We start from the raw sequence: 72,089 nt of genomic DNA, 5'->3' as shown, positions 1-72,089 counted from the left end.
ATCCCGACTTTGAAAATCAGACTCTGATCTATAGGAGGTGGCTCTGAGTGCTGTAGTCCCACAGCAGTCACGATGGCATCCACCGGTGTCCCAGTTTCATGGTGAAAAGGAGTTTTAAATATCCGCATGAAGTAATCAGAACACAAACACGGCATAATGAACTTCCACTCATTCCCTCTGTCCTCAGTAGTTCCCAATACTCAGCATTTCACTGACATGTGGCTAAATGTGCAGCTATGATGGGTATTTACTTACATTTAAGCCAAAAATATATGTACTTTACAGCTGCAGGGGGAAAATCACCTAAAGTATCAAAACTGTTATGTTGTATTATCACATGTACTTGCACAACTAAAGTACACCTCCTTACACCAAAGTTGACTTGGATGTGAAAAAGCTCACAGGCTGTTGTGCCATTACTGTAAAAAAACAAATATATATATATCTCTGCTTTGTGCCATCAGATGAGTTGCTGGTGACTAAGACGCATTACAGAGGCTGATCGCTGAGGAAAAATGTGTATTTCCGGACAAGTTGCCGGTGTTTTCTGGTTGTCAGATTAATGCTGTTGCTGTAATCTGAACTTGGTGTGGAAGATGCTGACTTGTCAGCAAATACTCACAAACTTCTGGCTGAGTGACGCTGAACCTTTAAAAAGAGCGACCTTTTCTTTGAAGGTGATTGGTTTTCTTTTCTGGTTTGTGTCACGCTTGGTGAGTGTTTGCAGACAAGTCAATGGAAACTAGCTTGAATTCTTGGCAACCAAAGCAATCACAAAAGGCTTTTGGTGCAGACCTCACCTGGTACCATTGACCTCCAGGAACCACTTGGCAACATTGCTCACTACCCTACCTGGGCTTGTGGTTGCCAGATGGTCATTGACTGGACTCTAGCCATGTGGAACTTCATCTCAAGTCAAGGGGTTATTTTCAGGCCAGTATCATTGTTAATAGCAATGACCACGCCCGGTGCTGTTGACCAACACTGTGCTGCTGCTGGCTAAAGAAAAAGAAAGAGCAGAGGAGGAAGGCATGTTAGCGGGATGTAGTGAAGGAGGGTCAGTGTGACAGAACAGGATGCTAGAGACAGAATGAGACATAAGAAGATGAACTGCTTTGTCTCGGAAAGAGAGCAGCTGAAAGAATAAGGAGAAGAAATATAGTTAAAGACGGCGCCCGTCAGAACCACATGGATGAATTTGGAAACAAAATGTGTTTATTGTGAATAAAATTGTAGCTCAGAGGTATGTGATGGTACCTGAACTCTGACCAAAGTACATTGAAGGCTGACACACTACCTGCACATTCACCACTCTGACCTTCACACACACCTTTCTGCATTGGACATAAATCTCAGGTTTACTGAGAGAATTGCAAGACTCAACTTTTTAGTGTTTGAACTCTTTCAGTTTCAGGTTAGAAGAGGATACACACACACGTTTATGAGACGAGCACTGCTTGGGTATTAAGGATGTGATTACGGAAACATTTGGCAATAATTATAATATAGGCAGAGAAGGGTTTCTGGCACAGCTTCAGCCGTTCCACAAGAGAAAGTTTATTATTATTTGTAATAATGTGTATGTGTTAGTCCCCATAGGGAAACAGTTTCTCTGCATTTAACCCATTCACCCAGTGAAGCAGTGGGCAGCCACCAATGCAGCGCCCGGGGAGCAGTGTGTAGGGACGGTACCTTGCTCAGGGGTACCTCAGGGTAGCCGTTCAGTGGAGTTGAACCCCCGACCTTCCGATCATGAGGCCACCACTCTACCTACTGAGCTATCCCTGCCCCATAATATGTTCAGTATATTTTACGATGTTCCTAATGAGGGCCGTAAGCCGAAAGCTTTAATTTCATAGCAAGAACGTTGTTCTGTAAATGACCTGAACCCTATTTTCACAATTTTTCTTGTACTTTTCTTGTTTCCATTTGTGGTCAGTCACTTGTCATAGACATTTTTCTGGACTTTTTTGGGATCAGGTCTCTTTTCTAAAACATGTTGTTTGTTTTTAGCCATTTTCTGTCTCATTTTGTGTTGTTTTTTTATGCTTCTGTTTTCATTTTGTATTTTTTAGTTGCTTATAGTCTCTCTTAATGTTCTGTTTATGTGTCTCTAAAGTAATTTTTCAACTTATTATATTCATTTTCTAATGATTTTATATCTTTTAATATTCATCAATTTTATTTCTTTGTCTGTTTGTATAATTTTTGAGTATTTTCTAACTGTTTTGGGTGTTTTTGTAGTCATTCTGTAGCTGTAGATTTTTTCTTTTGCTGTTCGCCTGTCTCTCTTCGTGGTCATTTTGCATTTTTGTTTTCATTTTGATCCATTTTTGCTTTTGTAGTCATGATGGATCTTATTAAGATTATTTTTTTTAACCTTTTTTTCCTGTCTTTTAGACGTCATCTACTTGTAAAAAAATATTTTTTTTGTTTTTCTAGTGATGCTAGCATATAAGCTAAGGTTAGCTAGCTAGCTACTACAGTAGGTACAAAGCAGCTTCACTGACAAGCTAACTAACTAACATTAACTAACATTAACTAGAAAAAAAGCCAGTTTGCCCTAATAGAAGTGACTGCTTGATTGATTAAATGCTAAACATTAATGTTCAATCAGTGGAGAGATTGTTTGACTTACGCTAGCATGTCTGCTAACTCAGATGATGTCGGTGGCTAGTTGGTCTAAACTCCTGGGGCTAAACTGGTAACTTGGCTGGACATTTATCTGCACAGGGCTCTCTGTGTCCCAAAGCTTTCTCAGCTTAAGAGTTTTGGTTACATCCACTAAAACTAGATCTATAGTCTTTAAATATATGCTTTTTTTTTAGGTTAATTTAAATGCCTTACTGGATGGAGGTAGTTCTAAGTCTGACTGTACAGTATATCTGTGTTTGACCTGAAATGACGAATCACACAGCTATAAGTGCTAATCACTTCTCCAAAAGTCATCAGCAGTAATGAGTAATCAGTAAACTCTGTCTGCTTCCTGTCGCTGGGTATTTTCTCTCTGCTGATTTGATTTTTGTTCATTTCTTTCTCTTCTGTCTCCATCCAACACCACATGAAATAGCAGTCTAGTCATAAGAGTTCAGCGGGTGCTAAAGGTGAAAGATTTGATAATTACTCCTTACATATTAGTCATTCATTATGTCGATGTATTAATGCGTACCCTGAAATTACTGAGGGCATTATCCTGAAGTAGACCTGGGCTAAAAAAAGATCAGGTTATCCAGATATAGAGTCCAAATTTGAATCCAACTCACGACAGATGTAAGTGGTCTCCAGCTGATTCATATGCTTTGGTATGCCTTGCTCATTTCCTGGACTCGGTCCTGAAGTCCATCATTAACAGCCCCCCCCCCGTCATGTGCAAGAAGGTCCTAAGAAGGAACTGAATTATGCTGGGAACGGGGATACAATTCAGAGACCAGATGTTCTGTGTAAAATATTTACGTTTTCATGTTGTACAGAGTGCTTTACTAAACCTTTTCCCCTCAAATTCCACACATTAATTCCCATTCGTTCCCTTGACCTGCTCTTCGTAACGGTCTCTCTATTAAGTGATAAAATATGTTGACTATAAGTGCCCTCATTTCCTGATGAGATACGATGTGATTAGGTTTAGAAACAAGAACGACCTGATTAGGGAGCAAAGAAACATGCATTCACTGGTAGGAGACAAACACCAGTTTCCTGTGTGGCTCTAAAGCAACACCACACTGTTTCCTCTTCATTCCCAGTGGACGAGAATCATGATTCCCGGTGCTGCTCGAGGGCTTTTTAGTGTAAAAAAAAAGAAGAAGCTGTTTTTAGGGGGATTTTCTGAATTGTTTTTTTCCACTTAGAAGTTCAGTCTGCTGATGCCTTGCTGGATAATTTCACACTGGATGTTATTTTAGCCCTTTCTGTTTACTCTTTGTTGGCTTGAGCTGTGACGTGGTCGTTGCCAGCAGTATTATTTATATTTTCACATGTTTGAGAGGATTACAGTCCTTTTCATTTATGCACTGTGCTGGGCTGGCATGAAAACACAGAGTTCGATGGTCTTTTGTGGGACTAGATTTTTACATATTTGAACAAGCAGATTTTATTTTAAGTTAGCGTAACTGTTGTGAGTTGCTGGCTGCTGCCTCATACTGACAGGTAGCAGACTGCCACCAGCTGGTGGATCCACCAGCCACCTAGTTGCACTCTATGCTACTTCACCTGACCTCCTAAGTTGGTCTGCCTTGGACTCGGTCCTGAAGTCCTCCTAAGTTGGATGTGCCGACATTCTCTCTGTAGTATTAATTGATCTCTAAAGCCTATAAAAACAAGAAAAAACTCCGTGGAAGACTCCAGGAGTAATTAAGGTGTGTTTATCCAGAAAGTCCTCGTTGTTTGGCCCAAATCTGCCCCACATTAGCAGTTTCCTATTCGCCACATCTGGCGGCAGTGGCTCAGGGCTAGTCTGGATTCCACAGCTCAGCTACAGGTTAAACTAATATGAGGCAGATGTTAGGAGCACTGAGATATTTGGTCATCATGTGGTCCAGACAACACCTGCTGTAACTCATGTTACCACCCAGCTACGACTGGTTTATGTGACTTATGTCATAGATGAGCCATTGGTGACGAAAGTAGCCTACATTAAGCCCCGTGTCTGCTCTCTGGGTATTATCACGGTCATGTTTAAGGTAAAGAAAAAGCCTTCATCAGGCAGGGGAACAAATTTTATGAAGGCCGTGAACTCTTTCTTTGAAAAGGTTGGTGGTCTCTAATCCAGATAGCTCTTTTTTAAGCTCTGTTTTTGGTCTCCACCAGCTCCTGAAAACAATATCTGGCTCTCTCACTATTGTCACTTAAAATTTCAACCTTTGTTTCTCAGTCAAAAAAAGGTCTCTGGCTTTACTTTGATCCTGCTTCTCCCCGGTCATAGACTCTGTTTCATAAACTCTGAGCCGTTTTCCCAAACATTTGTATACTGTTCACATCCAGCCATCACCAGAGACCTAAGCCAGCAGCCCGCTTCTCACAACAGCCTGCCTCGTTGTATTAGGAGCATTCGGAAAGAAGGCTTTGACGGAAAGGTCAGGCCACCTTTTCCTATTGAAAATCATTGGCTGCTAAAGATCATGACATTAAAGGTATGAGCAGAGAGGCCATAAGAGAGCGAGGAAGAACAGACGAGTCTGCAGTGGCAAAGACAGACGGATGTCTTTGAGAATACTACAGTCAGAGATAAAGGAGGGTAAAAATACGATAATACAAGCTCTGAATTAAAAACTCTGAGTAAAAGTAGGGAGATATTAAAGAGCTCTGACCCCTTCCTGTTTTTAAAGCTTGGTTACTACCACCACATTTTCAAACAGTAGTTACATTGTACACAACGTCTGTCTGTTAAATGTAAGATTGTTGTGGTTGATTAGTGGCTCTCTGTTCTCCTTTGCGAGTCATTTCACATTAATTTTTTATGATTTTTTTAGTCGTTTTGTTTCTATTAGCCTTCACCTGTATAGGTTATTTTTGTGTGTCTGTAGTCATTTTATATGATTTTATGGTCATTTCATAGTAATTTTTATGTTTTTGTATCTGTTTAACTGCTCTCGTTACATAGTGTTAGTGCTAGTGTTACATCTTTTTTTTATGTTTTTGTTACCGTTTCTACTTGCATCTCTCTTCAAGGTGATTTTGGGTAATTTTGTAGTGATTTTTGATTTCGTTATGTCCTCCATCAATCTCACTTTGTGGTCATTTTCTGTTTTTTACTTTAACCTACTGTTCAGTTTGTGTCTCTGAGGTATCATGTTTGTCTTTTTTGTATCTTTTTGTTTCTTTTGTAATTGTTTTGGTCATTTTTTTTACTTATTCTGTATTTTACTAGATTAAAAAAACCTCTGATCACTTGTTTCTCTTTGTTTTGTGGCCTTTTTATGACTTTTATTGGCTGCAAGTTTCCCTTTATCGTCATTTCTGTGTCCTTGTAGTCATTTAGCATCTGTTTGCAGTCATGATTCGTCTTTTTATGCTTGTTTTTAGTGTTTTTCTGTCTTCTGAAGGTCATCTAATTCACTTTGTATTTGTATTTGTTTTCCGTGGTAGTTATTTTGGACCTTTTTGAAATGATTTAATTTCATTTAATAGTTTTGAACATTTTTTTGTCAATATCTGAAAGTATTAAAAAAAGCTAAAAGACAATTATTTAAATCTGGTTTCATGTCCCCTGCTGTAACCTGAAGATTAACGCGGCACCTCTGTTGTAAAATAGCACAGTGTATACTAATTTTTATAAAAAACCTCATTTTACATAAATAATTTTAAACATTTAGAGTCAAAAATGTTTTCATAACTTAAACTTTTGCTGACTTCATTTGAGATTCCAACTTTGCCAGTCAGCACACTGATCCAGATCGCTGCAGCAAAGGTTGAAAAGCACAGTTAGCTGAAAACTTGGCTCAAAAAATCTCTACCACAAAACCAAAAAACTTAGAAACAGTCTGTAAAAGCTAAATAACCTTTTTCTTCTGAGGATTCGGTGGAGACCAAACATGAAACCAACAGAGGGTCAGTTTGGTTGGAGGAAGATCAGGTTTTGAATAAAGGGGGGAAAATGAAGCACATACTTTAAATTAAGCGTGGCCTTGCTTCCTGCTCCAGTGCAGCCCTGTGGCAGTCAGACAGACTTGAATTAAACACCCAGAACACAGGAGGTCACGAAGAGCAGCCAACGGGTTTTTCTTTTATTGTAATCATGAAAAAGTAAGACAAAGGGTAAAAAAGGAGCCGCCCACCTCAGAGTCAGGTAGGACATGTGTACTGTATGTATGCATGTGTTTCCCGGAGCAGCTGCTCTGTTTGCTGTCCTACTTTATGTTTGAAAGCACAAACTGTTCAGCAACGTTTCGCCATGAAATCGATTTTCATCCCACAGTGAAACGAGGCCAGCGCGCTAAAGGCTGAAGAATTAGACATACTGTATGTAGGCTAACGGCGCGCTAGCAGAGAGTCGGTGGAACCAAGTGATTAAAGCAGCAAACGAACCCTGCCGAGCAAAGTGTGTGTGTGTGTGTGTGTGTTAAAGTGGGTTGCTTTCAGAGCTGATAGAGGCTCTTCGATGTGGTCGTGGCCCGAGTTTAGTTTTGTGTACATTACTGTCTCAGCTCTGTGTGCATGTATATTTAATACATCCGAGTGCAGCTTATTTCTCCACAGGAGAGGTTCGATTTTGGCCTTTTTTCTTTAGATTCACTTCATTCTCTGGAGTCGTCTCGCGTTTACACGTTTTGTCTTAATCATGGTTTAAAAGACCATGAGTACATTTTTGTTGTCACCCCCTCCCCATAATTTTCATTTTGTGTGTCTTTGAAAGAACTTTCTTTGTAGTCATTTAGTTTTTTCTTTCTTGGCCTTTTTGTGTTTGTGATTTTATTTAAAAAGCTGAATCTAACAGTTAGCATTTTGACCATTTGAGAGCACAGCTGCAGTCTCCTCACTACCAACAATGTTGCAGCTGAAAGCGCTGCTGTAGGTGAACCACAGACACACCTGCTGACGAGCTACAGGTAATGTTTCCCAGCATTCACGGCTGTGTTTGGATATAAAAAGCTAAACTGAAAAAAACAAAATCCCATATTTCGTCTACTGGGGATAAAAAACGTTAAACAAACAGTTAATGTTCAAAGAAAAGCAAAGAAACAAACAAAATCACGAGCTTTCACGCTTACTGTACAAATACTTCTGGTTCCTGTGTGTCCTGCTGCTGCCCCCTGCTGCTCTGGAGTGTGAACAAATGTACACATAAAACACTTACAAGGAAAGCACTAATCTTTCTTTTCTTAATTAGTTATTATAGGAGTTTAGTCTTAAAGAACAACCTACTGAGTCATCAAAACATCTGATGGATTTGCTAAAACATTTAGATCTAATATAAGATATAATGCTCTTCTCTCCCCTTTTGCACAGTCGAGCGTGTCAGGATACATTTCACTGCGTGTTGTACTTGTATAACTATGCATGTGACAAATAAAGAATCTTGAATCTAGATCTGTGGGGCAAGCCTTGAATTTAAATGGAAATAAATTACGTTTATTGTGTGCTCACTTGTAATTTCTGCCCTTAAATAGGCTTTAAAAACGTTTTCGTTTGTGCACAAACTTGCTCGATCTCCTGAGACAAAGTCCCTTCATAGTCAATTTTAGTTCTTTATCGGTCATTTTGCCCTGTTTGAGGTCAACATGCACCTTTTTGTGCTCGTCTCTCTTTGCACCTCCAGCTGGTAGGATACCTGCGGGTATACCGAGAACACAGCGAGATCGTACATCTTACCTGGCCCGGGTCCCCCGAGGAGCCAACGGAGTGAGAGAGACGTCAAGACTGCCTTTGACTTCATATATCACGTGTTATTATTGTTCTTGTGTGTTTTCTATTCGAGGGCCACACAGCAAATCACTCACCAAACACTTTGTCCTTTTATCCTTAGCCAGTGAGCTAAAGATTCATTCTAACTCTAACTCAATGAGTTTCACCAACGGCAGCACAAATTTACGCCTTTCACCTCCCTCACAGAGGACGACATTAACCTCTGACCCTGCAGCTTTCTGCCTTCGAGCTCTACGGCAACACGCATGTGCTTTCAAAAGCAGTTTTAACTGTGTAACATAGATGTATAACACGCTAAACGTGGAGTTTGATCAGCTGGAGTGAGACCGTGATGGAGGGTGGCATTTCAGGCTGCAGCTCTTAAACTTTGGCGTAGCCTCTGTCGTCCAATCACGACTTTTTTTAAAAACAACTGCTGAAAACAAGTTTTTATAGGTCAACTCTTTGTTAATAGTTTATATAGTGTTAAACCTGCCACTTCCTCACTCCTCTCCAGCAGCACTAACTATGAAACACAGCAAATCTGACTTTATTGAGATCTGCACCGTGAACGTATGACAGGCACGAGAAGGTTTTAACGTTTTGTTGGCGGTTGCTAAAGTAGCTCCATGTTTCTGAAATCATCGTGACTGGAGGCACTGCTCACGTAATCTCACTGCTACTACGGTGACTGAAGGTACCAGCTTATTAACAGTGGCACAACCACACAAACAGATGAATGTACCCAGCGTCATGCATGTCTAAGTACTTCTCAGTATTATTGCATATAAGTCACGTGTTTTCATTAGGAACCTGTTTTGAAGACTTCAAACTCTCCTGTAGGCATCGTGCAGGCAACATTTTGAAGGTGGTGTCTAATTACTGCAAACATTCATTATATATTTCTTTAGATCAGCTGGTGCCTCCGATGATGATCTCCAAGGAAAAAAGCAGAAATTAGACCTTCAAAAGCAAGAAAATGATAAAGTGCACCACAAGAAGTTCATATAATTGCTGTGAGTTTGCACAGTTTAACCCTCATTCTCGTCAACTTTTCCCGTCTGTGTGCAGCCGACGTGTCACTCCGACTTCTGCAGAGAATAAAAAATGTTGCAGAAAAACGCCCGAGCTCGCAGCCCGGAGCAGGTGGAAATAACTGGCAGCACACTGTCAGCAGTTGGTGAAAATGCTGACCAACACAAAGCACTCCATCAACTAAACATTAAAGGATCAATATTGTGGAAAACAAAACACTGCAGCAATGAAGGGCTGGGAGACGGAGGGGAGGCGGCAGAGTAAAAACACCTCCCTCTCGCTGTCGAGTGCTTAACAGTTTGATGTGCATGCAAACTGCCTGCGAATGAAAGTCATACGTGATTCACTGATTCATATTTTACATGAAGACAAAAGCAGACTGATCTGAGCTTGACGCTGCGAGAAGAAGCGGCAGAATGAGAAACATCCGACAGGTTTCAGCCGAGGAGCGGGCGATGATGATGTCGGTTCTCTCGGGAAAAAGATTTGGATTTTTTTTATTTTAAAAGTTGTAAAAGCGAAGCTCTCAATTTACCGGTCGATCTACGTCCCTACCCTCACCTATGGCCACGAGCTGTGGGTAGTGACCGAAAGAACGAGATCGCGGATACAAGCGGCAGAAATGAGCTTCCTCCGAAGGGTGGCTGGCCTCTCCCTTAGAGATAGGGTGAGAAGTTCGGCCATCCGGGAGGGGCTGAGAGTAGAGCAGCTGCTGCTCCACATCGAAAGGAGCCAGCTGAGGTGGTTCGGGCATCTGACAAGGATGCCCCCTGGGCGCCTCCTGGGTGAGGTGTTCCAGGCATGTCCCACCGGGAGGAGGCCCCGGGGCAGACCCAGGACACGCTGGAGAGATTATATCTCTCGGCTGGCCTGGGAACGCCTTGGTGTTCCCCCGGATAAGCTGGAGGAGGTGGCTGGGGAGAGGGAGGTCTGGGCCTCTTTGCTTAGGCTGCTGCCCCCGCGACCCGGCCCCGGACAAAGCGGATGAAAATGGATGGATGGATGGATGGAAGTTGGGAAATGAATTTGGATTTTTACATTAATGAGTTTTTGTCATTATACACAATATAACGTGTCTTTCTTTTGCACATTATTTAAATCAAAATGCTCCATTTAGTTTCAATATTTACATTTTTTAATTTACTTATGTTTTAATGTCTTTTGTTTTAAAGTGGAATAAATGGATTTGTGTGAGACTTGATGGGACAAACGTTAAATACCACCCCTCAGTTGGACTTTTCCACCTATTTTTCAGCTGGCTCCACTAGATACCTAGGTATCCCCTCTGGCCATCACCAGTAATTTAAGTGTCTTGCCCAAGGACACAACGACCAAGACTGTCCGAACCGGGGCTCGAACCAGCAACCAACTCTTGAGCCACGATCGCCCTGATATTCCTGTGCTTAAACTGCTGTTTTAAAAATAAGTGATCCATTTTCCTTTTTGGATTTCTTTTTTAATAATTTGTTTTGATTGACAAATAAAATTTAAAATACACAAAGACAATCAAGAGTGAAACAAAAACAAGCCTACATGAAACAAATGTGTGCAGATGAGAGTAAGCTGACATTTCCAGACTTCTCTGGTCCCCATGACGACCCATCCCCCAATAAAGTGTGTGCCTCAGCAGGTGGAGAGAATCTTGTTTGCAAAGGTTACACCTTTCCTGAATTTTGCGGTCCCCACGTTACCCATCAGTTTAGCTCCACCCCTGCAGACACTCATTTCGGCACGTGCAGCAATGTTAGACGGAGAAAAGAAAAGCAGGTAAGTCAAAAGCCCAAATTTGCAGTTACGCACTCAGTGTTTTTGGCTCTAAGTCACATGATCACAGGCCCTGCCCATCCCTGTCGGTGCCTCATTGGGCGACGTCTATGTGAACTCTAAAGATGAGGGGGCCTGTCCTCACAGTCAGGGGAACCAAACAGGGATATAAAAAAGAGACCATGAGACCTTTCCCGCCTCGTTGTGAAGACTCTACGTCTCAGATGTCAGCTGCCTGCATCCGAGGTGCTGAGCTGTTATTCCTGCAGTGTTTTTGTGAGTAGATGATGTTTAGCTGCTGATGCCTGAGACTCCCTCACCTCCTCCTCCTTCCTATTGCTCTCTAACATGACCCCTAGTGGCAGGAGAACACCACTACAGCGTAACGTTGCTCCCAAGCATGTGATCGCGTGCTGTGGATTTGATGGCGGCTGTGCACTGGCGGCATGACTGACAGTTTAAGATGTTGTGCAAACATTTAGGACTCCTTTGAGCAAATTAAAGGGTCATTTACTGTAAACTGGTGATGTGCATCTTCTGTCAGTCAGAGACAAGGAAAACACCAAAACACAAGTGGGATGATTTAAATAAAAACTGAGAGTTCTGTGAAAAATCAAGAACCTGGACTGTGTGCAAAATATCACTATGCTGCCAGTTTATAGTAAATCAGTGCAGCATTTCTCAAACGCAGTGGAGTGGAAGTATAGAGTAGAGCACTTGAATGGATGTATTAAAGATGTATTATCGGCGAGGTGAGAGAGTTTCCTCCCGAGTGAACGTAAAGCACGGCGGCGTGACATTTGCCGCTGATACAGTGGATTCTGCAGCGAGGAGAAACTCTGCAATCTAAATAATCCGATGAAAGGTCAGGTGTTCACAGCGGCCACTTTAAAACCAAAAGAACGACCGGGGGGGGGGGGTAAATGGGTCTCCGTGAGGCACACGGGGAAAAATAAAAGCACCTCGAGGATACTCATCGGACCAGAATGTATCGCATCCTTCAGTCAGAGCAGGTCTGGATGAAGGCAGGCGCTCTTTGCATAGAAAACTCCTTCGACAGCTACACAGTGGCGTGTCTAGAAAATTTTTGTTGGGGGGGCCAGGTAGGGGCACAGATTTGGAGAAGGGTGGCAGATGTAATTGGCAGATAATGTTAAAAACAATTCTATTAACCATAATTCAATAACCCTATAAACCTAATAACCAAATGCACTTTTAACTCTTATTAGAATGAGATTTTAACCACTACTGTGCAAAGTTTTTAGATACTGCGTTGCTAAAGGACAAGAGATACAATCAGTGTTTTGTCAGTGTTTACTCAGCATTCAAGGACATCAATATTTGCATAGTATTTTTACTGACATATAGTACACATATGTTTTGGGCAAAAACATTTTTGAATATTAAAATACGAACATCTGTAACAAACAATTGACAAATTAGCCAATGCAAAACTTTATCTGCCTGTTAAAAAAAGAAGATAATCTTCTCACAAACTGGTGTTTGATTGTGAAACAGGAAAAAAGTGGGGAAACAACTGAAAAGACTAACATTTGAATAAAACCTAAAGGCAAGTAAATACTTTCTATGCTGCCTTATGGTAAACTTTGGTAATATTGATAAAGAACAACACTGGCTGATGATGAAATCCAGTCAGCTGGCATGGTGACACTGCCAGTATTAACCTGCAGGGCTGGACTGGGACAGAAAATCGGGCATTTTGACTACTGACCGGCCCACCAGGTATTAAAGCCATAAAGCCTTTGACTGAAAACAAATGCTGTTGTGACAGTGATGTACAGTCTTGTTGGTATATGTATGATTTCTATACATTTTACGTCAGATAAAAACTTTGGTTGTAAGATTTAGATAATTATTTAATAAAAGCTAGGTATTTTAAATGAGAATAAGAAAGAAAAGTATTTCTTTGTGCCCCACCTTTCCCTGTTAATGCCCTACCTGCCCCCTGGCAACACTTTGCTAGACCCGCCCCTGCACAGTTACCAGCTGTCAGCTGCTTAGAAAAGGATCCTGGTGTTATTTGTCTCTCAGAAACAGTTCATAACTTCCCTTCAACTCATTCATGTCACCTAAAAGGTAAACCTGTTTCTCCATCACAGCTCTGATGATTCAGTAAGGACATCTCCTGGTTTCATCTTCATGTTTCCCTCTCACCACATATCCAAACCGACATCATGACCAGCAGCTTTACAGCTGTGGCTCCAGCAAACATCAGCTGATACTAGAAATTAATATTAAATAAATTCTAACAACAGCTGATCAAGCTTAAACGTGCTGCTGTTGTTTAGCGCGACATCTGCTGGTTTCCTCTTTCTGGCACAAAGTGGGCGATAAATAAACAAGAGAGACGATCAGCTGATCATTGATCAGTTTCATGATTGAAGTAGCAACAGGAGAGGGAGGGGGAGAATGAGAGAAGAAGAGGCAGCTGTGCAGCGTAAAGACAGAATAACTCCAGCTTTGTGTCTTTTTCCATTCTAGCTAAAGTTCGGGACAAACTGCGTCTCTTCTCAGCTCAATACGAAACGTGTAATATTTTCTCTGAATGAGGGACCATTCCATTTTTTTAAGGAGCCGTTGGCAACTCTACTAACTAACCTTATGAATAAAATAAAGTTCACGATCAGTAACATCATAGCACCCACCCACCTAAAAACTCCATCAAGCTGGCTAGAACGTAGTATGAGTTATTGCAACTGAGGGTAAAAAGTCAGCACAACGAAAATAAACTCCACCTAAACTTGGTTCATATCTGACCCAGATAGACTGCAGCTCATAACTTCTTACCTGAAGTTCAGTTCACCTGACACTCGGACTGGCGGCTGCCTCGGGGCTCTCCTCCTGCCTCCCCTTCCCTCATCCACCTGCTGGCCTCTGTGGAAGCCCCGCCATAGCCACCACCAAACAACTGAGTCATTTTTACACATCGACCTGCATCTGGCCAATCCACCACCTCTCATTGTTCATGCCATTACAAAAAAAAAAAAAAAAAAGTCACCGGGCACATGCCCGGTATGCCCGATGGCCAGTCCAGCTATGTTAACCTGCAACCAAATCTGCAGCTCCATACAGCAATGTTACGACTTAGATTACATCTTATAACTCATAACTCTTATGTTAGCTGCCCTCAGTAGCAAACTGTCAGAAATATTCGACGGCTGCAATAATTCTTTAAGTGTTATTTTTTTCCTTGGTATTCTAATTTCACCGAAGTTTACTAAACTCAACAAACTTAATATTACTTACCGGGACATTTATTCTGTCCTCATTTTCTTTCACCGAAAAATTGTTTCCTGCAGTGACGTCTTTCTGCTTGGCTCTCCTACCTTTGCTAACATGATGCACATAGCGCAGAAGCCGATGCTGCATTCACTTACACTCGGATATCTGAGCTTTACCGTGAAAACATAATCGTACATTTGATATTTGATTGAATTGTATTGTTTTGCCTTTGGGGTGGCACCTGGGGTGGCCAGTCTGGTTGGGGGGGTGGCCTGTGCCCCCCCAGGCCACCCCGCTGGACACGCCATTGCAGCTACAGTCTTATAATGAATATAATGTTTTATTAATATTTAATAATAAAAGAGCTGAACGCAGCAGTTCACACTTCAGAGTCTCATCAGAGATCAGGATGAATGAGCCTCACAGCAGACGGACACTTACAGATTACTACAAGTCGTGACCCACAGGACAGACTTTACTCTGGCTCTCTGGACAAAAAGCCAGCAGGTTTTGTCTGATGTTTGGGAAAATCACATATCTTCTGTGGGAGATGATACTGGAGACTGCAGAGATGACATCTTTGCAATCACACAAATAAAACACTGATGTTAGGCTAGAAATGAACGACGCTTTGGTTGCATGACTGTTTCAGACCACCACGAGCTCTCACGTGGCACCACAGAAAACTGAAACTAAAAAAGCTTAATTTAACCTCCTTCTTAATTCCTCTTTGCAATTAATTACTTTTTTTTTTTTTTTTTTTTTTTTTACCAGATTTTTGTGTCAGAGAAAAATGAGAGCCACATATGAGGATATTTGTTTCAAATTTCGATAGAGCAGAGGCAGCATAATGTCCTCGTAGGTGGCTATCAGGCCCTTGTAGAGAAAAATTTAGTGTGATGTAATGTCCACATATGTGGACGGCAGGTCCTGGGAGGTTAAAGGAGCTAAAAATGATGAATCCACGCAGTTTAAACATTGTAAATCCACTTTGATCTTGGCTTCACAGGGACACGAAGCACTTCTGGGTGAAAGTCACAACTGTCATGTGGACTGTTTGTCTACTGAAGAACAGAGTCTGAACAGAGGTGTTAAAAGGGGTTTTTTTCTTCAGACTGTCTCCAGGTGTTTGCTCAGAGGAGGTGGTTCTATTATTGTAGGGTTATCTTACAGTATGGAACGCCTGGAGGTGACTTTGTTTTTAGGCATTTAACCCTTTTTTGTTTTAGTTTGTTGTAGTTTTTCACGATAATTAGTAAATCTGTATTACTAGTAATATATGCATAAAATTACTTTGTATTACGTGTTTTTTAAAGGTACAGCCAGTTTTTTCAGGTCGTTTAACAAAAAGGACACTGTACTCATAAATATACACAGAAAGTGATGTTTTCTTATAAACCTTTAATTATTCCAAATTAATACACTAAAAATACATCAGAGAGGACGCCGCGCTGTGGAAGCCTACATGCACTTCACCATTATACTTAATTATGTTTTATGTGAGTAGAGACCAGACACAGACGTGTTACGCCAAAGGCGAAACAGAAGTTGTAGGCGTTCGCGGAGGGACAATTAAATTCATGTCTGCACCTTAAGAGTCAAGATATGAAGCATTACATCTGTTTAATCATCAGAGCAGGAATGCCCTTCAGCAAAGAAGTGAAAAGGCCAAGGAAAGAGACAACGCTATCAGCATCTTTATAAACTGTCACCCTCTTCACCTCAGCTTCCATCTCTTTAACTGAAGTCGGAGCTTCAGAAACACGGAAACACGCTCATTCTCAATAATTTTTAATAATAATTTTAATTACTTATTGTCAGCTGATTATACATGAGCTTCCTGGACAGCTCACAATGAGCTAAACAACAATCACAGCTGGTTATAAGCTAACGTTATTTCAGGTATAACCTAAAAATCACACTTTCCCCCTGATAAATAGTTTGATTACATTTCCACATTGGATGGAAGTAGGGTTGCCAACCGTCCCTTAAAATACGGAATCGTCCCGTATTTCGAAACAAAAGTACACGTCCCGTATTGAGCTAATAAGGGACGCACTTTGTCCCGTAATACAGTGAGAATCAAAAGTGGCCTATAACTTTTAATGGAATTAACGCTTTGTTTGAAAACATAATTCCCAGCCCCTCTCCTGCTTTGTGACCAATGAGCTGACACCACACTTATGACAATTCGAGTATGACAATTCAGATTACCGCTCATCTCATTGGTCGAGGAAAGGTCGCTTGCGGAGAAAATACCGGAAGACAACAGATGACCACAACAAGAAGCATGGCCAACAGGGAAACAAACGCCGACACTGCGGTGCAAGTCTCGGACGACAGTACACCTAAAACTGGGCAGACACTGTGCGATTTTTTCAGTCACGTTATTCAGCTCCTGCTCAAACTGCACGATTGACTCGCAGGGGTTAGAAGTTGGTAGGCTACGATGCAGGTCTCACACTATACCGCCCGATGCTCTGATGCGACCTGAGTGCTCACACTGTGCCAACATAACATGAAGGTTATAACAGACAATCTGTCGCTCTCTCTCTGTCTTTCACTCACACAGACACACCACCATCAACTTTGCTAAATTGCTAATGAAAAACATGATCAGGCAGCTGTGATTGAGCAGCAGTGTAAATCCAACTATTTTCACGGTTGTTGTGGTCGTGATCATTTTGTGATGCCACATCGAAAAGGCTCGGATGAGCTTTCCAAAGTTCTACAAGTTGTGCCTCCATCACTTGTGTCCAGATCACACGCTGCACAGCCGTGCTGCGCCGTCTTTTTCACCGACGTTTACGTGTTTGCGCATGAGCAGTGTGAGCGGCTGTGGTGACACCCTCACGAGCGATTGATGATCGGGAGCTGGTCGTGAGGTGTTAATCACTTCTCGTTACCCCACGTATACTACACGACGCACGATGAAGGCCAAAATCGGGCCGATCGCCAAAACTGTCGCACGACTCAAAAATCGTCTCAAAATGGGCCTAAAACCGCACAGTGTAAGCCCAGCATTAGAGCAGCAATGTTTGTTCCCCTCAGAGAAAGGGAAGAATGGGAAAAGGAAAACACCCGGCTGGAAAAAGTTAATATGGGCATGTGCAGTGAATATCAGCGCTATGTGGCCAGAAGTGTGATAATATAATTTATTTTGTGTAATAAACAACTGCAAGGATGGATGATTACAACAAATTGATGACTAATACATAAAAGTAATACATAGATGAATAATGATGATGAGTTATGATGCGTAATCATGGGAACAAGCGGGTTTACAAACAGGAGCAGCTGATTAGCATTAGAAAAGCTGAAATAATACCTCAACTGAAGCCAATTGTACTAAATGCACTAAATGTGCACAGTTACAAGAATATTTTTCTTTCTATTGTTTTCTATTATTTTAAGTTAAGCAGGACAGAGTGCTTTTAAAGAAAGATTTACTTATATTCTCAAAAGTTAAGCATGACAGGCTTCTGTTTAAGAAAGAGACCTGTTTTACTGTGTTAATGTTGTCATTTTGAGCTAAAAATAAATGGCTAAATGATCATTTGTTTCCCATGTGTTCATATCACAAAGAATAGAATATGCATCTACTTAAATCAACTTCAAGTCAAATGGTTAAAAAAAATAATTTCACACACAAAAAAAGAGCTACAAAATTCACCACACTGGGAAGGGTGAAGACAACTGGGTTGCCCGGCCCTGGCCACGAGGTGTCCCTTATTTATTTTTCAGGGAGTTGGCAACCCTAGATGGAAGTTTTTCGCTAAGTGTCTGAATAAAAAAATGTTAGATTGCCGTTTTAATAGCTGTTAGCTAGCAGAGGATAAACGTAGCTAACAGCTGTTAACAGAGGCTAAATGTAGCTAACAGCTGTTAACAGAAGCTAACAGAAGCTAACAGCTGTTAACAGAGGCTAACAGAGGCTAACAGAAGCTAACAGCTGTTAACAGAGGCTAACAGAAGCTAACAGCTGTTAACAGAGGCTAACAGAGGCTAACAGCTGTTAACAGAGGCTAACAGAGGCTAACAGAAGCTAACAGCTGTTAACAGAGGCTAATAGAAGCTAACAGCTGTTAACAGAGGCTAACAGCAACACAAACAGCAGCTCTTACTGACAGAAAACTTCAGGATATCCTCAACAGCTCACCTCAGTGTTGCTGTCATCAGTCAAACAAGAGCTTCACTGACTCATCATATCACACTGTTTTCACGACGTTTCACAGCCTCCTCCACAGTGAATAGATGCGACATTGACAGCTGAGGTAAACAGTCTACTGACAGCCTATAAACTCAAAGACAGATCTGTCCAGTCACTCTGCTGAATAAACTCACGAAAAATAAACAACGGCCAGTTTTTGACCGACCCCCTTGAGTGGCTCTTGGGGCAAAACCAAACTATTTAAGTGGCTGTTTATGTTTGTACAGTTGTAGTAACACACCAGCTGGCTACAGCTGTATGGGGTCTGAATTTAATATTTTTTAACTTTCTTTCCTGAATAAATCTTGTTTGTCCACATCAGGCGCCACAGCAGGATTATGACATTCTCATGGCAAACTTCTGTAACTCATTTGCACAAAAACAAAAGTCTTAGAGGCTGATTTAATGTGGGAATCTGTGAAAATGGCTAAAGCTAATTTCATCAATTTATTTCAGACTTATAACCAAAGACCAAACTCAAAAATAAGATTTACTTCGACATGATGGATGAGGAGGTGCACAAACCTATTTCTGTGTTTCAGGCCTCCTTCACAGAGCTTTCAATAAGGCTAAAGTCACAATTTCCTTTTCTGAGTCTGCTAGTGATGGAGGTGGTTATTCAGAGAACTGTAAGGGTTACAGGTGGGCGGTGATTTGTTGAAATAACTTCACTTCATTTTTCAGATGCTTTGACCACAGTTAAAGCTGTGTTTTCCAGAAGGGAGCGAAAGTGAATGAAGACATCCGTCACCTCAGCCGAGGCTCAAGAACACTAGTTTCACCAATTCAGCTTTTGTTCGGTCCCCGAGACCTTCAGTCGTATCCCGGTGTGCAAAATGAGCACCTATTCGAATCAGACAGGTCAACCCAGGCTGAACGCTGCGGGAGAATTTGACAGCGAGCTTTTCCAAGAAAAGAAAGACAGAAAGAAAGCATGACTCAGTGTCTCATCTAACTCCCGGGCTTTCTTCTCTAAAAGCCGGCGATAAGAAGATGATTGACACGTGTTCTGTTCTCCCTGCGGACTCCCTCTCAGAGTAAAGGACAGAAGAGGTGACAGAGGAGAAGTGATGGAGGGAGACAAAAAGACAGAAAATCAAAGAGTTCAGAGGAGGAAACAGAGGAGAGAGAAGACCTGAACTCAGTCTCAATCAAAACAGGTTTCATATTTGTAACTGAGAAAATACTGATTGCTAATTTCTGAATAATTTCCTGTGACACTTCAGTTATTTGGTGCACTAATAAGATTGATCGGTGGAAGTCAGATCTGGTGAGTAGGTGAGTAACAGGGTTAAAACGGTAAACAGTGGATGAAGAGTGGATGAACTCTATTTTTCTGACGTAGTTGACCAAGTAATTTTCAGACTGGGAAGACTCGGAGATGAAACGCTCCACGTGGGTTTCACGCTGTGACCCCGTAGATGTTTGTGCGGTGATTTGGTCCCTGTTTTGGAATTGTGACACTCGTCATGTGTTGTATTATCCTGATTTATGCTGCCATCCAACATGTTCTCAGAGCACCTAATATATCTTGCCTACGATGCCAGTTTCCCAGTGGAACCAGTGATTTTAAACATCCCAGTCTTCATGTATTCCTAGTTTCACTTTTTTCTGTCTCAAAGGAAAATATTAGATTGCTTAAATTCTTCGAGCTATCTGACGTCCTCCCTGCGTCTGTAGACTCATCTTTGTGATAGTGTGGACAGCGAGGGGTGTTTCCACTTTTTTTCCAGCTGTTTTCTAATGTGAGGGAAAGCTTTTTGCACTCGGACTGAGCAGCTGGTGAAAGTCCGAGAGCGGCGCGAGGCTTTGACCCTGATGCTCTGTTTAACAGCTAATGCTTCCGATCCCAGGTGGGAAACAGTTTTGCTGGCATGTGTGTTTCTTCTTGAACCCCTCACACACACACACACACACACACACACACACACACACACACACACACACACACACACACACACACACACACAGTAGAGGAAAGCAGCAGCATGAGCCTGGTGTTTTGCACTGCTGCAGCTCGTCTGTATCATCACACTCGGCTGGCTCTGAAATCTGATCTGGGCTGCTGGAACCTTAAATGACTGCGAGAGGATAGGCATGAGTGTGTGTGTGTGTGTGTGTGTGTGTGTGTGTGTGTGTGTGTGTGCGTTTATGCATGAGTGTGTGTGTGCATGAGTGCGTGTGTGCATGAGTGTGTGTGCGTGCATGAGTGTGTGTGTGTGTGCATGAGTGTGTGTGCGTGTGCATGAGTGTGTGTGCGTGCATGAGTGTGTGTGTGTGTGTGCATGAGTGTGTGTGCGTGTGCATGAGTGTGTGTGCGTGCATGAGTGTGTGTGTGTGTGCATGAGTGTGTGTGTATGTGCGTGTGTGTGTGCATGAGTGTGTGTGCATGAGTGTGTGTGTGTGTGCATGAGTGTGTGTGTGTATGTGCGTGTGTGTGTGTGTGTGTGCATGAGTGTGTGTGTATGTGCGTGTGTGTGTGCATGAGTGTGTGTGTGTGTTTATGTGTGTGTCATTAAGTACGTTGTAGTTTCATGTGATGCTCTGGGACTATCGTGAAAATTAGCTGTTTTTCACTAAACTCATATTTACTTCTTATTTTTTAAACATTTAACATCCCTGTTTTTTGTTTTGTGTCCCTGTGAATAAAATATGAGTGAGAAAACATACAAATCAATAAAATCTAAATTGTCTCAGGATACAAAAAAAGATAAATCAGGGACTTTTACACTTTTTATACAAGAAATCAGAAATCAGAGTAAATTTTTACGACATAAGTCTTCTTCATCTTTCAGCTGCTCCTAAAAGCAGGTCATCTGCCTCCACCTCACCTTGTGCCTAACATGCTGCTCTGTCACAATAACCCTCTGCATCTCCTCCTTCACGACACCCAAAACTCTTCTCTGTGGTCTTCTTCTTTTCCTGCAGCTCCATCTTATTCATCTTTGTCCAGTATTCCCACTATCCCTCCATCTCAGGTTGTCACGGTTGTCTTTGCTTGACTCTGAGCTGTTGGAATCTGTAGTGTCTGCTTTTTCATGGGTGTGTCCCATTAAAGAAGACTGGAGCCGGGCGAGCTGATAATAACTGATGATCTTCAGTAAATGTTAGCAGTAGTAGCTGGTATGTTTTGCTGGTCCGGCCGTTTTCTGAGCCGTTCTTTGCCGTTTAGTCTTTTACAAAGTCAGGAAAGGAAGTTTAAGTCGAGCCTGATGTTACCTTAAATAAAACTACAACTCCCCGTCTCCTCCTCACAGAGAGGAGCACAGCTTATTAATCGGGTATTGGTGTCAGAACTGGAAACATATGCATGGGTGGATCCCTTGGCGTGTTTCGAGCTGGTAAATAAGGGTTTAGCTGCTGTATTTTTTGGCCCTGAGGGGGGTTGATGTGGCGGCGATACGTGCGGCTTAAAGCTTCTGCCCGCCTCTCTTTTAGCCTGCTCGTTTTGTTTGTTGACCCTGCTTGTAGCTGGTCGGACATCTTATCTGAGTCACGTCTTCCCAGACTGTCGCATCTGCCTTATCTGAACCGCCCCTGCTCTTAAACTGCTTCTCAGACTCCATCTCTCCCTGAAGCCTTCCCAACTTTTCTGCTCTTTCAAATCTCTCCTCCTCCTCTCTCCTCTTATCTCCCCTTCTTCTGCCTCCGATCTCTCCTCTGTTCTCTTTCTGCTCACCTTCCTCGTGTCAGGACCACCCCTATCGTATTTTCCTGCTTCCCCTCTCCTCGTGATAAGGACCCCAGGTGGCATGATGGATTTCACTCGGGCCAGGAACAGTTTGCTCCCGGGCCACAGCGGCTCCAGATAGTGCTGGATAAGCAGGTCAGACGGAGTTAGCGTGTTTGAGGAGAAAACAGCTGACAAGCAGCAACGAGGGGAGCAAAAGCTAGGCCACCCCGAGATGAATGCATCTCTTTCTTTGTGGAGAGGACGGAGCACAATAAGCCATTTTCCAAGCTCGGAGGAAGAAAGAGGAAAGCAGGGAGGGGGAGAGATCTAAATCAGAGTCACTTTATCCGACAAGTATGATAAATGTGCGGGGATATGCCTCAGAGGCAGCGGTGCAGAGAGGTTGGCACCTCGCAGAGTTTCCCTGCATGTGCTTATGAAGGAGAAAAACCTGATCCATAAAGAGCAACAGCCTGGCTTACAGGTTTACAGCAGGACCGGGGACCGTGGAGAGGTGGATGAAATCAATAAGACGCCAGGTAAACTGTGGGAGGGACGCAGGAAAAGTGGAGATTAGAGCAGAGCGATTTTTGTCTAATTTCTTTCCTGGTTTTCACTCTGAAGACGTCACAGATCAGTGGCAGAGGTGCAGATATAATATGATTATCAGGCTGTTATCGCACGGCACTGTGCACACTGCAAACAGGAAAACAGTCGGAGATCTTCTGCCTTCCCTGCATCACTGTTTGCAGGATTAACAAGGAAGCCATGGGTTTATAAATGCAAAGGTAACAACAATAAAGGAGGGGAGCAGGCGTCAGCGATGAGGCTATAAAATCATTTCTTTCAAATTGGAAGCTTACAAATAATTAATGATTATTTTACTGTTAAATACAACTAAAGTTTCATAGCTGACAATTTTCCGTTTACTTATGACAGTTATTACAAAGCATGACTAGAAATGTGTTTGAAAATATTTATGATATTGTTGCGTAAACTGGATGATAAGAAACAAACACCTGAGAGTGTGAAAGTGCACGTGGCCCTGTGTACGTTTAAAAAGAGGCTTCTTCATTCTTTTTTGTTCAGCTAATGCAACATTAATGCAGCTCGACTGTGCTGGTTGGAGCAGCTAATGCGACTGAAATCTCACGTACATTTAACATTTTCAAACTCGTCTTCAGTTGAGCTGGACTCTTATTTATTGGTCTTTCAAATCTGGAGGTCAACTTAAAAAACAAAATCATTCATTTTAGAATCAATAAAAAAAAAGCAGCTTACTGTACATACATAGACTGTACAGAAAAGATGGAGGTAAATGCGTTGAGTGAACATCACCATCTTGGTATTTTGGGAGTGGTCAGAAGAAGAGGAAGGGGTGGTGGACAACCAAAGAGACCGCATGTTCATAGCCTCGCATTTGTCGCTTCACCACCGACTACATCATCATCGTCACATGGTCACTTTTATGCTCTTTTATTTACACCCACCATTACAGCGCAGGAAGCCACTGCAGTATTCTCCTGAACAATAAGTGTCACCACTCAGGCAACACCGCCACATCAGCGCCGATGACTTTTTCCACAAAGTCTCAGGTTTTCAAACATTTCTGTCTGTATAATGTGTGAATCTCTGAGCTTCTGTACTGAAATAGCATTAAAAAGAAGCTAAAACCGACACGACTATACACTCATGTGTTTAACCCAGCTGTAGTGGCAGTGACAGGTTATATATCGCTGTAAGCAACGAGCATAAAAGTGCTCTTACTGTCCATTTTAGTCTAAATTAAACTGTAGTTTTATGAACATCGTGTTCTATTCAGTAAAACTTGAAACTAACAACTGAGACCATAAAATCATCTTAGAGGAGTCGACCCCTGCTGGCCATTTCCAAGAATGCGGGTCTAAAGATTCGTCTAGACGGCGTGTATCAATCCACTTGTCAAGTGTGTTTTTTAGCTACTTTATCTTTGAAGTCTGGTAACCACTTTCAGAATTGACCATCATCCTGTAATGACCAGTTATCAACACAGAGGGCGCTGTTTGCTCACACTGTGTCACTAAAGACGTTTTTGTCTCTTACTTTGTTTGTGTCCAGTTTGATCTGAATTCTGTGTTTTAGGCTCTGTGTGCCTTTAATCAATGTCAGCAGCTCTGCATCCTGTTACACCCCGGCCTAGGCAACCGGAGTGCAACACGAAAAAAGTAAAAATAAAGAAAAAAAAAACACACAAAAAACCCCCCACTAAAGCTCACCACCAAAATCCCAAAACGAAAGTATCGACAAATCTATTTACAGCTATTTACAACAAACTATTTATTTACAACAAAACACCAAACTATTTACAACACGGGGGAGATCGTGACCATGGCCCTGTTTCAGGAAGCCGGTTTAGTGGAAAAACTGAGTAAGTATACCCTGAGTTAACGAAAACTCTGGGTTTTCGGTTTCACAAAGCGAGTTCAGCTGCAGCCTGAGTGAGTCACTATGACGACACACTCCGTGAAGCTAACCTGCCCCCTAGCAGGTTTACTACAACTAACCCTGACTGTCTCCGCCCCTTTGTCGGAAACCTGACAGTAGGAAGTGTCGGACATGGCGTGCCCCGTCCTTGAAGAGCCAGTAGATCGTGAAGCCCAAATTCTCCGCAGAGCTCTCCGCCGGGAGAGAGTGATCAGAGCGCGTTTGGACATTTTATCATTTCCTGATGATTTTCTGTGTGAACGTTACCGTTCTTCAGCACAATCTATAATTTATTTGAATAACATCCTCAGGCCATATATTACGCATGTGACACATCGCGGACATTCTCTCAGTTCTGTACATATTATTTGTATTGCACTTCGGTTTTTTGCAAACGGGAGCTTTCTGTATAATATTGGTGACGCTGAGCACGTTTCCAAGGCTACCGTCTGTCGGGCAGTCAGGAATGTTACAGTTGCACTGAAACGTCTCCTGTACCCGTTTGTGGTGTTCCCCGGTCACAGACCCACAAGATTCATCAAAGAGGGATGCCACAAAATTGCAGGTATCAGGATGACCAAAACTTAATGTATGATGTGGTGATACTTGGACTACTACTTAAATTGCACATTTATTTTCAGGGTTCCCAGGCGTGATTGGCTGTATAGATGGCACTCACATTCCAATCATTGCTCCTTCAGTAAATGAAGGAGACTATGTGAACAGGAAGTCTTTCCACAGCATTAATGTGCAGGTACATAGTTCCCTGTAGCATTTCAAACTAACAAATTATTTCATTATAGTAATGGATGCTAATTTGTGTTCTCTGCACTGTGAAGATCACATGTGATGCTGCCAACATTATCACAAATGTGGAAGCCAAGTGGCCAGGCTCTGTCCATGACTCACAAATATTCCGTGAATGTACACTGAGCACAAAATTTGGACATGGTGAGTTGAGAATACTTTAAAATATATAAAGACCAATTGCTTCAGGGACATTTGAACTGAAGTGTATCCTTCTGTCTTAGGAGAGTTCACTGGCTACTTGCTTGGTGATAGGGGGTATCCATGTTTACCCTATTTGCTTACCCCTTACCCTGACCCTGAACCAGGCCCACAGCAGCGATATAATCTGGCTAATTGCAGGACAAGAGCCAGAATCGAAATGACTATCGGAATGCTTAAGGCCCGGTTCCAGTGCCTGCAAAGACTCAGGGTCACCCCAGAAAGGGCATGTGACATTATTGTGGCATGTGTGATTCTTCACAACATTGCCACAATTAGAGGAGAACACTGTCCTTCTGAACCATACAGCAGTGATCCAAACCATGAACATCCTGACCCTCCCACGGACATACAAGATGGAAGCGCAGTCAGAGACACCATATGTCACAATCATTTCTTTTGACCCATCACCTCAACATGTTGAAAGAAGAATAAACAGATTTTTTGTTCAACTGGCTTTATTGGTCGCCTGTGTTTCCTGTACACAAAGTATTAAAAGATGTAAACCTCATAAAGTGTCTCTGTTGCTTCCTCCTCTGTAACAGCTGTCAATGTTTCTTCATTATTTTCCTGTAGTAAAGAAATTAACAACATTGCTGTTCTACTGTAAACTCATATAATCTGTGGAGTATTACTCACAACTGCATGTTGGTCTGGCTCAACAGGAGGCTGCACCAGATGCAGTACACCACCACCATCAACTGATAGAATATGAGGTTTATACAGGTCACTTATAACTTACAAGGGACCAAATGGCAATTAACAAACATACCAATCAGCTTACACTTCATTGTCATTATGCTCTCAAAGACAACCAAGACTGAGGGAAGGCAAAATCAGTAGGAAAATAACTTCACTACAAAATAATCCATTATGGTAAAGAGTTTATCAAATGAATGAGCAGCACTGCAAAGGTGACTGTGAAGAAAGGATGTATGCACATCATGTATTATTTTGAATTTACCCCCTATGTAGGCACTTGTGTCTTGCGGGGTTATTGACTCAGAGGATGTCCCCGCAGAGATGCCTTCAGCCACAGGGCGCCCACTGTTTTGGCTGAGGGCCAACTGCTCAGCCTCTGTGAGTGGTGGAGGACCCCCACCTGTTTTTCGGGCCTCCGCTTTTTTTCTGTTGGCTATAACGGGCCACATTTGAGCATACAGAGTAAGCAAATATGTACTTGTAATGTGCTCAGATAATTTCAATAAGTGCTTACAGAGGGGAAATTAATGTAGCCTCTAACTGCAATTGATTTACATGGGACAAACAGACCAAGCACTATGGCTCATAATACAATTACACCTCACCTGTTTGGACTATATTTTTATATTTCATTTTTACTTGCTGCCAGGAACGTTTGGGGCCTGTTGGGTTGCACCTGCGCTCACATCACATCACAAAATAAAATGTATAAAATAACAAATAAAATAACATATGATAAAATAACGTGTTAAATGGGTGGAAATCCCTCGATCAATGTTTAAATTAACACTCACGCATTGACTCTGTCGGCTATGTTTTGCCATGCATGCTCCCTTTCTTTTGCAGCTGTGGCTGTGTTACTTTTTTCCGCGGAATTTGCATGTTATCGGCATATGCTGCCATCAGAATTTCGGCCTCAAGCGCTGTGAAATACATTGACCGCGCCTTCTTTCCCTCCGTCTCCATGGTGACTCGCTTAATCTGTGCTCCGCTTATCAGGGCTTTATGTATCCTCGTCCGCGCGCTTCACTTGGGGTTGACGCAACTCCGCGTTGATTGAACTAATTGTTATCAGCCTTTCTGAAACCGAATATTCCGAGTTGGACAGTTCGGGGTTACTCAACCCTGCGTATCATTTTTCACTCTGCGTTTTCTAAACCGGCTTCCTGAAACAGGGCCCATGACACACTGAAACACAGGGTTTAAATACCTAGAGGGAGCAATCAGGAAAATGGACAACAAGAGGGAAACACAGCTGGGGCAACTCAGAACTGACGAGACAGGGAAACGTAAACTGAAAACACTAAGATAACACAGACTTTCAAAGTAAAACAGGAAACACATAACAGTCACGCCAAAAACAACACACTGACAACACCGAAACGTAACAATCCAAAGAGGAAAGGTATTTGTTTTTGTCCTATTTCCTAATCATGTAGCTGATTACTGATTTATTACCCAAACCTGTGAAAGGCATGTTTCTTTCATAGTAAGTTAAGGCTGGTATGTATATCTGCGGAGCATCAAAACTGACTGATTAGTACTAAGCGCTGTGTTTGGAGTGGAACTTATGCAAACAAGATGTTATCATCAGCATAGAAACTGATATCTAATTGCTGTTTTCATAAAAATGATAAAAAATGACCCTACATGGAGACGATCTCCGTTAACAAGCAGCAGCTCATTTGTAAAAATCATCCATCAATTGTAGAGTTTGTGCCTCTGTGTTTGTTGGATAGCAGCCCTTGTTTTTCAGCTCGGTTATTTTAGAAATAGCTCAAGATAAGAGCAGCTTTCTCAGGCCTTTATCATAAATCTTCATGGTGAGTTTTTAGTTCACAGGCTGAGCCACACCATGCTCTGAAGAGAGGGAGGGAAGGAAAAAAAGGTTCTTTCATGGCTGGGAGGCTGTCAGAGCTGCAGAGCTCTTAATTTAGCCTAACTGACACACAATGTCCTGCAGCACACTCTGACTCATGGATGCAGAGGCTCGGGATGGCCCCCTTATCCTGAAAACCAGACCCTTCTTCTACTTCAGCCTCAGACAACCCCAGAGAAGAGCTGGTTTAAGTCAGGACTCAGTCACCTGCTCATGGTCGGCCAGTCTAAGCAGTCAGAACTTGCTTATTGCCGGTCAAACCTCACGTATCACTGCTTCCTCCACTGCTCAGTGCTTGGTCTGCTTCATTTCACTGCACAATTTGTCACAAACCTTCTAACAAAGAAATACATAAATGTGCAAAAATGTTCCTTCAAGTGACAAACAGAAGATCACCACACAAACCGATCCTAATGAGGCGTTTCATCACAGTGGTGGTTTAGAAACCCTGAACGAGTGTGTGGACCTGACAGCTTCGCTTCGCATTCTGCCCTCTCGAGAGCGAGACGTCGAATATTAATCTCCACAATCAATGTGATTTTATGATTAACCTTTAAATTTTCTCTGACAGCCCTAACTAAGGTTGACTCATGAACTCTTTGTCATTGCTGCTGAATTACTCCACATCTAAACATCTTTTTCATGTGAAAACAGCTGAGGGAGTTACTGAAGGACTCTAAAGGTTAGAAAGTGCACGCATCTGAAGTGTGAAGGAGGGGAAACCATACCTACATCTATTATCTACAACATGCAGCCGCAGGGTTTCTCCTGCTGTCCAATCCAGGAGTGTTGGGCTCTTTTAAATTCAATAAAAATCTCTAATGCCGTCAGTGTAGAGAGCCACATCCTCAAAATATTCACCTTCAATGACAAAAATCGATTAAAAAAAACGATGATGTCGAGATTCTTTGGAACGAAACAAGAACGTTTTATTTCCACGCTCTGTAAAGTTCACAGATACTTCCAGTTTCTTCACCGATTTTTTAATCCAAAACTCATTCACACTTGGCAGTAGGGCTGGGTTTCAATAATCGTTTATAGATTAAAATTGATTTTAGCTCTAATAACGCGATATCGATTCATTAAAATCCTGAATCGATTTTTAAATATAAATGTATTTTGCCCAAAATGCCAGAATCTCAGGTTAAACCTCACAAAACCACAACAACCGCCAAACAGCTGAAACAGCAAACGAGAGCAGGTACACTGAAGATGTGAACACAGAGAGCGGGGCATCAGAATCAGTGAGATGTTTTCTCATCCGTGCACGGACACGCCGTCGGGGCTGAAAGCCGACAGATCACTGACTCTGATGCGTCGGCGGGTCTGCGCTCTGTGTTTACGTCTTTTTTTGCGCTGATTCTGAAGCTGCAGGTTTTGTCTCTCTCCAACCAAAATTGAAAAGAAGATCCAAACTACACTACACATAAACATCGTTGTTAATTCTCTCTGACTTTTGCTGTTTTGCTTCCACCACGATAAAATCACACTTCATGCACAGCTCTCTCTCTCAGTGTACTTCAGTGTACGCACCAGTCTACCATGTGCGGCGCTGTCGGCCACTGTTTTTCTTTTTAATCACTTCTGATAAGAAAGCCTCATTTCTGCTGTTCAGTACCGAAGAAATGTAAACCTTTTAAAATCATACCAAATTGCAAAATGCTCAGCTGTGTCTCTAATTAAACCTCTGTAACTTTGCTCTGCTTCACTTCAGCAGCATCAGGTAATGTTCATGTGTTGATTCATAGTTTTCTTCTGTTCTTGTTCTTCTGCAGAATATTTTTAAGGTTATCTACGGTGGCCCTGAGAGGCCAAAGAGACTACAACTTAAAAAAACACCAGCAATAAGGAAAACGCTGCAAAAGCACACAAAACACAACGGAAATAGGAAAAAGAAAACAGAAATAGGAAAAAACAGATTTCCAAAAGCACAAGGGACGTGTTTCTGGGGAGACAATAACCTGACGGACCAGTTGCAGGAACCAAAATATGCTAAGAATTGCGCTGGGAGACATTTAAAAGAAGTGGAGGATGTATCGGTTTTGTAAGGAAAGAAAAGATGAGAGGTAAGTGTGTTAGCCTAACTATTAGCCTAAAAATCCGTCATCAGTATTATATGAATGATAAAACACACCTAGCATGTTTTGGGTTCCTGCATCTGGTCCGTCAGGTTATTGTCTCCCCAGAAACACTTCCCTTGTGCTTTTGGAAATCAGTTTTTTTCTATTTCTGTTTTCTTTTTCCTATTTCTGTTGTGTTTTGTGTGCTTTTGCAGCCTTTTCTTTATTGCTGGTGTTTTCTTAAGTTGCAGTCCTTTTGGCCTCTCAGGGCTACCGTAGATATTGGCCACGAAAATCTCCTTCATGTTTTTTTGTGTTTTATCCTCCGTTATTCTGACAAAGGCATCTGCTGTGTTGAAGTCTCACAAGTGTCAGTACTGATAAATGATCAGAATTATATTTCTGAATGTGATTTCCCCGATTCAAATCGAATCGAATCGATTCTAGGAATCAGTGACGATACCCAGCCCTTCTTGGCAGAGCCGCCTCGTGGGTCAGATTGGACCCTACGTCGTGCTGTTTCTGGCCCAAAGGACTAAAGAGTTTCATCCAGCATACGAACAAAAGAACTGAGGAAGGACATGGTGCAGCATCAGATGTTGTTTGCTTATAGTGAGTCTGAGGATGGAAAACAACTGACTGTAAGCTGTGTTCAAGGTCCTGATGCACTTTATGTGTCTTCATTACCAGGCTGGTTCCTACAACCACAGCTGAACACAGACTGGATCCACAGAGTGGGTGTAAACAAACTGGTATTATTTCTTTATACCTGTCCCTGCTGCATTGATTCCTTTGCAAAGGTTTGTTTCATTAAGATGAGTTCAGTTTCAGTGCCCTGTTTATTTTTGCACAACCTTAATCAGCGCTGGAAGTGTTCAGGCGGCTCCGTTTAACATCGCAGAGCAGATAAAATGACCTGAACGCTCACCGCTGACAAAACAAGAGGAATTTGTTATTTTGTGCAGCTTCTTTTCATTGTGCTGTTGTTCTAATCAGCATTTTTTGTTTAACCCTCATTGAAGAAACATGCGGTCCTTCTGCAGGCAGAAGCTTGCTGCATTTCTCCAACATGAAATAGAAATATTGAATTATTTTTCCATTTCACTCATTTTCCCCCTCCTTACTACTTCAGTGCTACAGCTCTACTTCCTGGAAAGTTTCTAACAATTCCAGCAACAAATATGAACATTTGCTTCCAAATGAAAAGAATACTTGTAGATATGAATCCCTTTACAAACCTGCCTAACCCTGACTCTGATCCCCAGGCAGCGAGCTCCCTCAGAGCTCCATCTCAGACACAAACAGATTGTTTTTCAGCCTCCTGCCTCGTCTCAGCTGCATCCTCCTCGTCATTTCCATCCCCGCGGTGATGAATGAGGTTTGAAGGGCCCGTGGCACAATGTAATGAGAATTACGGCGGCGAATGGCCTCCGTGAACCCGACGTCCCCTCGGGTGACCTCGTCTGCTTCACCTCTTTGTTATTAGTGAGGAGCAGAGCAGTCGTGCAGAAAAGTCGGTGTTACATCACATATGTCAGTTTGTTGTTGTTAATTAAATAAAGCTTTTTTGATTTTGCATCACAGCGTTCGGGTTCACTGCTGATCGCCTCGGTTACAGTTGTAGGCAGACTGTTGGGCAGCACGCAGCTCTACACAAAGCAGACAGAGCTGCAGTGACAAAGTAGTCCTGGTGCATCCCTGAGACTCATCCAACCGCACAAAGCTATCCATCAGGCCAAATGACTGAAGAGAAGCAGCCAGGCCACAGCAGAGTCCTCCAGCAGCACGTCTGGCATTGGCGGCGAAGGCGTTGCTGCCCCGGCTGGCTCGGAGATCCGCTGGAGCCGTGACAGAGTGAGACATAACAATACCAGAAAGAAGAATAGTACTGCCGCTTCAAGCAAGAGACTCTCACAAATCCGCCAGAGAGAGGACGGCTAAATAATCAGTATGATTTTTCTGGTGTGCAATGGTTGGACCGACCGTGGAGGAAGGAGGGAGCAGGACACTTCCTGTTACTGTTTTTAGGATGTGAAAGAAAATGTGCAGTAAGTTCACATGGCAGCAACTCGTTGCACTTAGGCATGCAGACATGATCATAACGCTGTGTCACAAATCTGCAGGAGCTGTGTGATGTCGTCATGACAACATGGACCAAAACCTCTGAGCAATGATTAAGTGAAGCATTTCTGAAGGAAAAACCCAACCCAGTACTAGCAAGGTGTACTCTGAAGAGTTTAAAGGCTGTACTTATAACCATCAGTATTTGTGAGCTCTGTTGGTTAATTCAATTTGTCAAAAGCATCAAGAGAGAAGAACTGAAAACACAGCTGTGGCTTTTGGAAGCCATCTTAGCTACTTTGCTCTCATTAGCATGTTTATTGCTTGCTAACCAAGCTCGCTAGCTAAAGTCAGTTTTGATTCCAAAAAGCTTCAGAATTCCTTCAGAAACCAACAGTTAATGCATCTTTTATTCACAGCTGGTGGTTTATTTCCTCTTAGCTCAGAAAACATTTGTTTAGTCTTAGGAGGGCCCGTTATATATCGATAATACGTAACCATGGCAGTTTACTTATAGGACAAAAGCTCTCCTCTCGCTGTGCTGGAATGTTAATTGAGGACACTAATTTGTTTCTGCAGCTGGTTTTCTTTCACTCACTCTTGTTGTTCATCTTCTTGTCGGCTGGATGCAGAACAACTGCGAGAAGCCATCTTCGATTCACTTTAAAAACACACTACCGCTGGGCAGAGGCCAGCTCAGTTTGGTAGTCTTCCATTACTCGCTAATGATGATGATGATGACAATCAGAACTTGGCTCTAACAGATGGTGGGCTACATTTAGGGTAATTTTGTTTTCAATTTTCTCATCCATAACAGGAGAAGCTGCACACATTTTGAGACAACAATGACAGCGATGACACGGATGATTAGGGTGGGCATTATAAGGATGGCTGCATCCTTACGGTCGTGCAAATGGCTCGTAGCTGTGAAGTTTAATAATTGCTTTGTTATAAATTTTCATGCCAGCAACCAGTTATTGTAATTGTGGACGTCTCGTGGAGTAAAATTATAAATCAGTCTTCCCCAAGAAGGCTAACGAGTCTCTGAAAGCAATCCGGGATGAGCTTTTAGTTGTGACCTCGCAGAACAGAGCAAAGTTATTCACCATGTAAATGATGAGATGCTCGTTTCCACACTGGCTGATGCAGTGAAAGGTGGACAAACAAAATTAGATGTGTGTATAAGGGCGTGCTGACGGAGCAGCTGGGTGGAGTTTGTGAGCTTTTAAAAACTTTGAATCAGAAGTGAAAACACCAGAAAACATTAAAATTAAAAAAATCTCATAGAAGTGGCCCGAATATGCTTTCCCTTATTGTCACAGATATACAGTTGCAGTGGTGGATGCTCATATTTCGATGATTAAAAGTTCAAAAAAAAGAAACCGGCATTTGTACAAACTCAAACTTTTGTCAGAAACATTCACTTTCAGGCGTTTTTCTACTCTTGGATCTGTATGATGTCACAGATTCCATATATCCCTAATATGGTCATCCCAGCCCCAGAAACCCCACCCACCTGCTGTTCAACCAATCATAAGAAAGTGGCATTAAAGTGGGGGGTGTGGCCTAAACATGCCTGTTTGCTGTATGGAAGAGATTTGTCTCAACCTGTTACAGATGTTTCTTTTGTGAAACCACTTAATGTTAGGGCTGAGTATTGACACCAGTGTCAGTACTGGATTAATACTAGAGAATAGAAAGTGGATTTTGTATTTTATGGTTTATTTGCAGCATTTTTGAGATGTTTTGTCTTGTAAAGACTTCCTGGTAAAACAAAGGTAATAAATTAGAAAAATAAAATGCACCCAGTGTTTTCCTTAGATGGAAAAGATGGCCGAATGGGCAAAATTATAAAGTACTGGAAATTCCAGTGATTGTTCAAACAAACGCTTCCACAGGGAGAAATGTGCAAACTGAACAGCTTAATGTGGAGACATAAATATTCTGCTCAATAGCTGATTGACTACACATGAGAGATCCTCTCCTCAGGATATCAAACATTTGCATTAACCTCAGTAAAAAAAACATATTTGTCTCTGGACGTGGATGGAGGAGGCTTTTAATTGCTGCCGAATTTCTCACCTCCTCCAAACACACTTAAACTTAATTTTGGCTCTCAAAAGGGAGAAGAGTTAAGTAATGAAGCGCCACAACGATTGCTCATCTTCAGCCTGCTCTTCACGTCCCCGGAGTCTCACATTTAGCCAACTAACTGCAAATGGAAAGAGAGCTAACTGCAAATTGAATGTCGCCTGACGGAGGGGTTCGGTGTGAGGGACGGTAGCCGAGAGTCGCAGGTTGACTTCCACCAAAAAAAGAGAGAAGTTGCTGGAGCAGCATCTTTTTTTTAAGTTCATGATGTGGGAATAATCTGCAGGGGAGGGGTGAGGGTGTGCATCAGCTAGAGATCCTGATTTTCCTTTTTTCATGTGGCTCAGAGGGTTCAGGAGAGATGAGTCTGCAACAAAGCTCTGCAGTACTGAGTGTGAGTGTGTTTTGTGTTTCCATACACAGCCTGGCAGATATGGAGCCTCTTGGCTGGATCCTCATCCTCTCAACTCTTTTTACTCAATCCACATCTCAATCCCTGCAGGCCTGCTGTTGCTAACCACAACCAAACACACTCCAAAACAAACCCATAAAACAATATCAGATCATTAGCACACACACACACACACACACACACACACACACACACACACACACACACACACACACACACACACACACACACACACACACACACACTCGGCTCAGCTGAACATCTTGTTTTGTTTTAAATAAAGTTGTCATGAAGTTTCACTCTCCACCGTCGGCTCAGTGGGAGAAAGCAGCAAATTAGTGATGTGGGGCGCTCCGGGGGTCCTCGAGGGACTCCTCAGGGTGCCCACTTAAAAATGAGGAACAGCTCAGTTGTTTCCTGCACTGCAGCTTTTCCAGCTGAAGAAAAGAGTAAACAGTGCTTTTCCTAAAATAGCAGGAACACCTTGCACAGCAAAAGGAAAAACATGGAAGTCAAACTACGAGGCTCCTGTGATCCTCACATCTGGAGTCAAGGAGGTTAACAGCTGTGTGAGACTGAGACTGAAGTATTTAAACACTATTAAGGCTGTAGACGTGTTTAAAGGTGGAAATTTTCACATGGGAGTCTATGGAGATTGCAGCACGATCAGACAGTCAGAAATGCAGATGATGCGTCACTGGACCTGGTTTCAACTTCCCACATCCCTCCCTTCCTCTCCTCTCCTTTCCTTTTGTCTGAGCCTCCTCTCCGCTCGCTGAGGGGAACAGCGCCGCTGCTGCATCTCCACTTTATCAGCAGCGGCCACATTCACGCCGCACGAAGATGAATCGTTGGAGGGGTTCGCAGCCACCCGGACGAGCTGCTGGAGCCAGGAACGCAGCGGGGGGACGAGTAATCCTCAGCCGGTGGTATCGCAGGACTCCAAAAAAATACACAACAACAGAAACATGAAAAAGCAAAAGCAAAAAGGAAAACAGAGCAACCGGATCGGGATTAATGTTGGAGCCACTCTGCCAAGTTTACGACTGCATTCATGAGAGAATAAAAGAAACGTCCACTTCCTGTTCTGGCTGCTTCCTCTGCGGCTGCTGTAATCCTGCTCTGTCTTCAGGAGAGACGAGACAAATAAAACCCAGCACCTTTGGTTTGCTTTCATCCATTAGCACAAATAATCTGCTGGCTGAATTACACTGATTTGGCACAGCAGTCACACAGTTATTTAGTAAATTCTGGTCTCCATTAGGGCAAAAAAGAAAAGTAGAGCAGACATCGATGCAAAGCTTGTGAAAACCCGGCAAACAAAAACATTTTTGATGTTGATGAATGAAAGTTTCACGTTGAAAATCTTCACTGACATTAAATGATGACAAAGTTCTCGCGCTCGGGGACGGCGGCTTTCTGTCTGGAGGCACAGCTGGGCTCAGACAGCCTGACTGCATCCTCCAGGTAAATGAGCACCTCACAACCCCGCTCAGCAACTCTGACAAATCGACTGTCGCCATCAAAGTAAACTCATTATCGAAGACGGATGATTCGTGGCGATGGAGTTGTAAAACAGCAGGTTTGGGATTAAGAGGGGAACGTAATAGAGAAAAATCATCATCTGTCTTCTTTAACATGAAGAAATGAACACTGAGCTAAAGCCGGGAAACATTGGGGAAGAATAATCCTTTTTATGGGTCCATGTGTTTTAAAGAAGACTCACTATTCTTATATTGCACTGTTACAATGACATGTGCTTTAAAATATGCCCAAAGTTTCAAATAAGTGACTCGGTGAATATCCAAGTCAGATCCAGGACAGAAACACTCAGTTTCTGTCAGTTTCTTCTACTCTTGCGTCTGCATGATGTCAGAGAGAGGATATCTCCAATATATTGCTGTGAGAAATCACTGGCCCCCCTTTCTGAACTTATAGTCGTTATTTAAATAATTATATGAGCTAAGAAACCAAGAAAAAAACCTGAGAAATCAGGAGTGGGGCAAATACTTTTTCACAGCACAGCCAATATGATGAAAACTGAGCACAGAGATCTGAACACTGTTTGATTTTGTTGGTAGATCTGAGCACTTCTGCAGGGGGGATTTTAGAAATATTTTATTTTTAATCACTCCATAAATCAGAAAACTGTCAAACTCCAGAAAAATCGGTTTGGGCCATTTTTGTAGGTATAAAATGTTCTCTAAATCTGGCCATGCCTTCAGAATATAGATGAGAAAGTAACTGGAAAGTTTGGTGATTTAAAGCACTGTGGGAGAGCATTTCATTTAATAAAAAATCCATAGACTTATCTCGGAAACTATTATTGTTATTATTTTTTAAATATTTTAAAATGTATTATTCCAAAAAGATGCACTAATTAGGATCAGTTTCTAATTACCAAACAGTCTGATGCTGGTTCATGAAGCAGTAATGAGATTCAATTTATTTATTTACGGTGACCATGTAGGGTCAAGTGAATAAAGCTTAGTGATTGGTCCTCGACCATCTGACTGTTCACTTGAGGAAAATGTGTACTCCCTAACGGTTAGCCAAAGACCTCATTTTGATTGCTTTGGCTTAGCAGATTGCCGCGGTTGTTAGTAGTTTGCATCGAAGAGGCTGACTTGTCTACGAATGCTTTTCCGATACTCTCTAAGCGGTAGTGAAAAATAAGTGTGTCATGAATTGGAAACTGTCACTAGTTTTACTTTGAAGGTGCCGTTTCTGGTTTGCGTCATGCTTTTTCAGGCTTTACTAATGCTCTCCAAGTATTTGCAGACAAGTTGGCATTTTCCATGCAAACAACAGGCAACTGCACCAATCTGCTTGTGGTTGTTTTTGGTGGAGAATCCTCTTTGGGTCCAATTTCACTCAGCAACTTCCTGCAACCACTCGCCAGCTGGTCGAGAGTGCACATTTTTCTCTAGCCTCGTAAATCTTAGTTTTCGTGGATGTCTGGACATTAAACTTTAATGCAGCACCCAGGAGAACAGCCACACATCACTTTCTTGGAGCTGAACAAATCAGGACCATTTTTAATTCTCAGCTGTGTCACAGTGTTTGTACTTTAGGAACTTCACGAATATTTGGACCCATAAATGGCAAATGACCTCAGTCTTAGCAAGCGGATAGACCCATTCCCCCCTTAAAAAAGCAAAAGCAAAAGAAAAGAGCCCATATATCCCGTGGACACCTCTGAAAAACAGCTGCATACGGAGGCAGTCACCCTTCGGCTGAGAAATGATGCAGGCTAACACTTTTGTTTTGAAGTCTCCAGGTTCAGCGGGAGCTTTAGTCCAAACACAAATCCGACCAGAGATGTTCATCTTTGTCCGACAGCACAACTCCTTTTAGGGCCATAAGGCTTCTGGCTGTTTGACGTGAGACTCGAGCAGAGAAGTTATTTTACAACAGAGTTACTTGTCACATAGCCAATCCTATAACACACACAGTCCCACACACTCCATCAGACACACAATGAATATAGATGCTTGTTTACCGTTTCTGAAAACCATTTAGCATCTGTTCATCTGTTTGTGGTTTCCGAGTGAAGCTATAAAAGCAAACAAAGTTCTGTCCTGTGATGATGTGAATGACAACGATACAGGCAGGTAGAAGATACAGAGCCACCAAAGCACCAGTCAGCCGCAATTAGAGATCCTTCTCTGGGGGACTGCAACTTTAGCTCCACGGCTAAATGTGCATGTGAAATGCGCGGAAAACAAGAGGGACTGTTTGCAAGAACAGTGCTTTATGGAAATTATCATGTTTGCAGCACATATGGATGCTCAGATGACTAAAGTCACCACTGAGTTTATATTAAAGGATGCACACATTACTCAAAATACAACATATGAATCAACAGTAAAGCTTCTAGTGAGGGTATTCAGGGCTAACACAGTGACACAAGTCAAACATTCAATTATATTATTACTGATGTCACTCAGGTGCTGGCAGATCGATACTCACTAATAAAAAAGTAACAAAATCATTTAAAAATTTATAAGCATTTGAAGCAAATGCAACTTTTTTATAATGGTGACATTTTTGATTTACTACTTCTGCTCCAGACTGAAATACCTCATGAAATGTCCATTGCATTCCCAGAAATCACGGCAAAGCTGAAGGAAATTTTCACCTGCAGCGTCTAAGAGCGGCAGGATCCATACGAGCGTCCTCCAAATGACAAAACTGTGTGGATTTCCTCCCACAGCAACAATGATCTCACTAAAGGTACTTTACTGATACAGAACCCCGAGTTTGTCCCAATGACTCTATCAGAGTGTGGATGAGTGAATGATTCTTTCAGTAAGAAAGCAAATAGATAAGAAAAGTGCCTGACTTTGAGCCTGGCTCAGGAGTTCTTCCTCCCTGTTGACACCAAGTGTTGCTCGCCTTGTTGTGAACTAGTGCAAGCAATAGCATGTTACTATTTAGCTCAAAATAGAGGCCTGCCAGAATGGCTATTGACAAAAAAAACATCTGGAGCAGATGTATAGGGTGTAACTAAAGTACAAAGCCAAAGTAAATGATGACAGCTTTTAATGGGAAATGTTTTGCTACGATAGTTTACAGTTTTTCTTGAACTTCCTGAAGCACCTTATTTGTCATACTGATAAGGTATGACTAATGTCTGCAGACAGACACAGGCAGACAGTCATTAATTCCTAAAACACTGGAGCGAAGAGGGAAATCATGGAGCGCAGTATGAGCGCAGATGACAGCTCCTACTAAAAATCAACATGTTTGAATAGTCGCTCCTGAAGTGCAAATTAATAACTGACGTTTCAGTGATAGCGCTTTTCATTTTCACTCAATATTCTTCATCGCCAGCGTTGAGTCTTACATTCTCCTGATGCTCTGTGATAACTGCGTACGTGCAGGTAAAACCCGGATTAAACATCACCGCAGCTGTGTTTGAGAGGCATCCTGACAGATTCACGCAGTGTAAACACGTAAAGCGCAGCGGCGGAGAGACGTGTATCAGTGGGCAGGAACAACCACCGAGTTAAACACTCTCACTTCACTACACATTTACTACGCATGAATACATGTATGAACTGCAGCCCCACTGCTGCATACTTAATCGTTGTTTCCCCCTGGTGTGAAAGTGGAAAGAATAGCAAGAGAACATTTGAAATGTCAAATGACTGACAGCGATAACACACAGAGAATCATTTTGTGCACATAATGAGCAGAAGTAATGCCACAATGTCTAAGTATCCTTTCAGCCTGAATAAGAAACACAGCCACATTTTTATGCTTTAAGCATGATGCTGAAGCTTTCATCCAAAGACTGAGTCTGGCAGCAGAAAATAGGTTAAAATACATTACTGATGGGCCAGTCAACGATCAACTCCCTAAACACACAGTTTATATATTTGTTTTCAGTATATTAAAGCCCAGTCTGAAATATACTGACAGTAATATGTTTATTGTTTTCATTATTTTGAGTAGAAACTACCAAGACTGAATCATATCTGTTATTAACCTCTGTCTCTCTTCCACAGCATGTCTTTATCCTGTCTTCCTTCTCTCTCCCCAACCGGTCGCAGCAGATGGCCCCGCCCCTCCCTGAGCCTGGTTCTGCCGGAGGTTTCTTCCTGTTAAAAGGGAGTTTTTCCTTCCCACTGTTGCCAAAGTGCTTGCTCATAGGGGGTCATATGATTGTTGGGTTTTTCTCTGTATCTATGAAGCGCCTTGAGGCGACTTTTGTTGTGATTTGGCGCTATATAAATAAAATTGAATTGAACTGAGAATTCAGATGCAAGACTACTGAGGGAGAGCGATCTGACAGTCCACCTGAGAGCTGCCTCATTCTGGCATCTATTTTCCAGTTTGTCAACCTCATGCCCATCTTAAGATGATGGCAGAGGCCACCTGGTGGGAGGCAACCTGTCTCCAACGATCACAGTCTGACTCGGACTGACTGCAACCACCCTCAGACCGTTTGACAGACGCATATATTATATAGCCAACATAGTTTGATCAGTCTGATGAGCATAACCGATGAACACTTAAACGCTGTCCTGCAGCAACCATGGCCCGATTTGTGGAGGAATTTCTGTGTTAAACCTGTGAGCTTCTAGCTCAGGGGTAGGTAACTCCAGGCCTCGAGTGCCGGTGTCCTGCAGGTTTTAGATCCCACCCTGGGTTAACACACCTGAATCAAATGATTAGTTCATTACCAGACCTCTGGAGAACTTCAAGAAATGCTGAGGAGTCATTTAGCCCTTTAAATCAGCTGTGATGGATCATGGACACATCTAAAACCTCCAGGACACCGGCACTCGAGGCCTGGAGTTGCCTACCCCTGTTCTAGCTGGACTCAAATCTAAGTAGTTCATGAATTTCTGCTTAATGTAAAGTACATAAATGTCAACAGATTTCAACAAATGCACAGCAACACGTCTGTGATTTTTGCAGATTTGCTACAGTTAATTGTCATATTATCACAAACAGAGTGCATGCAACTGCTAACCTGATCACATTACATTGCAGAGTGACGGCAGACTGAATGCATTTTGATTCGTCTTGATGAACCAATGTCGGTTTAAAGGCCACAACATTTGAACAGTTGCAAAATTGTAAATGCATTGCACCCTATTGCACTAATTTTGGTCATGCTGTGGTCTCCAACCACTGTTTTCTCTGGTGTGACTGTAGCGTTGCCTCTCTGCCGAATCCCTCATCCTGCAGGTGGAGTCCAACTCCATCACCTTGGTTTGCGTGGTTAAACACCAGCTGCAGTCTAAGGCAGAGGAGTTTAAGACAGTCGGATGGACAGAATTTACATCAAAAACTCAAATATGTGATATTACAGGACAGGGCAGAGCTAACGTTAACCTTTAAGGACAAAATACTTTATTTTGCATCTCAAAGTAATCGAACTTGGCACTTTTAAGGATTAACACAGGAATTATCCGAATGATGAAGATTTACCCTCTGATTTGAATATTAGCATCAAATTGATGACTGACAGTCATTTCAGTAACTGTTTATAGTTTCTGCTGAAGAACTGTGAGACCCACATTGCCATTACGGAGACGTTTTGCAAAGAAAGACATAAAATCTCAAACTGCGTACACACAGACGTAAAGATGTTATAAACCTAAACTCACTAACAAAGATATTGTGGCTATGGTGGATATATGGGATGTAACCCAGTACTTTGCTGTATTTAATGTGGTGCTTTAATCCTTTCAAGCTCTAAGTACTTCTCCATGAACCGGTGAACTTTTTGAATACCTGCAGAAAGCTGCAACTTTTTTTCCAGCCAGTCTGTTTCATTAAAGGCTGAGCTGAGAGTCTGTTGAAATGGACTCGTTTTGTGTTGACTGTTGGGATGCTGGAGAGCTGTGCACCCAGATAAGAAAGATGTGAGCATGTGTACTGTGAAGGAGTTGACGAGATTTTGGTCAGAGTATACTGTCAGAATGACTGAAAGAGATGAAGGTCAGAATCCTCTGTTGGACTCTTTTAATAAAGTACTTTAACGTCACTTCGAGAAGACAAGCACGACCCAGCCATCCACTTTATCTAAGATCACAGTTTCTGTGAATGAAGCAACTTCCAATTTTATTTTTTAAACTCCAGCTTACACACTACCAAACTTTTCTCAGTACCAAAAATGGACCATTTACAGAAGGTTACAGCTTTGATGGGAGATGGTACTTTGGGAGAAAACAGCATCTTGGCCTCAGGAACCTGGGAGAGAGTTGAAGGAGTTCATGCTTGTTCATGAGTGAAGGTAGACAGGAGAAAGGGAGACTGCAGCCTCATCTGCAACAGCGCCAGAAGATGTTAATCCTCAGGTGCTAATTCCAAAACAAAGGTTTGAAATTAGCACTTGATGTTTTCCTGTCTTCACCCAGGGTCAAGAAGCTCTTGGTAGTAATCGAAAGTTCACAAATGCAGGTGGCAGAGAAATGACTTCTCTCCACTGGGACTGTGGACCAACACCTGGGAACAGGGCGAAGAGCTCAGAATAGAGTTGTTGCTCTTTCGAGGTGAAAAAGCTAAACGAGGTAGGTGGGTCATCTGCCACCCGGATGTTTCCCAAAGGATACGCTGGAGCTTTGTGGAGCCCTTAGATTCCCCTCAGGAAGATCTGGAGGGAGTAAAAGCACCTGTGTTTTTCAGCTGCTGCCTTCACACCCCAATCTGGACAAACGGTGGTCGAGATGAAATAAAGACAAAGCTGGACTCGTATATTTAACCTAATATTGGCAAACTCAAAGTCGGCTGCATCCCTGCACATCACCTGATTGCACAGCCAGCACACATTAACTGATGGCTCCTTCTCATCTTACTGGCAAATCTCATTCTGGGTCTACTATTTAAACTTTGCAACCCTCCTCCATCCCAGCTCAGTATGGGATGAGCCTGAGGCTATTTTTTAATTTTTCCAAAACTCCAGGTTCACCTGTAGCTGAAGTTCAAACTGAGCATCAGAATGGGTAACAAAGGTGATTTAAGTGACTTTTAATGTGGCATGGCTGTTGGTGCTAAGACAGCCTGGTCTGAGTATTTCACAAAAAGCTGATCTCCTGGGATTTTCCCACAGAGCCAACCTTGTAGGTATTGTAGAGAATGGTCTGAAGAAGGGAAACTACCCAGAGAGTGGCAGTTCTCTGGGAGAAGATGCCTTCTCATCAGTCAAATGATCACTTGTTACAACCAAGCTATGCAAAGAGCATCTCTGAAAGCACAACCACACTCCTGTCAGCTAAGAACAGGAAACCGAGGCTATAATTTACATGGGCTCACTGAAGCGGGACCGTAGAAGACTGAAAAATGCCTGATGTCCACATTGGCTGCTTCCAGCGGGACAACACCCTATATCTCACAGCTCAAATCTGCTGGTGTCTTGATCATGAAAACAAGTTCACTGTACTGAAATGGCCTCCACAGTCACCAGATCTCAGTCCAACAGAGAACCTTTGGAATTTGGTGTAACAGGGTTTACATCATGGACCAAAATCTCGGAGGAATGTTTCCAGCACCTTGTTGAATCGATGCCATGAACATTTAACTCAGTTCTAAAGGAAAAAAATACTGGTGGCTGCAAGTGCTTCCCTTATTCTGCAAGGAGATACACCCATCAATCCCATTTCGACTTGTTCTTGACTTATTGCATTCACAAGATTTTCAGAAAACTTGACCTCTGACCTTGAGGTTACTAGGATTTGAACTTGTTCAAGATTTTTAGTAGATATACCTCTGGATTCAATTTAAATCTTGTTCTTGGGTTATTCATAAACGCAGGTGTTTATGCTGCCAGCCCACCCGGCTGGGTGACTTTTTTACCCCATCAGCCTTTTATAACTGTTGAGGGGTAAAAAAGGGAAAAGGGGGTCCGAGCCAGTACTAGCAAAGTGTACCAAATACTGTAAAGTGGTAGGTGAGCAAAGTCTCGAGAAAAGAATGAAAAGCATCACAGACTTCAAAATAAAATCAATATCTTACCCACTTGGTCTGACAACATAACCAACAGAGAATTAAGCAAATTCATCCAGCTCCTGTGTTCAAACCCACGTCTTAAAAAGCTGTTGCATAAGAAAAACAGTTTTTCTAAGATTGAAGCGTCTCAGCCAGCAGTGAGTGTGAATGTGCTAACTCGAGCAGAAGAGAAAATGAGGTCCGTCTGGGGACAACACTGCGAGGTGACTCGCTCCCATCCGTCTCAGCAGCACAATGCCGCTGTGCTCAATTGTCCCAACCAACCCGCCTGCGCTGTTATCATGCGTCCTCCTTCAAGAAGTAAATAAACAGAGTTTTTTCTCCCCCTGGGAAACTGAATGGAAAGTTATTCAGCCACAGATACCCAAATGATGACTGTATCCTGGGAGTTTTCAGAGATATGAAAATGAACATAACACTTAGTCAGGTAGAGGCATTTTCTCAATGTGAAACAACAGCTACAAAAACACAGCATAAAATAACCGAGGCTCACAACCCCAACATTATGTGAATGTGAGAACGATCACGAATCATATCAGGCCTTCAGTAGGAAGCACAACAACATACAGGAGGAATAACAAGAAAAGCTAATCAGCTTACAAAGCCCGAACATCACAGGATGATAAGCTTTGACAGGTGAAATAACAACTTATTGAGTTTTAATTGCCCAGTGGTTTTTTCCATCCAGCTAATTATTGTCTGCGCTTGTTCCGTCTTAATCAACTTCAGTGACTCTGTGGAAAACTTTGAGCTACATTTAACTATGAAAAGTGCTGAGCAGTGTATCGGACGATGTTAGAGGCAGTGACAGCACTTTTAAATGCTTCCAAGGGTTGTCCTTAAGACATGTTATCAATTTATACACCACGGTGAATGCTTAGGTTAGCTAACTGATAGATGTTAATGGTTCCAGCTAGCTTTTACACTGAATTTGTTTTTTTAAAATAATCTAAACTTTAAAAGTCCAAACTGTCTGGAAAGGCCAGCCCCACTGATGTGGTGGGTTTCTGTCAGGCCAAGCACTGCTTACTCAGTGAAATCTAAAAATTAAACCGATCTTCTCTCCTTTCATCTCAAACAGTATTCTGTCACTTAAGCTTCTCTTGTTGCCTGTGCAGACCATCCTCTAAACTTAGTGACATCTTGTGGCCACAGTTGACTATTGTCTCTGGAAGCAGCCTTAACTCCAGTTGGCCCAGAAAGCTACTTCCACTGCTGCCTGACTCACAAGGCTTCGCTACAGTGAGTCCTGCATATGTGATTTGGCAGATTTCTATGGCAGATACCCATCCTGACAAAACCCCAAGAGATTTGTGTCTCCTTCTCAAACCAGGGACCTTTAACTTTTTTGGCACCACTGAAACATTTTTTTTATAATCTCCCATAGATACTGTCATACATGGCTTAAACCCTTTAATTCAGCTGTGATTTTTTTAATTACTGTATTGTAATATGTTTGTTTAAAAAATAAAAAACAGGCGTTAGCTTGTTTTTCAGAGCTCTTTTTTCAGTGGTACATGGTCCTAACTTGAAAGCCACACGGAAAAATATATGATTTTATAGAATATGATTCAATATTTCAATATTCAAAATTGAACAGAATACATGAATAAAACATATCTAAACTGAGCTTATCTTAAACAAATGCAGAAGTAATATTGATCCATTTAATGCTATTTGGTAACATTTTTGGCGAAATAGTTTTTTGGGAAACACTTTCAAATGTTTCACTTATTTTATTCCTTTATGAATGAATAGCTCCATACATTCATCCACCACTGCTCATCGTCAGCTAACAGTAAAATATAAAAATGATGGGAAATATAGAAGTAATAATTTTTTTAGAGTTCTTCAGCCTTAAGGGAGCGCAGAAAAGTGACGATGTTTATGGATAGTGCAGCATAATCGAAATAAAAGGCAGGAAGTGAAATCATGAAAAGGTATATGAACAGTATAGGATGTTACTTTTATTTACAATTATATTGTTATGTTTTCTACCGTTTTGCTATTTTATCGTGTGTTGTTCAGCATAAACACTCAACTTCTGTTATACTTAAATGTGCTGTATAAATAAACTTTACTTCACTAATGCTGAGCTAAAGGCCAAAGTCTTCCGCAATCCAACATCACAGAACACACAATACACTAATGCACCAGGATTGTGCAAGTTTGTCAGCAGCAAACGGCTCGATATTCACCGATCGAGTTCACCAGCTTTAGAACGAAGGCTGGAGTTAGTGCAAGATTTCCTGGGTTTCTGGTTATTCTAACCTGGATGACATTAAGTTTCCCAGAAATAATAAAAAAAACCTTATTTTTTATGTGAGGCTCTTATAACAAGCTTATAAGTTTGATGGCAAAACAGGGGTTGATACAGTGTTTTCATAGCACCTCCATGACTCTGACTTCAGCGCCACAGAATGACTCTCAAATCCAATAAGACAGAAACTAGATTTTAAGGTTGTGGAATGAGGAGGTGAGTAAAAGCTGCACCGAAACGGGCGAAACTATTGCTGCCACAAGATGAAGAGTCTGTTGTACCTTTAACAAACTCACTCTCTAAGCCACAGGACACCCTGCTGTTCCAGGATAGCAGAATCATTTCAGATAAGCCATTTTCCTCGGCTGTGCCCTGGTTTACTGCCACACCCTGCCTCTCTGAAAATCTGCTGAGAGATGATGAGAAAAGCAGCCATTTTGGGCCTTTCTGTGGCTCTCAGGTGGCCGCCTCCTCCTCGCCTCTCTGCTCTCTTTGGAAACAACTAAAGCACATTTCCTCCAAGATAATAAATCCAACTCAATAAATATTGTGGAATATGGGACTCTGGCTTTTGCTGAAAGCGTATTTTCTTCTTTTCATTCTGCTGTCCTTTCAAAGCTGTGTCCCTCTGCTGCTTTAATACAACCGCAGGTGCTTTACATTGAATTTCATTGTGGCGAGAGATGCAGAGAGCAGTTTTTTTTCCATCTCGTCAAACCCGCCAACTGGCTGCCGGCTCGGTTCTTGGAGGCAAATATTGAGTGGCCTGAAATGTGAAAACATTTATATCAAATTCTAAATAGAAAATATGCCCGGCAAGTGTGCATGCAAGGGGAGGACGCAAAAGGTGTTTGCATTGCCACATCTTTAAGGGGAAAATCCTAAAATAGTGGTACATTAAATAATGCAGTAATTTTAAACAATCTCAGCATTTTTGATCCCTCCTAACTTAACTAGTACAACATCCATCTGATACTTTCAGCACATTAAAGCTCTGTTAAAAACCACAGCAATTTTACAATCACTCCAAGTGTCACGGGTGGGGGCCGGTCTGTGGCATAATTTGCATAGTACGGTTTTCTGGTCCGTGTCAGACTTGTTGTTGTTTGGCTTTATCAGTGTTTTATTTGTTCCTGAGTAAATCGGTTTGGCTGAGAGCAAAGTTATAGTTTTCACACAGCTGAATAAACGTCAAACAGCAAACTGATCAAACAGAAGTGTGCGATGGTCGAGAATTTGCTCCAGTGTCCTGTTATATTTTAGGGAGGAGCAGATGGATGAGTTTATTAAACTCCACCAAGACAGCTGGTGACGCAAATCTGAAGGCGAGACCGACCCGATTCACAGCCTCGCACTTCCGGCCTTCTGGGTCTTCGAAGGACCCGACCCACGTAGACCGCGAAGGACGGGTTTTCCGAAGGATGCGGCCTAAGTTTTGGGACACAGCTTATGGGGTTTTCTCTACTGTAGCCGTTAGCTTAGTGGCTAGCTGACTTTCTGTCGTGCCACTTCTGACATTTTCCTTCTAACCAGTTAGATTTTCCACACTTGATGAGGTTCGTGCCTTCCTGCGACGGACCACGTCAGACCAAGGTCAACAGCAAGGGTCGCTGGGAAATCATTGCTGATTGGCCAGGTTACATAATAACAAATGATCTAATTGGCCCACATCTTTATTTAAATCAAAAAGGCGCCCAAACGATTTACATCATAACACATCAAAATTACTTTCCACTGCTCTTTTCTCTAGCCAGGGTGTGATGGCTGCAGTTACAGCCACATATATTGGGTAATATCTGTCAAACATCACAGTGCTACAATAGACTTATACATAACACAACACTTTAAATAAAGGATTTAATTTACAGGGAAATGCAAACTGGTTTGGTTTATAATTAACTTACTTATACGATCACATAAAATAAGTGCATAGATTTTAGTTAGTTTTAGTGTATTATTTAATTTTCCTTTGTTTTCTCAGTGGCAGCTGCTCCCAGTCCCTTGGTTGATGAGCTAATAGGTGGGAAAAGGGGCGGAGCAAGGCTACATGGAGACCTGTAAACTGGGTCATACCACAACTCTGGATCATGGGGGGGGAATGGAATTTGTTATGTTAGTTTCAGCTACGTTTTTGTGCATTCTACCCCTTTTTGTGGGCTGTATTTAAGTTTAAGTCTTATTTAGGTAGATCAGTTTGTTTGTTACCAACTTTTGAGTAGAGTTCTGTTACTTTGACCTCTTTTATGGGCCCAAGATTTAGATCTTTAGTATAATTTAACCAAGTTTGTTTTCTGGGTTAAAAAAAAACCCTTTTTTGTTGGACTTTAACCTGTGTCTGACTTTCCTTTACTTTTCAGTCCAACACAAGCAGTGGTACCCTGGATGTTTGATCTGCTTTCTGGTAATTATCAATCGGTATTAGGACCTTTAAAAGTTTACCAAAACGCACTTTGTTTTCTCCATTCAAAACAACCAGCTGACCATCTTTTCTTGATGTTTAGTCTTGATTGAAAAATAGTTAGATGATGATGGAGACACGAACTGGCCTCTTAACTATGTATGACCCACAAAGCAGTCGATTGGCTTCTCTATTGGCTTGTCAGAATATTTGCTTTAACTTTAACTGTGCTCTATGTTTGATACCTCATGCATTAAAAATATGGTTGCAGTGTTGAGTTTGCAGCAGTACGTGTTATTATGACAGCAGCATTAGAGTGATTTGTCATTTCTGAGAGATAAAGCAAAGCAACAAAAACACTAAAAGGTTGAGCACAGATGGAAGGGAACATTTCATTTAATCTCTCGACACTGAAATCTGTGGCAGGAAAATGGGGAAAATACCAGCTGTGCTACCTCTAGGAATGCTGGTACCACCTTACAGCAGCGCACATTTTAGTCCTTAAAATATCCCAGAAGGAAAGAAACAGGTCACAAGATGTGATGACAGGAGAATTATAGGGTTAGAGAAAACATTTATTTGAAATATTCAGACTACTGGTTCCAAATTGTGGGTTTTCAATTTAATAATTAATCTTAATTTAAAAATCAAATTTTCTGTATGCCATCATGTTTCAGTGTTTAAAAAGCTGGTTAAAGAGGTTTGAGCACTGTAATCATCGAACTTTGAAAACGTGGCTTTTAATGGGAACAGGTTTTTCTTCACGGTGCGGAAACAGAGTGAAGAGTTTTTGATCCTATTGACTGAACTCAAGCTGAAGTTGCGAGAGGCTGCAAACGAGAGAGAGTGGTTTTTGATTAAAGGCAGTACACAACATGTCAAGGTCATTGCTATGATGATTTTTAGTTTTTATAAGACTGACATATGAATTCAGGGCAGTAAATATGAACCTTCAAATTCAACGTTGAATCTCTTCATTAGGAGCCAGACTGCAGCCACCTAAAATACTGCGAGGATGTTTTTATTGAGTTTTCTAGCTTCCAGTAGCTCATTCATTTGATTTTTATTAGGTCCTAATAGAAATCAACAGAGTGGTGCATTGCAATCAGACCAGTGCATACTGTTTTCAGGGAAATTACTTAATCTTGGAATTTAACCGCAGTCAAGCTGCTACTTGATGCGAGCGTTGATGGACGTAGCGCATGAAAATTTCATTCCTCTGCATCCAACATGGGCTGAATGTGAATCGGCTCATTGAGCATTTCGATCCAAACCTTTGCAATAAGTAACTAAACCAGGTGGTACGGCGCTTGCTGCCACGCCGAGCCGTCCTCCTCCCTAATGCAGAGCCGAGCGACTGAAAAATCGTCCATCTTTGCTGCTTTTTTGTGTGAAGAGTCAAAAGTAAACTCCCAACTCTTGAATGTCCTGCTTTTTCTTCACCGACTCATCAGTCATTCATTGGACTAACTTAAAGGTTTAAAAACACAAAGCTCTCTGTGATTGGCCCTGAAACCATTAGGTTTAACTCACAGAAGAAGATGCGGTCGATGGCGGTGTTAACAGGCTCCCTGAATAGCTCCGCAAACTCGACCACTTTGTTGCCTCTCCTGACATTTTCTTTTCAGCTTCAAGTAGAAAGTCCATCATTCTCATTCTGAACAGGAAGACCTGCCTCCTCCTTATTCTCATCTTCCCCCACATGAAGATTGCATCTTCATAAATCAAACAATTTCTGATAAAAATGATTCGGAGGGCTTCATACGTTAAAATATTCATGAACTGTGAGGGGAAAATTGCAGATGGGAAACCTATCAGTAAATAAGACAATTTTCAAATATTCTCTTTGTGGATGTTGGAGTCGAGAAACCTGAAATCTGAATCCTTGACTCTTTTATTCCAGCTGGAGTTTTTGTGCCCCCACTGCACATCTGGAAAGGTTTTTTAAGTGTAGCGTAGGCTCCATCTGAATGGCAAAAAGCCCATCGAACACACACAGACACAGCTCGGTACTCTCCAGAGTCCGTCGTATGAATGCAGCCGGAGTGACGGCAAACAGAGGAAAGAGGAGAAGAGCGGAGGCAGCACATGGAGAGGAAAAGAGCAAAGCAGAGCGAGGGAAAGGAAAAAAGACGGAGTGAAGGAAGGCATTGAGGATGAGGTAATACCACTGATGAAACCCAGGCAGCGATGACAACAGACATCCGATGCGTTTATGAAAGCGAACAATCTCAAAGAGATTTCTTTGTCTCTGTGGTGAGCATAGCTCTTCCCTGACACAGCTGCAGCTAAGACTTCTCACCACTTTGACTTCACCCTCATACTCCATGCACCTAACACTGTACACACCAAGCAGCTACCTGAATGCAAAGCATTAGAAATATAAAGCTTATTAAGGATAACATCAAATAAATGGCACTCGTTAAGTCCCTGTGTTTTCCACAACAGGGACATAATGACCCATAATCTGCAGAGAGCGTTGACCTACTACAGCTGCATCCACACAGGGAGTAATTTGCTTCGTTCTCGTCATTTTGAACCTGATAGTCGGTCACAAGTGGAGATTTTGGGCTCTGGTTGCCTAGGCAATGTCATATGTCAATCACTGGTATCCTGCACTCTCACTGGTAGGTGCATAAAAAAATATACATTATGATTGGAGTTTAACAAGGTGCAAACATGAAATTGACATCTTGCCCCACAAATATCAGCGATGTTTGGACAGCTAGCGAAGTCTGGCTACTTGGCATATACTGGTCTCCTACATGCTAGCTAGCTACACTGCTATAATTAGACTGATATAAACACCTTAGGAGAGGAACTTAAGGTCACAGAAGTTAATGCTGAGGGTCTGAAAATGGACCAAATTCATGCACATCTTCAGCACGATATTAGTTACAAATATGTTGATTACTCACTATGGAAAAGCTTTTAAAAGTCCACAGTGAAGTCTCAGTGAGGTTGTTGGCTGTAGCTACACTGTGGGTTTTTTAAAGTTCATATATGTGTTGCACATGACAAGAGTCAACAAAAAGCTGGAGAGAACAAGAGTCATGGTTGAAAATAAAGGAGACAGAACTGCAGCATGTTGCAGAGCGTCTTATCAAACGTTGAAGACGCTCGGTCAGGCAGATTGTAATAAATCAGGAGTGTCAAGACGCTGATGCCAAAAACCACCTTCAATGTAAATGTGAGACGCTGGCAGCCTCATTCTTTTTGCTTGGTTTCTTAAATGTATCGACAGGTGCGCTAAACCTTAGTGAAGTGGTAGCCCCCCTGGTGGGCTGTGAAGGTACTGCAGGTGGGTTGCAGTAATAACAGAAATTCAGTTTGAAATGAGGATGTGCAGTTGCATTTATATAAATGTATGCATTTATTTTAATATAAACGTGAATTCAGACTGGTAATAGAAGTGGTCAGTTTGTGATGCTGCTCATTACTCTGACCTAAATTTACTGATCTAATACTGATGTTTGCTTCCCCGTGGTGGGTCACACACTGGCCTTAAAACAGCCTACGTTGTTTATAATTTTTGAATAACATTGTTTAAGTTAAATAAACTCTCATTTATGTTGATTAGATGTAGATTTAAGATTAAGTGGGCCGTGTGGAATTTTCTGGTTTTTGTGTGGGTCGCAGCACTCTTGATTTTAAGAATGGCTGCTGTAGATCAAACAGGATGCAAACTGATAAATCATTAAGCTTTTTTTGTCTCTTTTATTTAAAATAATGATTCAGTGTGTGATGCCCCATGGACGATTAACCAAAGAACTGCGTGAACTTAGACAGATGACAACAGCTCCGGGTTGAGCCGGCAGGGCACGGACCTCGTCGAGGGAAAGGACTGATTTGTGTCCACTGTTTTGTGTGTCAGCAGTGCTGCCATGACTGAGCCTTCAAACTGTGGGAGAGTACAGTGTGTTTGTTATTTCTTTGTCTCCTGTGTTTTAAACCCTGCAGTTCGTTCCATCACACACGCTCTTCGTCACGTCCTGCCGCCGCTCAGAGACAGATGATGAAACACACATGCCCTTTTTCTGCAGTCATGCTGCTCCTTTTGCCCCAAAACAGATCCATTTACCACACAAGCTGCAAAAAACAAAACTGTGTGTGTGTGTGTCTGAAAGCTGATTATAAAGAGTGTGTGTCACCCTGTGTGTGTTATCCTCTTATTGTCAAGCCTGCAGAGACATGAAGGGGAAGTTTGTGTTTTGTTTCGGTGTGTGCGTGTCACCCAGGTTCTCACCCCAGTTTCCCCCACTCGGCTGTTTAGTTTGGCCCGTCTCTGATCGCAGAACAAACACCAGCCTTCACATCGATTCCCCCATCACTTTTGGCTCAGAGCCTCGGTGACTCTCTGCTTTCTCATTTTCAGTTTTAATCATCTTTATCCTCAAGAACCACTTCATTATGCAAGGCTATTTAACTGTAAAATCACTGTATAATTTGCTGTCTGTTTATGCAAATGGAGAGCAGAAGCTTCTACGGCTTCATCGGAAAGAAAAAAATGCAAGGACGGAAATTTACGCTTTTTTGTGATTATTTTTTTCTCCATTGGTGGCAAATTGATCCCAAAGCGAGCAAGCCAAAATTAAAAGTACGCTTTGTGGGGAGAATTAGTAATCCATCAAGCATTTCTCATGTCTGTCTTCAAATACTGATTAAGCCGCCCACAGTGAAAACATGGAAATGACGACAAAACCTAAACTCTCAACTGGACCTTTTAGAATTGTCCTTATTTTCTGTCATATACAAATTAAAAAAAACCCCCAAAAAGTCCTCTAAACAGCAGCTTTACACAATTTTTTTTACACCTTTGGATCTCTATGATGTCATAGAGAGCCAAAATTTCACCAAATCTAAAGCAAAGCGTTTTGTGTGGTGCTGTATGTAATTAGGTTTTCTCAAATGATGCGAACATGGCAAATGAGCATTTGTTCAAGTGAAAATATTTCAGCTTTGGCAAAATTTAGGTAAGATGGAAAAAAGGAAGCTTGCTAATTTTGCTTGGCAGGAAAATTAGTCGGACTAACTTAAATTTAATTGACATTGAATTGAATTAAAGTGATTGGTGTGTGGACAGATCTAGTCTATAGGCAGTAGTCAGAACCTCAAATTCGTTAATTTGTGTTGCTGTGCCACCTTTTCCGTGTCCATCATGACAATTTTCACTCTTTATATTTAGTGATTTACAATTTTAAAAGATGAAAAAGTTGAAATTTAGAGGTTGGAGAGGTTGGTGGAGGTGGGAGATATTATTAATCCAAGATATGTTCTCTGGTTAAGTTTAAGTAGTAAAAGCAACTGGATTAGGTTGAGCGAAATATAATGGTTTTGCCTAAAATACAACAGTTACTCATCATGTTCTTTTAATCATAATGTTTGCATAAAATACAGAAGATGAGTTGAATCCACACGATTATAAGAGGTTTTTAAGCACTCAAATTCTCCATGGACATGAATCTGCAGGCACCTGCATTAACCATTAACATCACTAAATGACTAGTTTACAGCGCTCCAACACAAACGAAACATACTGACAAACAAACAAAACCTCTAAACTGACGTGTTGTTAGATAGAAACAATGAGGTTAGCAGCTATATGCTACACTGGGTATCAAACAGCTTATTCACGTTAGCAGATAAGCTAACATTAGCCAGTTCTATCTGGAGCCTGTGAAACCAAATGGAAATGTAGCTATTGGAGGATTACTATAAGTGACATCAGCGGGGCAATCAATTCATGAAGGGGTTTGTTTGTTTTACGAAATCAAGTCTAACCCTGAGCCATGTTTCTTTCTGACTTATGCTAGCTAACACTAGAACACCTGCTAATACAAACATTTAGCTAGTTAGCTCAAAAGCTGGACAATCTCAAAAGCTTTTTGGCAATTTTCAAATAATTTTATGAATGTTACACACTTTTGTCTGCTCTATAGTGTGGCTAAATTATTGGCAGCTGTCTAGTAAGTGATGAGCATATTTCTCCTGTTTTGGCTTCCCTTCATTGGCTTCCTGTTAAATCCAGAATTGAATTCAAAATCCCGCTCCTCACATACAAGGTCTTAAATAATCAGGCCCCATCTTATCGTAATGACCTTGTAGTACCATATCACCCTATTAGAGCACTTCGCTCTCACACTGCAGGCCTACTTGTTGTTCCTAGAGTATTTAAAAGTAGAATGGGAGGCAGAGCCTTCAGTTTTCAGGCCCCTCTTCTGTGGAACCAGCTTCCAGTTTGGATTCGGGAGACAGACACAATCTCTACTTTTAAGATTAGGCTTCAAACTTTCCTTTATGCTAAAGCATATAGTTAGGGCTGGACCAGGTGACCCTGAATCCTCCCTTAGTTATGCTGCAATAGACGTAGGCTGCCGGGGGATTCCCATGATGCATTGAGTTTTTCCTTTCCAGTCACCTTTCTCACTCACTATGTATTAATAGACCTCTCTGCATTGAATCATATCTGTTATTAACCTCTGTCTCTCTTCCACAGCATGTCTTTATCCTATCTTCCTTCTATCACCTCATCTGGTCGCAGCAGATGGCCCCGCCCCTCCTGAGCCTGGTTCTGCCGGAGGTTTCTTCCTGTGAAAAGGGAGTTTTTCCTTCCCACTGTTGCCAAAGTGCTTGCTCATAGGGGGTCATATGATTGTTGGGTTTTTCTCTGTATCTATGAAGCGCCTTGAGGCGACTTTTGTTGTGATTTGGTGCTATATAAATAAAATTGAATTGAATTGAATTGAATTGATGAGTGGAAGTGTCAGTTAGCTAGCTGTTTGTAACATTAAATGACATTACTTTTAAGTATTTTTTGTGAGTAATAATATTTTAATAAACCACCTTTTTGGCAGCAACATTTAATTGTTTCATGTCTATCCTCAGCTGCTCAACAGTTTAAATAAAAAACAAAACAAAAAACAAAACAAACAAAACAAAACGTAGCCAAAACAAACAAACAAAAATAAAATCTAAATGTATTCTTGCTGCCTTTCAAAGGGTTGGTTCAAAGACAGGGACCAGTCAGATTCCATCTTCACTGACTTTAATATCACTAAAGATGGCAGTAAGTTGCTAAGTATCTCAAAATGACAATAATATATGGTTACTCTACAATCAGTTTGAAATCAAATGGGTACATGTTGGAAATTGCATTCACACTCTGATTCACTAATTCACATACATTCTTTACTTTTAGAGTCCAGATGGAGCCCTTACAGATTTGAAACAGAAATTGTGCTTCAGTTGCTGAAGGATGATGATTTATCAGTGCAATGTCATTGGTGCTAAGGAGCCCTGCACTTTTACATTTGGCAACAGTTGAGTTAAGTCCTCTATAGCAAAGAGACACATCGCAGTCTGTGCTCATAGCACAGACTGACTCAGAGTCATTGGTCTGTGTTGGCAATCAGGCTGTAGATATTTGTAATGTTTGACAGTCTGTCTGAGAGCGACTGAAGTCAGTCACTATTGTGTCGAGACAGCTGTGAACTAGGTGACCTAATAGAGCAATTGAAAGTTTCCTCTCCTTCTTGATTGAAAGTGGTTGCCAACAGGTTGAGGGTGTTGCACACTCAACCTCTGAACCACCATAAAAAAACAAAAAAACGATACAGTCACCAGGCAAACTCAGATTTTCTCTCTCATCACCAGAAGGCTGCCGTCTTATGTTCCTATACCCTGTGACTGAGCCATTACCCAAACTTTTTGTAGCTGCTTTTCTCTCAGCTGTGTGTGAATGTGTGTGCTACAGGGATCTGAACCACAGCATTACATAATCTCTCTCTCAGCCAATCAGTGAGCACAACCCTTCTAACGTCATTTGTTGATCTGATCCAGAAACACACACACACTGATGTAAGTGTACACACAGCTGGAGCCAGGTATCTGTTCTCACTAGAAAACCCAAACCAGCTGTCAGAACACACAGACACACACACACACACACACACACACACACACACACACACACACACACACACACAGGTGTTAATATGCATCACTAGGATTACTCAACTTTCACGTTTATTTGAAGACCTGCAGGTAGCTCTTGCAGCGCTGTCATTAAAAGCTTCTGAGCTCAGAGACCGGCCTCGTCCTCTGCAGCCTGCTGATCTGTATCATATCGAACTCCCCGCTGTTTGGATCAACACACACCGTTTCATTTCTCCACTTCTTCCAAAATGAGGCCACAGTTACATGTTATGACAGGAGACTGGGGTCAGTGGGAATGTGTGTATATTTCTATCTTGTGTGTTTCTGATTAATGTGGCAGTTCTGTGGCGCCACATTAATGTGGTGTTCAGATTCAGGAAAACTCACACAATATGTGTTTTAGTAGAGGCAAGCTGGTGTTTTATATGTTAATTGTTTCTGATTGTCTCTGATTTTGCACAAAAGTTAGAATTGCACAGTTACGGAGCCCTGCCAGGGACATGGGAGAAAAAAAAAATTAAGATGAACTTTTGCATGATCTCGCAAAATACACTGTATCCTTCGCAGGTCGCATTTGAAAGCTGAGTCGGTGTATCCTTCGTGACCCAACCTATCCCAGAATTCATAGCGCGGCCCAGCCAAGTCATTTCTAACAATGGCGGCAGATACTTAGTTTCAATCTTATGTTTTCTGGGTCACAAAATAAACGTTGAAGCTATTTTCAGGCGTGAATGTAGCTGTGTAAACTTCAAGTATCTGCTCGGTTTATCAAGACATCACATATTTGTAAAAGTGCTCCGATGTTTTCGGAGACGTCTGTTACCCACCATCTCGAAGCTAACTTTAGGTCGAGGCCCACTACAGCCGGGGGGACGCCGCACTCCCAGCACATCGTGCTTCGACCTCCCGGTCGGCTTCGAGCTGGCGCCCTCTGAAGGATGCGGCCAAAACATTTGCGCAAAAGTTCATCTTAATTTTTTTTCTCCTATGCCCCTTGCGGGGCTCTGTACAAAGTCACAATGAGGACATGTATAAAAAAATCCAATCAGGGCTCCAAAGCACGCCCACATGAAAGTGTTCTTTCCAAATGCTACGGACAAAATTTAAATAACGCTAACAATGGATCAGTTTGAAGAATTTGTGATCCTCAAAAGCATTTCCATTTTTGCTCCTATTGAAAAAAAATCTTTTTGAGCCAGTATGAATATAATCCTGTGAAACCAACATATGAAAACTGCTTCACGGTTTCACTTTTCTACCATTCGCTTTGATAGAAAAGTGTCAGCCTGGTGCTGGTGTGAAAGCTTAGAAAGAAACAGCTGGTACTTTTATTTTGGTGGAGTTTCCTTCTCACAAAGACATCCCTGGGTTACCATTGTTTATAAAATACCATTAAGAAATAATGAAAAGCTACATTTCCTGCTTCCTTCACAGAGCGCAGATCTACATGTTTGATTCAGAAGAGTTTTACAACTGTCTTTTCGCTCTTTCTGACACACAACCTCCAGCAACCAGAATCAAACCAGCAACCCTTTGTTTGTCCAGGTAAGGTTTAAACCACTACACTATTGAGAGTAATGAGCACCAATGAAAAGAGAAACATCCAATAATTATGCAGAAAGCATCAAAATCTCTGTAGGCTATGAGACCAGATAACGAGCTACCAAAATTAGCTGACTCATCAACTTTCTTCTCAGTTTGGCAGCTTAAATTAAATGCTGCGAGTACATAAAGCATACGCGACAGGTCAGAATTAATTAGTATGTGAAAATAACTGCACAACAGCCCAGAAAGAAATACAAAAATAACCAAAATAGGACAGGAAATGACCAAAAATGAAATGATATACTATCATCAAAGACGAATAACAACAAAAGGCAGAAAATTACTGAAGGATGGAATAAAAATGTCTACAGAAAACACTGCAAACAGATGTCAAATCACCAGCAGGACTCACAAAACACCTGCAAGACACAGAGCTGGAGACAAAAAGACACAACTGCGTGAGCTGCTTTGTCTTTTCTGCAGTGTGGAGGTCTTGACCGGAGGAGCTCGGTTTCATAATCCATCCATATGCACACAGCAGAAAATATTATTCCATTCTCAACTTCTCACTTTAGCACTGAAAGTCCTTTGAAGCTCTCTTTTTTTTTGCCAGCGCTGGTATTTCACAGCATCCTGCTTTACATTCACATTTACACCTGAGAGTGGAGCACACAGGGCGCAGCAGGTGGAGGCGAAGAGTCACGCTCGGGGGTCACCTTGACATTTTCCCAGCTACTTCAGTGAATTAACCTTTTAGTCACAGGCTCACCTAACAAGCCCACACACAAACGGCCTCCAGGAAAATGAGACCAACCCAGCTTCGGCTCGACCGCGTGATATTTTCTCCGCGGGCTCACGGATCCATTAAAACCTGCTTTGTGTTAAGAGCGCTGAAATGCTGCCCCTGACCTCTCAGATGGAGAGAGCTTTCAAGTTCTCACTGCGGATGCCACGCTGGGATTCCTCGAAAACCGAGAGCTCCGTTTAGCACCCCGAGTATCACCCGGCGAGTTTGCCTCGCAGTGCGAAACAGGCGCGGGAAAACACTCAGCTTCAATGAGACGTGAAACCACAACCAGTCACAGCTGCAGCTCGCATGCTAGTGGCTTCATGGGACTGTCTATGATGGGCAGCAGGAAGCAGCAGCTGACCACCATGTTATGATACGGTCCATGGATTTTATTATTCATAGCTTTTAAAGGCAAAGGTGTAGATTTCATGATGCCAGCATTTAGCACACATGCGTTTGAAAACGATAACCAGTGGGACAACGATGCTTCAGATCTTGGCGTTCTTTAGTCCCAGAAATACACTTCTACCATAATCTGATGCTGATTCAAATTCACCAGCATGCTGGAAATAAAGTGTCAGTTGCTCAAAATTCACAAAATTCACTGGAGTCAGAGCCCCAGAACAACACGTAGTGTGTCTCTGCATGAACCAAACAGAAATAATTGAAATACCTCGATTGAAGACACCAGCAAAGTTACTCGAAGATGAGGAAAAGCCAGAGCAACACCTTAGAAACTAACTTACAATGCCTTCTGTATCATACGTTCTTGCAGCTCTTGATTAAATTTATAGTGTACATATTATCTGTTATTGCAATTTGCAAAACTCGTGCACAATTTTAGTTGAACTTTTCTTTAACGAACCTTGTTTTGTCATCTAGAAAGAGATTTTTCCTGGCTTACGATAACAGATTAGCTGTTCAGCTACAACCGAGGAGTTCTTAGTAGTTTCCAGTTGTAGATATCACAGCATCCAAACCTGAAGCCAGGGCATCAGGTGAGGAGTGAGATAACGAACCAGCTCAACAGTCTCTTGTTGTTCGTTGTGCACCATGAATTCATCCTCCAATGTGATATCCCGAGTTTTACTCGATTTTTCCTACACAGACAGTCTTCACTCACAGTCTGGACCACTCACCAGATTTGTGTCCCCGCAACGTCATCCTCCAAAATAAAAAACAAGGTAAAGAATCCACGACACAGAAACACATGAGCAAAGGAACCCAACAGGACTTTGCACCCATAAAGACAACATTTGATGAGTCTCGATACCTCAGTTTATATCACCAAAGACGAGTTTGATGAACACAAGAATACTTTTCAGGGTTTTTCCAAAGGTAGCTGCACAAGCAGAGACCACCCTCCCCAACTTCTGATGCAAATCCAGTCACTTTCTATTATCAGCAGGCCTGAAACCACTCAGCTCACAAAAGAGCTTCAAAGACTGCTCCTAGCAGGCTTTCTTTGGGTAAAGAGTGAACAGACTGAGCTAAAAACACCAACTAGTCCAGACAGGTGTATGAGAAGGTGACTGAGTGTGGGATTGGCCAAATGCCAGTCAGGTAAGGCTTTCTGATCACATCTCCCATCAAACTGGGTTCTGTCTCACTTCAGCACTGCCTCTGTAAATGAAGAGTGTGTGAATCACAACTGCTTCAGAGATGCACTGGAATTTCCAGAAACATCTGCAGATGACTCTGAAAAACGTCTTAGCTTTTGATTTTGTTCCAACAACGATTGTGTAGTTTTTTTTGTCACATAATGATCCAAATGTTGTCACATGGTGATTCGTGGTCTGGACTGATAAAAGCCAGTGCTGCTGACTGTTTAATGACGATGTTGCTGAATTAAGCATAACTTTGCCTAAATAAAACAAAGCCTGGATGTTATGCTTCATTTAGCATCAGTGGAACTTAACTTACTGAACTTCTTCACCACACTCTTCCACAGAGAGCTGAAACCATCGCCATCGCCTCCTGGGAGGCTCCTTTTATACCCACTCATTCTCCTGACTTGTTGCCAGTGAACTTCAGTGAAAAGCAGCATGTTCCACCAGGTGTTTTATGCTTTTAAGCATGAAATTTTCACTCTTTTGTTGCTCCTAATCCAACTTTTTTGAAATACATTCCTTGCTTTGAATTCAAGATGAGCAGAAAAACAATGACATTGCTAATTTAAAACTTTGCGACTGGACTCTAGGGTTCAGTTGTTTTGCAAACCACTGCATTTTGATTTAATTCACCTTCTGCACAGCATCTCAACTGGAAACAGACGAATGATTTTAACTATACCTCCCTTCCCTAATATCAGTTTCCTTCACCATGCTGAGTTGCACAAAACACTTTCACCAAAACACTTCTGCAACCTTGCATAAACTGCTTTTTTCCAGCTAAATAATCTTCACCCACATCGAATCCCAACTCACCCCACAGCCGCCTCTCCCTCACACCCCTCCAGAAGACATCCCAAGCCTTGTTGGTGGAGTCTTTGACATGCTCGCTGAAAGATCTCCGCAGCTGAGATTTTACCGTCGTGTGCTGAGCCATATTCCACACGTTCGACAGTCACATATTCCCAGTGAGAAACCTGTGTTTCTGGACAGTTTCTAATCCATGCGGGCAGCGTTCACTCTGTCACGGCTCATGCGGAGGGTGTGTTTCACTTAAGAGTTCAGCAAAGTAAGGAAGGAGGAGGAGGTAGAAGAGGAGGCAGGGGGGGCTGACACTTGATGCAAAAAGTCTGCATGCAATTTGTGAAACAGCACAGCCCTTTCCCTCCCTACAGCTCCACACTCAGAAAGTTAAGTGTGTGGGTACATCTATCTTTGTGAGAGCCAAATTCATAAAGTCAGGATGTTTGGGACGGTTCAAAGTTTGGGACAAGCCTTCAAAGGGTGTTTTGAGAGTTAAGAATTTGTTTATGGGGCAAGGGGATGTAATATGTCAGCGAAGATCCTCACAAAAATATCAGTGCAATTTTGAGTGTGTGTGTGTAGCTGAAAGATAAGCGAATGATTACAGAGTGTCCGTGTGTGTGCGAGGCAGAGCGAGAATGAGAAGTATTTATCTTTTGTGTGTGCGTGCTTGTGTCAGAAATTAAAGGATTTGGCCGGCCTGAAGGGAGGAAATGACATCTAACCTGGGTTAAAGGCATCAGCAGTATAAACACGCACGCAAAAGGAAGCAGACACACTCGCATTATAAACACAAACACTTCCATGCACACTGCGAGACACTGCACTGCCGCACACACTCTGAATATTTCATTATCGGGCCTCTTCGTGGTGGCAGCTTGGTCTCAGTTGTGTAAAAGCAACTTTAAAGCTTTGAAGGGAGGCTGTTGTTTAAGGAACAGCTTTCAGAGACGAGGCCGACTTGGACTTGTTTGGAATGATGCAAGGATCGACTTGTCAGACTTTTCTCACATGAGCTTTGAGCAACTTTGGAAGAATCAGGTTGGGGTTTTTTTTTCAGTAGTTCATTTAGACACTACCGGTCTAAAGTTTTAGAAAGCCCCAATTTTTCCATTTTTTATTGGAAGTTGTGCAGTTTAATGTCTCATTGCACTCTGAAATGAAACTATAGTACAAATAAGCAAATTTTAGTTAAAAAATAAATCATGGAATTAATTTATAGACCAATAGAAATACAATAGAAATCAAGTGTTCAGAAAGTTCTTCACACATCTGTTGCAGAAGTTCCTATAAATGTGGCACTTGTAGGTTGCTTTGCTTTCACATAACAATTTGAGCCGGTGTAAGTCTGGAGACTGTGCTGGAGACTCCATGTAAATGGTAAATGGCCTGTATTTGTATAGCGCTTTACTAGTCCCTAAGGACCCCAAAGCGCTTTACACAACCTGTCATCCACCCATCCACACACTGGTGAAGGTACACAGCAAATTCAAAAGTGTTAAATTTTTTGGTGTTAATAGTCTTCTTGCAAAAGTAGAGTTAATTTTACTCTAAGCAGAGTCACATTCTTTTAATGTAACTCTGAGGTGTAAAATGATAGTAGTTAAAATCGAGTGTTAAAAATGAGTGTTTCTCTGTCAAATCTGGAGGTGTTACAATGGAAACATTAACTCTTGACCTCTTAACTCTGAACTCCTACAGGGGCTATGACACCAACAGAGTAAATTCACAGACTCCGCCCCCAGCACGGCTCCAATCGAAGCTGAAGTGAAGCCGTTTCAGAACATTTTGCTCTACATATTTGAGTTGTTTGCCATGCTTGGTAAGTCATTTTTTCAAAGATTGTTTCAATTATTATTATGAGCTTTTACTTCTGTGGCTCTTTGGAGTTGAGACAAAGCTGTGTGAAAGGCATTAGCCATGTTGCTCGGTGATAGCATAATATTCTGTTTTAGCTAGCTGAAAGGTATTGTTTGCGGGCAAATACCACAGCCTTGAAAAAAAGCTTGCATGTGAATTTTCAGTCAAATCTTTGGTCAAATACACCTAAAACAATGTGCAGAATGTGAAATGTTGGTATAATGGTGCTACTTGAAGCCTGAAAACGATCGCCCATAATAAAAAAAAACGAGCAAACAGCAGTAGCTGACGTCCTGACTGGATTCTACGTTAGCATAGATCCCTCCAGAGTTTTGTGCACACGGTTTAGGTAAAAATGAAAAAGTTTTACATTTAGTTCAGTATTACCTGGCTCAAAGAGGATTCCTTTTTTTTTTACTGTGCTGCAATTGTTTACTGGATTATTTGTGCCATTAATTAGTGTCAACTAATTTTTATTCGATCTCCGCACAGGATATGCTTGTGAAGATGGAATATGGGGGAGAGCAGAAGTGCGTTGAAGTTCCACAAAGTGATGAATGAAGGACATGCATATTGTATTGAAGAAATAAGTGTTGAGAATGCTGTTATTTGCATTTACCAGCTCACCTATGTCAGACCTTTTGATAAACAAAATTCTAATGAAAGTGAGAACATGTATACTGTTACATCTTTCAGAAAATGTTTTGAAATTGTGGTGCACAGTTCAGAATAAATGTTTTTCAAAAACCATTGCATCTTTTTAGTAAATGTTTATTTCCAAAAGAAATTTCTAGAAGTTCAGAACAGTAAAATTCCCGCTTTTTAGAATGAATTAGAAGATAACTCTTATGTAGTTAAACTAAAATACTCTTTGAGAGTTAATATATAAACTCTTAACACCAAGTGTTAAATTATCAACTCCAGACAGATTTGGTGTTTAACACTAAATCAGAGTTAACGTACCAACTCTCCAAAAAGAGTTAAATTAACACTCTCTGGTGTGGACCCATATAGACACTTTAATAGTGTTGAAATCAAATCCGACAGTGTTAATTTGGACATGCTGGATTTGCTGTGTAGCTACATTGTAGCCACAGCCACCCTGGGGCGCACTGACAGAGGCGAGGCTGCCGGACACTGGCGCCACCGGGCCCTCTGACCACCACCAGTAGGTAACGGGTGAAGTGTCTTGCCCAAGGACACAACGACCGGGACTGTCCAAGCTGGGGCTCGAACCGGCAACCTTCCGATTACAAGGCGAACTCCCAACTCTTGAGCCACGATCGCCCCCATGTCAGATCAGATTGTGTTGGACATGTGAGTTCTCACATGCACCTCCGTCAGGAAAGTCGTAGAAGAGTTCAAAGTTGCAGTGCAAGTGGAGAAACAGCTTCATATGAAGGATTTCTGGTGTCATTGTGATATTTGAACAACAGTTTGAGAAAATGACTCTTTAAGGAGTTATAAATGACTGAAAATTGAAATTGGACTTATACGTTTGAATTGTTTTGCATGACTTGCTACTTGACTCTAACAAACCTGAGAGAGAATTCAATTTCATCTACGTGATGAATTACAGTAGTCAACTTAAGCCACATTATACTGTAAGGACATGACTATAACATCACAGAAACAGACCCAATGAGGGGACATACAAGAGACAATAGAAAAGGATGCAGCAAAAACTCGAAGTAGGAAGATAAGATAAGATAAGATAAGATAGAACTTTATTAATCCCTCGGGTGGGTTCCTCTGGGAAATTCGACTTCCAAAAAAAGCACAGCAACGACCGAAGTTACAGTTACAGAACTGTTATATATATATATATATACACACACACACACACACACACACACACACACACACACACACACACACATATAAATACAGAGACAAATATAAATAAAATATACAAAGGGGATAAATAGAATAAATAGGAATAAAAAATAAAAATACAAGTGAATTGCACATTTCAAGTATTGAGTCTATTGCACTGTTGACTATTTACAAAAGTATTGCACAAAAGGTATTGCACAGTGAGGTGAAGAGGCACTACAGCTTAGTTGTTCCCCCCTCCTTTGTCCTCCTGTCTCCCCTCCCTCTCCCCTCCAGAGAGGAGTTAAACAGTCTGATGGCGTGTGGGACAAAGGAGTTTTTAAGTCTGTTAGTTCTTGTCTTTGGGAGAAGCAACCTGTCACTGAACAGACTCTTCTGATTGTTAATGGCCGTGTGCAGAGGATGCCCAGCATTGTTCATAATGTCCAGCAGTTTCTTTAATGTCCTTTTCTCTGCCACTGTCACCAGAGTGTCCAGCTTCATGCCGACCACAGAGCTAGCCCTCCTGATCAGTTTCTCCAGCCTGGATGAGTCCTTCTTTGCTGTGCTGCTCCCCCAGCACACCACAGCATAGAAAAGTACTCCAGCAACCACCGACTGGTAAAACATCCTCAGGAGCTTCCTGCAGATGTTAAAAGACCTCAGCCTCCTGAGGAAGTACAGTCGGCTTTGGGCTTTTTTATACAGGTGCTCTGTGTTGCATGACCAGTCCAGTTTATTGTCCACCCACAGCCCGAGGTACTTGTACTTGTTGACCACCTCCACCTCCTCCCCCTCTATCTGAACCGGCAGTGGACCTTCTCTGGACCTCCCGAAGTCCACAACCAGTTCCTTAGTCTTTGAGGTGTTGAGTTGCAGGTGGTTTGTGTGACTCCATGCGACAAAGTTCCTCACCAGACTTCTGTACTCCTCTTCTTGATCATCCCAGATACACCCCATGATGGCCGTGTCATCTGCAAACTTCTGAATATGGCATAATTCAGAGTTGTAGCAGAAGTCAGAGGTGTACAGGGTGAAGAGAAGAGGGGACAGCACAGTTCCCTGTGGTGCTCCTGTGCTGCTGACCACTGTGTCAGACGTGATGTCCTTCAGCCTGACGTACTGTGGTCTGTCGGTGAGGTAGTCGGAGATCCAAGCCACCAGGCAGGGGTCCACCTCCATCCTGTTCAGTTTTTCCTGAAGCATACAGGGCCGGATGGTATTAAAGGCACTGGAAAAGTCAAGAAACAGGATCCTGACCGTGCCTTTTCCCCCATCCAGGTGTGAGTGGGCTCTGTGTAGGAGGTACAGGATGGCATCCTCCACTCCGACACCCGCCTTGTATGCAAACTGTAGTGGGTCCTGGGCATGTTGTACCTGTGGTCGGAGGAAGTTGAGGAAGAGCCGCTCTAGAGTCTTCATAAGATGTGACGTCAGTGCCACCGGTCGGAAGTCATTCAGCTCATTGGGCCGGTTCTTTTTGGGGACCGGGACGATGCAGGATGTCTTCCATAGGGCGGGCACTCTCCCCAGTCGCAGACTGAGGTTGAAGACTCGTTGTAGCGGCTCCCCAAGTTCAGCAGCACACGCCTTTAGCATCCTAGGACACACCTTGTCTGGGCCTGCTGCCTTTCTGGGGCGAAGCTTCCTCAGTTGCCTCCTGACCTGATCCACTGTGACACTGGGAGATGTTTGGGAGGAGGGGAGGGGGGGAGATGTCTTGCTGCTGAGAGAGGGATTGGAGGAGGGGGGTGTCATGGTGTCAGGAAGGGGGGGAAGCGAGGGAGGCAGGAGAGTGGGGAGAGGACTCTGTAGTGAAGGTGAGGGTGAGGGTGGGGGGGTTGTGGGCTGGTCAAACCTGTTGAAGAAGTTGTTGAGTTCGTTTGCCTTCTCCACAGTCCCCCCCACTGTGCTTTTCTTGGTGTTGTGGCCTGTGATGGTTTTCACACCATTCCAGACCTCCCTCATATTGTTCCTCTCCAACTTCTGCTCCACCTTCCTCCTGTAGGTGTCCTTTGCTTCCCTCAGGCAGCGTTTCACCTCCCGCTGTGCTGCTTTCATCTCCTCCTTCACTTTGCTCCTGAAAGCCTTCTTCTTCATGTTGAGGACAGCTTTGACTTCCTGTGTTACCCACGGTTTGTTTTTAGGATAACACCGATGAAGCATGACATCATCTATCCTTGAATAGCTTAAAAGTAAACTTGGACTTGTGCTGAAAGAATTTAGTCTAGACTTTGCGAGTTAAGCCACTCTTGGCTTGAATAAGTGTTAAATAACTTAAAACATAACACAAATGACTAGACTGGTCTCAAACAATCCAACACTGGAGCAGTGAAATATAGACTAGAGTTGTGAAATATTGTGTTTTTCATAAAGTCCTGAGATGAGTGAATTATAGTTCAGTAGGACTCAAATAAAATGTTTTGCTGAGGAAGAAAATCTCAGTTTTGAAGAACCACCCAACCTTCAACAAACATGCCTCATCATCATTACTCTCGTCATCTTCAGCGGTAAAAACACACTTCCTCTCTCGGGAAAGTTAAATAAACAGAGCAGGAGAAGATAAAAACTTGGGGAAATGCTAAATTGGAGAATGAAAAAAGCCTTATATGGCTCCTCACTATCTGACTATCAGGTCAGGTTTTTGTGCTCTTTGATCAAGTGTGCTTAGATTTAGGCCACAAGTTGGCTATTTAAAGACGGCTGGAATTAGCTAAATGGTAAACAGACTGCAGTTATATGGCACTTTTTCCCCCTTCATAACAGTGACTGAATTTTATGGATAGTACAGACAAGAGTAAGAGCGAAGGTTAAAACCATCTGGAGAGACAAAAACTTCTCTCTGTGCTCTCTTCTCTTGTCAGTATGCCTGTGAAATGTGGAAACTCGAGGCAGAGCTTCAAAGACGAAGATTCCTAATTAAGCCATTTTGCACATATGGTCGCTTCTGCAAACCTATGGATGAGATAAAGGTGATAATGCCCATTAGAATGTACTTTTATAGGACCAGCAACCGTACTGGGTCACCAGAGAGCTCTGTAATGTGTTTGTCATTCACTCAAATGCACACACGGTAATTCACAGGCAGAGCCTCAAGTAGCTCTTAAGTAGAGCTCCAATGTCTTACAGCTGGACCTCTGTTCACTAAACAGCCTCAGCCTGTCCATCCAAGGATGTAAAGCTTGATGTTTTCCCCAGCTGATGGATTTTGTTCACATGATGAACAACCTGTCCTTGGATGTCGACCACCTCCAGCCTCCCTGCACTGTGGCAGCACAGCAGGTCACAAATCTCTGATGTGAACAGCTTCAGATGGCTGTGAACATGTTGCTCACTTATTTGCTCACTTTTTTGTTCTTGCAATAGAATTATTATTTATTGTGGCGTAAGAGACTAAAATAGCTGCAGATTAGAAACACATGCTAACATTTTAAATTGTAACTATGATGCTTTTGTAAAACCAGACAGTAAATTGTCAATTTGTTGCTTTGATGACGATTTTATTTAATTGCCCCCCCTCCACCGCCTCCTACCACCCGTTGGCCTCTCCACCTCATTTAACTTTGCTCCTTTACTCAGATGTCAGGTTGATGATGGTGGAGAAGCTGTTATCAGCTGCTTTCATCGACACATTCATACCACAGCAGAGCAGTTTTGATCCAGCTCTGCCTCTGGTCACCTGAGAGCTCATTTTGGCCAGTTTTGTTTTCCTTCCTGGCTCCATCATTATGGGAATTTACATTACTGGCCTCCAATCTAAAGGAGAAGAGAAGGGAATGTTCATGTGTGGTCTGTGAAGGGATTTAATAAAACAGTGAAGTAGTTTTCAGAACACACGGCTCAGCAGAAAGAAACAGCTCTGACTGATATCTCGGCTGTGTTGATTCAAATATACCAAAATGAGTATTGACTGCTGCCCCAGTCATTATTGTGGTGACTTTTTTTGCTATTAGCTGCTCTATTTGGGCACATCTGAATAAACTGAGCTTTTTTTCCATTTGCCTTCGGCGCTCCTGGATGTACGGGCTCTACAGTGGACACAGAGGCAGCCCAGCTACATGGACATAACATCTTTTCTCATCTGGAGACGAAGGTTTCCACGAAACTCTGAGATTAGAACCTCAGAACTGGGTGATATCAGATCCATCCACAGCAATGTCAGCAGCCATCCCCTGGCTACCTCCTCCAGTTCATCCAGACACTCTCCAAGTCGCTCCCAAGCCAGCTGAGAGATGTAATCCTTCCAGTGTGACTTGGGTCTGCTGCCGGGCCTCAGAAACATCTCACCCAGGAAGCTTCTGAGAGTCATCCTAATCAGAACCCTTAACCACCTCAGCTGCCTCCTCTCAATGTGAGTAGCTGGTCAAATCTGAGCCTCTTCCGAATGATTGAGCTCCTCACCTTTGCTCTGAGGGAGAGTGCAGCCACCCTTCGGAGAAAGGTCATTTCCACTGTAAGTATCTGCCATCTCTTTCTTTTGGTCACTTTGCAGACCTCCTGGCAATAGACGAGGGTAAGAGCATAGATCAGTCGGTAAATCGACAGCTTACTTTCATGCTCAGCTCTGTCTTCATCATACAGAATCTCCATCACTGCAGCGGGTCCTGTTTTCAGAATCGCAGCTTATTGATTTAACACTGGAATCAAATCATAACTTTGATTGTAGTAACTGTAGTGTTGGTGGTGCCTGTTATCATTGTAAGTGTTTTAATCTGGCTCTCCTGTGACCCACTGCCCAGTTGTTGTGTGTGTTTGTTGCCTTAACTTTGTGCATTTCTCCTTAGGTTTATTATTCTTTCATGAACTCCTTCGTCATGCACCCCTTACGTAAATCACCCTCTTCCACGATCAGCAGATTCTCCGGCACTGAGCATCCTTTGTGTTTTATTGTGCCGGATGCCTTTTTTAAAAAAAGTCTGTAAGTCTATTTTGTGCATTTACATAATTACAGTGGCTGTGAGGGGAACAAAGGGCCGTGTTTGTGTCTGCAAGTTTCCAAAGTTATGAAACACTGAACTCGACGTGAACTTGACCGCGACAAAGACTTCCTCTGAAGTTTTGTTGCCTTCTAATTTAGTCCGAGAGGATGAAATTTCCACGTTCGAAAATGAGGATTTCCTCGAGCTCCGTCATTAGTCACCCAGCACCTGAAGTCTTGGCGTAAAGTATCTGCAGCATGAAAGTCAGCACTTCAGCTCGCTCCAACACCTGCAGCTTTGAAACACTGAGCTCAAATATCAAAGCAGAGCTCTTTCCCTCATTATTCTCCTGCTTTTGTTTCCACAGCCTTTACCCTCAAGTGTTTGAGAACAAAGCCCTCTGAATATCAGCACAGCCCAAAGCTCGATCAATTCACTGCAGCATTATGCAGAGTAAAAAAAAAATTACATTCAGTGTCACCATTACTGCACGCCTTCAATCCTGTCCAAGAGCTTCTCAGACAGCTATTATAATATTTGTGATAGGAAGCAGCGCCTGCCTCCCCCACCCTCCCTCCTCTTCCTCTGCTGGGAGTGTGACGGGAGACATCTTCTGGCACATTTGTTTACCCTTCAAACAAGACCTAAATTAGTTGCATTCCCAGCAGTTTTCCAAAAGCAGGTAATTAAATAGCACTCAGCTGCACACTGCTACAAATCTGAACTCCCCTCACCGCCGATCAGAGGGAAACGCCAAGCAGACGAAGAAGCGAGGCGCAGCCTTACTAGTGACAGAGCACATCCGTTTGCATTTGCATGTGTCCCACTAATGCACTCATCAAGAGTGACTCACCAGCACGAGAGAGCAGGTGGGAGTTTGGCTCGGCGACGCCGTGACGGGCTGCGGGATTCGGCTCCGTTGTTTCCGAGACGATGTGCAAAATCAAAGCGACACCAATAAATGTGACAAAACACACAAAGGTTGAAGGCAGTAAAGCAGACAATTTGTCTTGTTTTAAAGCCGCCCGTTCAGTGCAAATTAAATCTGCTCTTTCAGTTTGTTGTGACACTAACGCAGTGATCATTCCAAGTTAAAGTCTGTGTATTTATTCTCATCATGATTACACTGCTGTGAAAAAGTATTCTGACTTGATTTCAGAGTTTTTATGCATATTTGTCACCCTCGGATGTTTCAGATCATCAAACACATTTTTGTCTTCTATTTAATCTGTTTATCTTTGTTTAAAAGTGCAGTTTTTAAATAATTTCTTGTAATGGGAAAGTGTTATCCAAACCTATACTTGGTCCCGTGTGGAAAGCTGAATTTCATTTCTCTAGCCACACCCGACCAGCCAGACCTGCTGATTCTGAAATCACTTATCTACTCAAAAAACACATAATGTCACAAACTGAAGAAACACAGAAACAGCTGAGAAACAAAGTCATTGCCATCTATCAGACTGGAAAGGGTTACAGAGTCACTTCTAAAGCTTTGGCACTTTTCCACACATGGAGGAAACTTGGAACAGTTGTGAACCTTCCCAGTTGTAGCCTTCCTACCAAAGGGTGCATCGGCGACTCATCGAGGAGACACAAAAGAATCCAGAAGAACATCTAAAGAACTGCAGGCCTGACTTGCTTCAGTTAAGGTCAGAGTTCATGATTCAACAGTAAGACAGAGACGGGGAAAAAATGACATGATGGCACCAAAAAGAACCCAAAGTCCGTCTCACATGTTCCAAAAACGTCT

The sequence above is a fragment of the Diplotaxodon limnothrissa genome, linkage group LG10 (genome assembly GCF_057381915.1).
Source record: "Diplotaxodon limnothrissa isolate DT_005_m linkage group LG10, D_limnothrissa_male_GT1.1, whole genome shotgun sequence".
Classification (NCBI taxonomy): domain Eukaryota; kingdom Metazoa; phylum Chordata; class Actinopteri; order Cichliformes; family Cichlidae; genus Diplotaxodon; species Diplotaxodon limnothrissa.
Note: the sequence above shows the minus strand (reverse complement) of the source record.